This window comes from Ylistrum balloti, unplaced genomic scaffold, assembly GCF_031769215.1.
Source record: "Ylistrum balloti isolate Yb309-2 unplaced genomic scaffold, AGI_CSIRO_Ybal_v1 Utg370320, whole genome shotgun sequence".
NCBI lineage: Eukaryota > Metazoa > Mollusca > Bivalvia > Pectinida > Pectinidae > Ylistrum > Ylistrum balloti.
Window position 1 is genome coordinate 635,866 of NW_026782235.1, and position 72,089 is coordinate 707,954.

General features: G+C 34.6%; 4 protein-coding genes across 4 annotated transcripts; 3 read left to right on the forward strand and 1 right to left on the reverse strand.

Annotated features, from left to right (window-relative positions):
* Positions 1-2,664: 2,664 nt before the first annotated feature.
* LOC132553352 (uncharacterized) lies at positions 2,665-4,629 on the forward strand. Its single transcript, XM_060217586.1, has one exon. The coding sequence runs from the start codon at positions 2,665-2,667 to the stop codon at positions 4,627-4,629; it is 1,965 nt and encodes a 654-aa protein (XP_060073569.1).
* Positions 4,630-7,924: 3,295 nt separating this feature from the next.
* On the reverse strand, positions 7,925-11,682 carry LOC132553348 (gamma-aminobutyric acid type B receptor subunit 2-like). Its single transcript, XM_060217581.1, has 7 exons — positions 11,552-11,682; positions 11,013-11,148; positions 10,725-10,832; positions 10,080-10,202; positions 9,410-9,757; positions 8,995-9,156; positions 7,925-8,797 (listed from the first exon to the last, which is right to left on the reverse strand). Exons 1-7 carry the CDS (start codon positions 11,680-11,682, stop codon positions 7,925-7,927), a joined length of 1,881 nt encoding a protein of 626 aa, XP_060073564.1.
* Positions 11,683-17,850: 6,168 nt separating this feature from the next.
* LOC132553341 (hemicentin-1-like) lies at positions 17,851-28,580 on the forward strand. Its single transcript, XM_060217575.1, has 14 exons — positions 17,851-17,923; positions 19,599-19,892; positions 20,249-20,542; positions 21,805-22,016; positions 22,288-22,452; positions 22,905-23,052; positions 23,177-23,470; positions 23,765-24,049; positions 24,529-24,720; positions 25,074-25,166; positions 25,526-25,813; positions 26,080-26,202; positions 28,072-28,117; positions 28,301-28,580. Exons 1-14 carry the CDS (start codon positions 17,851-17,853, stop codon positions 28,578-28,580), a joined length of 2,787 nt encoding a protein of 928 aa, XP_060073558.1.
* A 3,346-nt stretch (positions 28,581-31,926) lies between these two features.
* LOC132553351 (uncharacterized) lies at positions 31,927-50,759 on the forward strand. The gene is made up of 3 exons (XM_060217585.1): positions 31,927-32,266; positions 46,357-46,500; positions 47,217-50,759. The coding sequence occupies exons 1-3, from the start codon at positions 32,017-32,019 to the stop codon at positions 47,417-47,419; spliced, it is 597 nt and encodes a 198-aa protein (XP_060073568.1). The 5' UTR covers positions 31,927-32,016; the 3' UTR covers positions 47,420-50,759.
* Positions 50,760-72,089: the final 21,330 nt, after the last annotated feature.

Here is a 72,089-nt window from a genome sequence, read left to right on the forward strand (position 1 = left end):
TCATATTATATTATATTATATTATATTATATTATATTATATTATATTATATTAAAATATTGTGTAATTCCAGAACACGACGTATATTCGTTAAAAATTATCTAAAAATACTTTAAGAATATGGTTGTTAAAAGGAGGTATGATTTTAAACGTGTTTAAAAAAAACATCAAAAGGTAAGAGAATATGCAATACATGTACAGAGAACAAAGATGGCGGCACGCCTTTCCTTTGTAAAGCAGTGCTTAGTACCAAGTAGTTCTTAGTTGAGCTATTTATATTGTTAATCAAACATCTCCCTCGTCGGTAGCCCTCTTGACATTTAAACCCGCCGTGTCTTTGTAGAGTCGATCAGAAGTTGATAATTATACTACAGACTGTAATTGGCACACTTTGATAACACCGTGTGCACGTATGAGGTATATAGATTTTTTTATTTAAAAATGTTTCGTGTGAATTTTGATTTACTGCTCGTAAACAACATTGAAGTAGACGGCCATTTTGGGTTTTGTCGACCTCGGCTTAACGGTATGTACAGCTATGTTATCATTGATTAAGGAATTATCGTTCGATATTTACTTATCGCCTGGTAAGTAAGACAGGTATTTGTGTATATCTCGTAGCTGTTATAAATATGTAATTATACAGGTAAAATACAGGTGTGACAATGTAAGGCACTTTAAGACGATTAGGCAACATATTTTACACCAAGGACGAACATTCACCGGTTAAAACATTTTGAATTTTAAGCAGTATATAAGTTATATACTTTTTGTCGGATGAATAATCTCGAATTTTGAAATTTTGTCAGAATCAAAATATTGTAATTAATTAGAAATACGTCATGTACATGTACACATGCACACCTGTATGTATAAATGAATGGTCAATGCCGTATTGTGCAGTATAAACGTAAGTAATAATTGAAAAAAGAAATTGATTTAATCAAGGAACATGTAGATCACGAATTACGTATTATGTTTCCAGTCAAATATATGTTCAGTGTTCATGCTGTATACTTCGTTGGCCTTAGATATCTTTACGCATTTGATATGAACTGTCCTTGCTACCCATATTTTCCCACACACTGCATTAAAAATTCATCATTTACCGGTGAGTCTAAATATTCAAGCATTGTTCCTTTCTCGGCAAGGACTGAACAATTTTAAAATGTGCATAGTGTGTATTGTTTTCCCGCCAAAAACTAAATAATAATTATAGAGAAAAACAATGTACTTTGTTTTTTTTGTTTCGCTTCGCATGATTTAGTGTCTTGATACAGTGAATACGTGTTAAATATAAACAAGGTTTACATCTTTAATAAAACACTGCAAATATCGAACATTCAAAACAACAACAATTTCTGTGAGTCAAATCCAAAGTAGTACGTTACCTGTAGGTTGATCCGACAGTATTAGGCTGACAGACAAATACATGGGGCTCAGAAACATTCCGATCATTTCTCTTCATATGACCTCTATACACACATCCTGTTTCAATTCAGTTCGTTTTGGATTCAAACATAACGCGTTTTCTAAATAAACGGATTCGTGAAGATCGTAAACTCAAGCTTTAGCGTTATAGATCATTTGATAAACTAAATCCTCGCTTCGTTTGTCTATTCTTTCCTGAAAGATCGTTACATAAACAGGGTCATATATTTAAGATTGGTACGCCCCATAAAATCTGCTCTCGTATTTCATTCTATGTACGCTTGTAATTTATCACTTGCCCTATTTGTTACAATTAAATTTCCTCATGGTCAATGGGCTCCTATGTTTCATCGATTTAAGCCCCAAGGATCATTCCTAGAAGGACGAAACAGCTGTATGATGCAGCATCACTGACAAGTCCTAGAAGGACGAAACAGCTGTATGATGTAATATCAATGACGAGTCCTTGAAGGACGAAACATCTGTATGATGTAGTATCACTAAAGAGTCCTAGAAGGACGAAACAACTCTATGATGCAGCATCACTGACGAGTCCTAGAAGGACGAAACAGTTGTATGATGTAGTATCACTGACGAGTCCTAGAAGGACGAAATAGCTGTTTGATGTAGTATCACTAACGAGTCCTAGAAGGACGAAACAACTCTATGATGCAGCATCACTGACGAGTCCTAGAAGGACGAAACAGATGTATGATGCAGCATCACTGACAAGTCCTAGAAGGACGAAACAGATGTATGATGTAGCATCAGTGATGAGTCCGAGAAGGACGAAACAACTGTATGATGCAGCATCACTGACGAGTCCTAGAAGGACGAAACAGGTATACGATGTAGCATCACTGACGGGACCTAGAAGGACGAAACAGCTGTATGATGCAGCATCACTGACAAGTCCTAGAAGGACGAAACAGCTGTATGATTTTATATTGAACGATACAGTAACCATTTTTGTCTTTTATACCCTTTTCAGTGGTTGCATAATGGAAATATTTCCTTCTTTCAGGTACCAATCTTCAGGAAAAAATTGATTTCTTAATATCACGAAAATGATGATGCAGTTCGAAACACCATTTCATTTGTGAATTACTGCTCCTAAATGTGTTTCACGAAGATATCTCTTCTAACTTGGCGTTATTCAAAAGGATGAATCCGTCTCCTATCTCATGATAGTACAGTCTTATCACTATCAGATTACATGACAAATCGTACCAAAATGTCTTTTCTGGATAATATTAAAATCGTTGGCGCAAAAATGGACGAGTTTGAGCAGGCGAAGAAGGAGCACGATGCACTGCTTCAGCGCCAGAAAGAGGAAAAAGAGGAAAAAATGGCTGCCGCTGCTGCAAAGAGGAAGCTGACAGCTAAAAAGATGACGAATTCAGTGATTGTTAAGGAGGACAGGAGGGCACGTTGGGAGTCTGCGAAGACGAGTAGAGATAGTACTTCCGTTCGAAACAGGCAGATATCCTCCCGACAGACAGCTATGACATCGCAACAGAATTTTTCAGTCACAGTCACAAGTAAGAATACAGCTTATATGACCAACAAAGGGACTGGGATGTATCACGTGACACCAGAATCATCTACACAAAGCAAGAAATCCGTGCGACCGACAAGTTTACAGGGTCTTCCGAGGCGCGACGACGGCGAGGATTTCTCTAAGGGGACGAAACGACTTGGAAAATCATCAGTTGGTAAGAAGGATAATTTGTCATCGACAGGCGATGACAAGCAGATTAACGGAGCTGTGACTGGCGATGAGAATAGTGCCAGATCGAAAAATAAACCTGATTACAAAACGTTCCTTGTGTCGACAGGTAAAGCCGTTTTCCAACAAAAGCAGGAAGAGATTGAGACCGGAAGTGATGTAAATGATGATTTGAGCGCGAGTGACAAAAATGCACAAAAGGAAAAAACTGGTAAAAGCGATGTCGTATTTGTTCCCGACGGTAAACAAGATGGAGATACAGGTGATGGAGAGGCAGAATCAAAAGATAACGATCAAAATGGTGTTGCAACCGGAAGTGACCTTGATAATGGAAATGCTGATGAAATGAGTGGTAACACTGATGACAAAAAAAGCAGAACCGATCCAAGTGAAAATAATTCTCTGGACAAAAAGGATTCAGAAGGCAAAGAAATATCGGGACACTCAACAAAAGACGGCGAAAAATCAGGTGCAGAAGGGTCAACGACTAAAGAATCTGGTACACTTATGCCAGGAAATATTGAGGGTGATCGCCCCCTTAGCCATCCGGAAGAGGTAACCAAATACTTGCGCAGTGTTTACAAGTTAGTCGACACCCCGAAACAGTTACACAGCTTTACTGTTTGTCAGGATTTTATCGATACAGTGTCTTGTGTATCTGGAGAAAACGCTTGGATGTTCTGTGACGGTAACAAACTTATTCTCGTCAATAAAGATGGCGACAAACAGAGGTCGATTCAACTAAGAGGTAAGATAGGGGACTTCTGTACTCTTGCATCAGGAGAAGTTCTGTTAACCCACATGGACGATTGTTGTGTATACAGTATCCAGGCCAACGGGGTCATGACTTTGCAATTTAAAACTGAACCACTGCATCCGGTTGCAATTCAACCCACCCATGACGATAATCTTTTGATTACATTGGCGGATGTATGGGATTACAAAATTGAACCACAAAGCCAAAGACAACTACGCATGTACAGTCGTGACGGCACGGTATTGAAAACGCTTGAATTTGGGCCTGATGAAAAACGTTTGTTTTGTAAGCCAGGGCGCGTTCGAATTTGTAAAAACAATTTTAATGTAGCTGTGTGCAACTTTGTCAATGACAAACCCGGAAATGATTACATAGTTTTCCTAGACAAAAATTTGAATGTTTTATTTCGATCTAACGAACGCTACTCCGTGCCAAGTGAACTGAAACCTCAAAGTCACGTGATATTTGACGATATGGTCTTTGATTCCGGAGATAACATAGTTACGGTGGAGACTGTCTCAAATAGTGTTCAACTATTGGATAAAAATTGTCGATATGTGAAAACTCTATATAAAGACCCAACAGATAACGAACAGCCGATGTCCATTGCCTTGGATACGGAGGGAAATCTCTGGATTGGCTTTCAAAGAGGTCACGTGAAAATTATTAAATATAGAACACAAGTTTTGAAAGTTCAGGAGGGAAAAGAATAAGTTAATGCCATCAAATTTTCAGTTAAAGAAAGGGAAATGTGCAAATTTCCTAATTGTTTAGAAAATGTAAACAAATTAATTAAAGGAACCCCGTCATTCAAAATAACGGTATAGTCATGAGATGGAAAATTCAAAACTGTACCAAACCTCTAGCTGTACTCTGTGATGTATTGTACCAAACCTCTAGCTGTACTGTGTGTGATGTATTGTACCAAACCCGTAGCTGTACTGTGTGTAATGTATTGTACCAAACCTGTAGCTGTACTGTGTGTGATGTATTGTACCAAACCTGTAGCTGTACTGTGTGTAATGTATTGCGCCATAATAAGGGCCTGTCGCTAAGTTATGGAGAATTGCTTAAAGAATTATTTCATTGAAGTGAAATTATTTTCGTGAATATATAAATCAGGAAAACGGGAATGAAATCATAATCATGAGTTCTAGGCTTAAATCCTCTGAAACAGAAAACATTGCGTAATGTCACGTGATCGTTTTTTTTACACCATTCGGAAAACTTCGGACCTTTTCCACGTTTTCTAGATTCTGATAGTTTTGGCCGTGAAAAATGAATAGTTTCGCTGTGGTGGAAATTTTAATCAGTATAACAACATATCAGGCTATATGTTCGTGTTGGTTTTTTAAAACACGTGTTTATTGACATTTCTTTATATGTATTGAATCATATTTAGTTCATAATAGTATACGCAAATTACGCTTCATGTTCTTATATTATACAACTATACAAACGTAAACAACGATACATAAGTGTTGTATGTAATTTCGTATATTTTTGTGAAAAAAGATGCTTTCCTGTTATGAAAGAATGAATAAATATTGATAGAGCCAGAGAGGTTTTGCATTGTTTTTGTTTTTGTGTTTTAGATATCCGCTAAGACAATGTCTCGCGGTAATCTATTGCGATCGCCTTTTTTCAAGCGTCGCGTGTCAGGCATCGTCAACTATTGACATTTTCGATTTCTTCTGGAAAAAACCTGAATCAATTCGATGAAATTTTGAATGAAAGTTCCATTGCCAAAGGTGAACAAAATTATGAAATCATGTGAGCACCACCCTCAGAGGTCTGAGGGCCGAGGCCGAGACTCAGATTTCAAAAGTCTTCTTCTCAGCACCCAGATATAATAGAATCAAATACTCTTCATAGCTGGAAGATTCTTAAGGTGCTTTACCAAAATTGGGAATTCCATGACTCAGAATTTCACATTATCCCCTGGGGACGACGTATAATTTAGTTTCCTTTGAAAACATTTAAAACACGGTTTGAGATATCAGTATCAATTGACCCTGGCTGACTCCAGCGGCTGGTGGACGGATCAAAAGGAGCCAAATACACTCAAATTAACTTAGATTTTAAAAAATCATTTAAACATCAAGATTTTCAAAAATCCTCGAGCACCCAGACATGGTTGAATTGGTAGAATCAAATACTCTTTGTAGATAAATTGTAGAAAATTGTGAATTTCCAAGTTTCTCACAATTTTCCTTGGGGAGATAAAGATTAAGTGATTAAGTAAGTATTCAGTAAGGAATGAATGAACATATGAATTTACGCTAAATTTATTTTGAAAACTACTTTACGGAGGTGTTCGGCTCCAAAAACATATAATTATTTTTGACAAAACAACCTGTCGACGCATATTCGTATGAGTTTTGAAGGGTTTAAAACTCCGTAAACAGCCATAGGTCCTTTTGAGGCGGGTTTCCTTGTAGTAGCTTGCGGTTGCTTCACCGAACAACATACAGAAGGCCCGGCGCATGCCGTCCACAGCATTAAGGGTTGAGTGTCTTGCCTAAAGACACAGCCACATCAGCGCAAACAGGTGCGCCGTTGTTATGGTTAGAGAATGCCAAACCATGCATCTCTGATCCTAATCCTAGACTGTATAAATCAACTCTCTACCGCCTTGGATATCGCGGTCCCGTTTTGATGCAGATTCCAACAATCGTGTCGAACATGCTTGAATCGAATACATCGGATAAGTCGAACGTTTTGTTCGGTCCTGAGTTTTTTCTCTTCTTTATCTTAGTAAGTTATACATTATACATAAGCATACATTGTCTGTCTATGGAACTATATAATATGGCGCTTTAACTTTTTTTCTGATATAAAATTTTGATGTTTTGTTTCCGATATGATTTCGCTGTGTTCATTTTTTCCGGAACCCCTCTAGACGTATCCCTATATCGTCGTTCTAAGTATGCTATAACCTAATAGTTTTAGTTTAAACATATTTTATTGCCAAAATAAATTTGAACAAGGGAATTGGGCACAAGTTATTACAACTTATTGGAGCCCTTTCCCAATTAACATTTTCAAAGACATTCTTATAAAGATATAGGCTTAAACATAAATTATACATATTAAACATTCACACACAGACATAAATACATCATCGTATTAGAATCTTTTAAAACCTTTTGCTGGATTTAATGAAATTTTGCACATGTTTAAAGACAAAGTAGTTTAGGTCCTCAGAAAGATCAAACCTGATAGTGGTAAAACAGGTTAAAGAGTCCCACAGTCGAAATGTTTGTGTTCATGTAGAACAGAAACAAAGCTTTGAAAATGTAAGGAATCGACATAAGGAGTTCAGCAGGTAAACCAGTTTATTACAGTATAACCTTTACATCGTTTATAACAAGCAATATGGAAATCAGATAATGAAAAACACCAGAAAATGATGTCGGCGTTCGCGACTTTTCTGAATAAATAAACTCCCTGAAAACGAAAACAAATGCACGCAAGGACAAATGAGAAAATAACAGCTTGATATTAACTGAGCTAAGATTTGTATTAGTAAGGAAAAAATTAAATCATTGACAAAAATGTTACATTGCAATTGAAATGGTCAGATTAGAAAATTCATATTTGGTTTTCTTCACAAAGGCACATTTAAAGTATTGGTTAATTTGTAGTGGTACCAAGGGAGGTAATCCTGACAATCTTACCCAAACTATCAGGACTTCATTTAATAATTAAGTCTACAGATAATGTACCTGTTGAGCACCATGTAGTTATTTGATTTAAACGTGTTTTAATTGTCAGATTTCCATCTCAGTATGTCGAGTTTTAAAAGTTGTATTAGAGACGTATATACGTCTCTAATTATACACACAGCCTAGTGGGAAACCACACAATCGCTAAGAACGACTTACAAACACGTGCACACTACATACATGCATTTCCGCGGATACCAAACAATCCGTTCAAAGATTGATAAGGTGATGAGACTTTGGTTATATATAGCACAATTGACGTGTGGGGAAACCCCTTTTACTATAAATAGTAACTTTTGTTACCATTATCGACCTCGGTAACCAGGTATTTATTAAACTGTAGTTTACATGGAATTATTTTACTACGTGATGTTGTAATAGCATCAGAAGGAGGAAAAGTTCGTGACTGTTTCACGTCATCTCCATCCTGTCCAGAGTCAGGATATAATTTGTCATTGGCAAGAGTAGTCGATAAACTGTCACAGGAATAGTCCAATGAAGGACTCGGTATAGAATTGTAGTCTAACTTCCGTCTGGGAATTTTGCACGGAACATAACTGCTTACATATGAATAAGTATCCGAATTGTCCTCGAGATCATAGCTCCTAGCCACGGAACCCACGACATCTTGACGAGATTTCATTGAGTCGTAATACCATGTGTTATTTGTTGTCATTTTCTGAAGTTCGTTTGATATTGAAGCCCGTAAACTTGTACTTAACATGTGCGCATGCGTGAGATCGGCGTCTATTTCATCACGAAGACAGTCCAGTTCTTGCGTTGGAAAACTTTGTAATTGTTTTTGTCTGTTCCACGTGTTACATTCTCGGTCTCGTTTAAGCGGGCGCTTCCTTGTCACCCGATGATTGGTAAAATCCGAGTTCGCTCTTTTTTGGTGTTGAAGAGGCTGATCCGGGGTTGCAAGTATCGTTTCCGACCGTTCCATACGTGCGGGGTTATTCACCTTTACTACTGTAGCGGGTGTTTTCGCTATCTGTCCATCAGGTGACTGCCGGACATCGTCATCCGGGAAACTTGATGACGACATATCCAAACCGCTGTCGACCTTGACCTCTCGTTCCGATGTCATTCGAGTCAGCTTGACCTTGGCGTTGCGAAGGTGTCCTTCTAGTATTTGAATCATGGAATTTTTCTGGAGAAATACATAAGAAAAAGAACAAATGTCTTAGGAACAACAGACATAAACGAAATCTTGATATATATACTCCATCGTAAGATTTATCTGAAATTTTATAGCTTTCTTTGATATAGAATTGCGTATCGTCAATAACAGTTATAATTCACATCCTCGTAGTGAGATTTTTACCACATCTGCGCATGCGCTCTTACCTGTGTCAGACATTTCTTTAATGTGTCGTTCGCTGCAACTAATTGGACTAGTTCCTCCTCGAAGTCATTTCCGGTTGATGTTGCCAGGTGCGGATTTATCTCGTGCGTTGACAATGACATGCGCATCTGTTGTTCGAGTGAAGTTTTCCAATAAAACCGGACCTATAAATATAAATGATTTATCAATAAACCAAACAAGGTCATTAACACATAACTAATATACTAAAATTAGAGCCGCGTTACTAATTTTAAAGATAAACAAAATAAGACAAAATTATTTTAAAAAAATTAACAAATATTTCTTAAAATCTAAAATGATCATCGGAATAACCACCTTTAGAATGTTGCGAGTACCATAGATAATTCTTAACAAACAACCAAACAATCACACGTTACGTCACTGACGGCAACTCACCTTGGGCAGGAAAACTGCACTTTGGACCAATGATGCTACTATTGTTGTAAGCAAAATATTGATGATGTAGACAGCATCTGGTATGTGACGTAAGCTTGACGTCAACATCAAAGTGTGTGACGTCAGGAACATGGTTACTAAGACGCTGATGACGATACAGGCCGAGTCTCTCATTGCAGGTAACATGATGTGTTTCGTTTTCCACGCTAGAAACAACCCTACTGCCATAACTGTAGTCTTCCAGACAAGCATCAGAGAGACCCAGACTTCCGTTTTGCCAGAGTTACACTCTTGCACGTATACGTATGTGTAAAACGCAGAGAGATTCCTTCGCATGTCACCGGAAGACTGAAATAAAGAGACGAATTTATTTACAATGATGTGTATTGGATACAATCACACAAACTTTGTGTATAGTAAAAATAATTAAATTATGTGAATTATTTCCAACAACATATATCTAAAAACGTTTCCGGTGTCTTTATTATTATTTTATCAACTTATCCACTTATAAATGGCATCCATGAAGTTTAAATAAGAATATTGATAAATAGATTGATTTATTCATCAATCAATTAAATAATTAATTTATATATTTGAAATTCGACACTTTTTACAAAGTTAAATATTACAATTTAAAGTGATAAGATTGGTGACGTCGTCTTGTTACCTGAATTGCGATTGTGACCGGATGTGAGATGGGCGGGTCCACTCCTTGCCACAGGGAGAGCAGGACAGCGTCAATGATAAGCATACTCATGATCGCCAAAAGCAGTTTACGGTCACGTATCACCTACAAAATCAGCCAAAACGTTTGAACAACACACAAAAACATTCAAAATCGTTTGAATTTTATGGTGTTTGTGAAAGCAAGTTATGATAGTTTGTCAAAAACTCGCACATTGGCAGGGCAGTTGAAGAGAGAGAGAGAGAGAGAGAGAGAGAGAGAGAGAGAGAGAGAGAGAGAGAGAGAGAGAGAGAGAGAGAGAGAGAGAGAAACAGAGAGAGAGAGGGGGGAGGGAGGGAGGAAGACAGAGGGGCAAAAGTAAATTTCGTCACCACATAGGTTTCATATTACATGAAACCGAATGTTAGACTCTGTTTACCACATATCTTAACTGGAGGCCGTCTAACCCTGTAACTCTTTGAAGTGACGTCACGATGCATATGACGTCATGAAAATATATCAACATATGAAAAAATCATAACAACCTTTTGCCTGTCACAACTTCGCTAAATCATATCACGTTATTTGATTATTATGTAATATTGAAAATATTTGCTTGGTGAATTTGATGTAACTGGGATGACTTACCACACGCTTGACACCCGCATTCTTGAAGATCTGATAGACTCTCCAGGATTTCACAAACATTGGGCTGAATAACATGGTGATACCAAACGTCACTAACCAAAGTCTCATCTGCAGTGAGGAAGGAATTAAGGAAATATAATTATATATCAATGTATATTGATTGATTGATTGATTGATTGATAATGAATGAATGAAGGCATGAATGAATGAAGGCATGAATGAATGAATGAATGAATGAATGGGGATAAAAAGAGAGCATATCTAATTAAAATCGACAAAAGCTAGTACCTGACAAATCACAGTAGTCTTTGAGTACAGGTGATGGAAGAAGTACTCGATGCCGTATAACATGCACGTGCAGTTAAGTATCAATCCGCCAGCACTGATTAGGACGTTCATCTTCGGACTGGACATCTTCATAAACCTAGGGAAAAATTGATAATTTACTGTTAAATTATCTTTATCATTTAATTTCTATTTATTCTCGTTATCACCATACAACATGTAAGTGCTGTAACCACTGGAACACATGTTTCGTTTACAGTTCTATTGTTGCTTTACGTCCTCTTAACAGCCAGGGTTACTTAAGGACGTGTCAGGCTTGGTCTGTGGAGGAAAGTCGGAGTGCTTGGGGAAAAAAACAAACAAACGAACAAAAAAAAAAAAAAAAAAAGATACACACACACAGAGACCTGCTGCCGGTACCTGGCGACTGCCTCACGTAGGTCTCGAACCCGTGACCCAGAGGTGGTGGGATAGTGGTCATCAGTATCCGTAGAATACTTATTGATGAAATGTGGTGTTATTTTACTGAAATCAAGGCTCACCTCTTCTTCCGATGATAAACGTTGAAAGTGAGGAAGACTGTTGAAAAGATAAATCCTATGGTGGCCGCGAAACAGGACACGACAAATGTACCGAAAGTCAGGGTTCGAACATCTTCCGGTTTAAGCGCCATCTGTTAAAATAGAAAAAAGAACGTGCTATTTAAAACGAGTAGTTTCTAACCCCAACTCATTCACACCACAGATTTGAATAGTATATATACAGTACGGTGGCTGATTAGTGCCATTTCATTTTTTTTTAAATCTAACTTATCGTTCTTTCGTCTTCTCGTCCTGAAAATACGAGAATGAAAATACCTTAATTCTCGTCTTTTCGATTGGAAAAGACGACAAATCATGCGCTAAAAGACGAAATCAATGCACGCTAATTAGCGACCTTAATTTAACCTTTACCTTAATTTCGCGTATTTACCCCGAAAAGACAAGAATTAAGGTTTGTTAATTTTCGTAATATACACATAAGCGTCTAGAATCTAATCCCCCTTTCTTATATAATCTCTGAAAACCGTTGTCATGACAATTTTTCAAACCAAATACCCATAATACGAGTGTTGCTAACAGTCAGTTATAAGAACGACATACTTCATAACAAGCCCTTAACATAGTACATAGTATGAGAAACCTTAGAAATCATTATCATTACAAATAGTCAATATAAACGATGTCTGTAACAACAAATTCTAAATATAACCCCATTTTGATCAACCTACAAAGTTCCTCTGAAGTACAGTCTTAATATAATGACGCTCGGCAATAACTTTCATTTTAATTCACTCCGCAAATATTCACGAGATTGAACACAGAAAATGAATTTATTACAATGAATCAAACTAATTCTTCCTCGTAATAAAATCTTTAGATCAACCTTGTCACATGGAGCCCCGAAATGACCTCTCATACCAGTCAATTATCTAGAATTCTATCGTATATAAAAACATGGATAGGATCACATTACAATCTGGAGTGGAAATCAGTTTTTTATGTAAAGTATTCAGTATCCCATCAGGAAGTATAAACTGTGGTATGTATTTTTCAGACAATAGTCATTGTTAAGAACGTTTTCTTCTGTGTGAAAATGAAAAAGCAAACTTAAAGTCAGCAAAGATGGCTATTTGAACAAGACCTAAGTTCGCATTTAAACACTCTGTGTACAGATTGTCCATCCGTTACCAAATTGATTACTGTCCTTTTCGGTTTTAATTAGTTAAACTGCAGTGGCACTCGAAATGCCGCGTCTTATTGTTATTATAATAATGATAAAAAAATCACTTAAATTGATAATTGTCTTACCTTTCAGAGTTTCGTGGAATAGTGAGTGTTTAATAAAAAAATATTTAATCCAATCAATATTATGTCTTCAAACCATATTTGATATTTAAAATAATGTAAATTCACCACTTGTAATTTGGTTCACTTGAAACTTCACTCAAATGCGTGTAAATCCACAATGATTTTTACGTCACTTCCGTGATACCGATCTCAGTGTTGATTTCATGATTTCACTCACAAACTCTATCGATGAGTATATAGATCTAAACACAAATGATTGTGAAATATATCCAGTTCCTCTTCAAATCTGACTCCTCACGCACCGTCAAATAACTGTAATTAATATTTCATAAGACTTTTGCATTTCTTTCAAATAATGTAATTTGTCATCTGCAGGTAATCGAAATTATTGCCTGAAAACCTCCATTCGATAGAAATATATCGCTGATATGTGACACTGTATCACAGCACAGATATATATATATAAGTGATATGAGTAATTACTGGGAGCACTATTTGAGGAGCAACACGAGTAGAAAGTGGACACCACATATACACTAGGATCGTATATAATTACCCAGCTGGCGAGAAATTACCCAGGAGCCATACACAGGCGGACATTGTATCAATAAAATCATTAACGCTTGAGGGGTTTACATCGCGTCCAAACAAGCATGGCATTGTAAAGGTGTCTAAACGATTCAAAAGACTCAATTGGCTTTTTTTCTAAGGTGGCATTTTGATGGCCTAACAGGAAAATATTGTTTTCAATTTGATGATTTTTTTAATCTTTCTGATCAAATCCGTGTGATGTGGTTGTAAAAGCACCCCTACAGAAATAATTATATAGTATAAATGGTTTATATTTCTTTTTGTCACGATAAGTAATAATACAAACATCGACAATGGGCGATATTAAGAGCGGAATTTGCCTTTTGAAATAAAACGTTAATTCTTCCTAAATTCTGGTCAATATTAATCTACCGCGAAGACATACTAACCGTCCGTCGTTAGAGACATGAGAAGACACAAAATTTAAACTTTAATTTGTATAGCTCGTTGGTTGTTACTCAATTAAAAGAAAATCTACACATTTAAATTGTCACGTTTTTTCTTATTTCTTACTTCGGAAGAACTTTATCATATGTGAATCACTTCTCACTTTAAATTTCGTAATTTGACGAAGTAAAATCACGAAATGTTAACCAAATTTCTAACAATAAAAATGAATCGATAATTAAATCAATTAGTTAATTAATTCATAAGTTTATATATGCTCAAAACGATCTTGTTAAACTATCTTTAAATTAACCAATTAATTAAGACTTTGTGTAAAAGATATACTTAAGTTTAAAAAATCTTGTTTAACTATTTTTAAATATTTGTTTGAACTTCACAAAAGGATTATCATATGTGATTGCGCAATATCACTGTTTCAAGAAGCTTTGAAGGTTTAATGATATCGTTCCGCTTATTGAAAGAACTTGATAACCATTTACGAAAATGCAATATCATGATAGTGAAAAAATTGAAAATAAAATTAATTCCGGTAAAGATTGCTTGAGTTTAGACTCAAACCGCATTAGCTTGTAATATACATGAATGAAATTTAAACTTATGCTATTTCCGTTCTCATTAAAACCAAAAACCGCGATACTAATACCGAGCACTTCAAGTTAATATAAGGTTACTTACACAAAATAATCGTCTTTCACTTTATTTCATTTTGATTGGAATTTAAAAGTGTAATTTCACATTTCAAGCTAATAAACCTTTACATAATTTTATCATAGATGTTCCTGCGTATTTCATGAATGTTGTTAAACTTTCCCAAGGTATCATTTCAATTTGAAATTTGATAAATGTGCAATGACAGTCTCGGTATTATTTTCAACAAAGGTATATGAATTTTAAAACCAATTTATTTTCGATAAATAGTGTATTTAAAATATTTTGCTATATATTCTTTATTTATTGCATTCTAAAAGAAAATTAAAAGTCTACAGTTACAGAACTTCGGCAGTTTTCTGTGATAATTACTGAAATTCGGATATGATTTAAATCTTTTCCAATCAGTATATTGTCAATGAACATCGATATCTGCAAATTATCCCAACTCATTTAAAGTCCGGAAATTGATCATAATTGGACCAATAGGTAATGTAATTATCACAGTGCATTTTAAACTATCAAATTGGTCGTAATTTGGCAAATAGTTCCTGTTATGTCAATCATATTTGACCCCGGGCGTTTCGTATGTTTATAATGACGGATTCGTAAACTTGTCACAACCCTGAAAGGTGAGCAAACTGATATGATATTTCTTGGCCCAATTATCGTCGTGAAATTCGCTGACATCATTTTCCTTGAGGATAACTAGATGTTATCGTCTTCATCGAAACAATGCGTCATTTGACATGATAGTGTCATGTTCGATATCTGTATAGACCTGACATTTTTACATGTCGTTTGCTCTGCTAGATACAGGAACTTGTAATAAACATGTCATACTACCAATATTGACTCTCGTCATATCGATTTGTGGTAGAGTGATAGGTACGAAAAATGACCAGACACGCGAAGACCATTCAATGATATCTATTAGAAATAGGAACTATATATATAAAGTAATTTTGACGGACTTATCAAAGTTCACATATTGTACTATCCATTCGTTTTCCTCCCTGTCCTTAACCGGTCCTAGCTTAGAGCTAAAATTAGGCCAAGGAGGTCATCTTAAAAATTTTAGTATAAGAACAGGTTTTGTAGCGTAGACGATACCACTCTACCACATTTCTAAATTCCACTCTCTCTTATCTTTTCGCGCCCGCCGTAATAGTGAACGTAATACCCGTTAAATAGATAGAAAGATAAACTCCTAAATTCATTATTCAAATTTTGGATTTTTAATGTCAACGAATTATAATTTTAATCTTCTATTGTTATTTAACGAGCAGTTCTCAGACATATTTCATAAATATTTTGTTTTATAATCAAATTGTGGCTGTATAATCATTAGCAGTATCGACCTTTAATAATTATTGAAGTTTTGAATTGTTCATTAAGATATGGCGTCTAATACATTTAAAACATTTATCAAACTACAAGTTTTTATCTAGAATTAACAAAATTAATCCCATATGTTGGTCTTGATAGAGGGACAGGATATTTTAAGAAAGGAAACCACTGAACAACATACGGAAGTTCCGTAGCATGCCACATCCAGAGCAATTAGGCTTCAATGAAGAACGCAAACCGCCACGGGTAGGGAGCGTCGGACTACGCATCTCGAACTTTCACCCGAGGTAACGAAAGCCAGCCGGTGGTTAAACAGTGGTTAGTGAAAAATTGATGAGGGATGAAGTTAGAGGGAATACTCGGAAAAGGAGATTGGTCTCCGGGAACAGAGCCTGGAATATGGACGGAGGGGACAGGAATAACTAGGAATGAAAGAATTTTGACGGGAAAGGCTGCGAAGCGATATTTTTCATGCAGAAGGATCTGCTTTGTGAGTCGATCCATTTGTGAACAGTCCTAATCGTTTTGAGTCTCCTTGTACTGGCTGGTAGAAACCTCATCGAACACTATGCGGGAGACCCATCACATGCTATCCGTAGCAATTGGCTTGCCCAAAGGCGATCCGTAACCTCTGCAGCAAACAGACACGGGTAGGAATCGAACCCCACTCCTCGGATCTTCCTATGTGGCCGAATTCTTCCGATGCACTATACCGACTACGCTATCAGAGCCCCCAGGTGAATACGACATGGGAGTGGAGATTGGGAAGTATAGTGATTATATGACCTGTAATACAGGGAATTAGTTTTGTATATAAACATATTCCGGAATAATAAATTTCACTCGCAGCACGTTTCGTACAAGTTGAGCTCCGATGTATTATGCAAATTTCATTTTAGTGTAGCTAAATAACCTGCCCATGTAAATTGTAAAGCTTTCGATGTATGTCCAGTGGTACAAAATATTTAAACATAAACAACTTTATCAATAATAATTTTCATACCTACAGCATAAGTCACCAATTGATTCCAAATTGTTTTGTTTCGAATGTAAGATAATCGATTGTCCACACTTCATTATCTGTTTTAAAGTTCAAATGACAATTAAAATATTTAAACGTGCTTGATTTAGCTTTTAACTTCTTCAAAGGGCTATTTATTTTTTTGTTTAGCCCTCAGACAATGGTATTTGGTCGTTGTGTATCAACACTTGTGCGTAAGACAATGGCTTAAGTCTGATATCTTTGAATTTGATCGGTCGTTGTTTTAACGGTGTGCTATCCTGTTAACACTCTGTAGAAAATCACCAACCGAGTCCGTCACTGAATACATATACCGAGTCTGTTGTTAGTATGTACCGTTGTAAGGACAGATGTAGCGAATTGTGGAGTTCATTCTAATGAATATGGCAAATGAGACTATGATAAAAACATTGCACACAGGACCCTCGACCACCGCGCTAGTTTTCAAACTGAAGTCCAACATTATCTATCAGTAAAAACCTTTTCAAATGAAAATGAATTCTGGAGGAAATTAAACACTTAATAAAACAAAATTAAAACAGGAGTGCACTTCACTGCCGTTGTCATCATCGCCGCCATTGCAGGCGCCGCCACCTCGCCATCATCGTCGTCGCCATCCCCCCCTCCTCCTCCTCCTCCTCTTTCTTTGAAACGAGTGGAGCTAGTAATTAAGAAAGCGATAAGGATTGTCGCCCCTTGTCATACATAGATACCGCAGCTTGAACAACTAAGAATTGACTTTGTTTGGCCTTTCAGACCCCCCTACATTCCTACATATACTAACGTTTTACACATGCGCATTATCAGGGATTCACCGCACACTTTGTTTTCCGAAAATATTTCGTGAATAATTTTGGATTTGTATGAAGAAATGTTATTCCTAACTGGAGGAGTTGACATGAATGATTTCCCATAATCTGATATTTTCACAAGATGTGACATAATAAGCTGATAACAATTGTATCCGGATGTAATGGCGTGGAGGATTTGTAATATTCTTGGCGTCATTCTCATCGTCTTGTGTTTCTTCTTAGAAAGATATGCAGGTAATTTTGTAAGACTATATGTTATTAATTTCAAATCTAAAAACTGAAACATTTTTTACTTGGGTTTTCAAAATACATCTTAATTTAAAAACATCCTTAATATTCAAATGTTGGTTATTTATTTGTTTGCAGTCGTGAAAAGCGATGTTTTTTCACGTACATTGTAATATCAACCTAACAGATGAGAAAAGAATGACAAATGATACGTAATGTTTCTATTCATATGAAGCCGATTTGTAAATTCTGTTTCAAAATTCTGATTCTACATACTAGTTGAACATCTACGCAAATCGAAGATGGAGGTACCTGTTATTCTAATTGTGGTGTTTGAAACAAAATCGAATATCTAGAAATGCCATTTTAATTTTCATATCCTATGAGAAGACACAATCACGTCATACAAGGTCACACGGTAGTCTTGACGGTCCATCAACCCAAACTTCACACAGGGTCACAGGGTAGTCTTAACGGTCCATCGACCCAAAACTCATACAGGGTCACACGGTAGTCTTAACGGTCATCAACCCAAAACTCATACAGGTCACACGGTAGTCTTAACGGTCCATCAACCCAATGACGTCATACAGGGTCACACGGTAGTCTTAACGGTCCATCAATACAAAACTCATACAGGGTCACACGGTAGTCTTAACGATCCATCAACCCAATGACGTCATACAGAGTCACACGGTAGTCATAACGGTCATCAACACAATAACATCATACAGGGTCACAAGGTAGTCTGAACGGTCCATCAACACAATAACGTCATACAGGGTCACACGGTAGTCTTTACGGTCCATCAACACAATAACGTCATACAGAGTCACACGGTAGTCATAACGGTCATCAACACAATAACATCATACAGGGTCACAAGATAGTCTGAACGGTCCATCAACACAATGACGTCATACAGGGTCACACGGTAGTCTTAACGGTCCATCAATACAAAACTCATACAGGGTCACACGGTAGTCTTAACGATCCATCAACACAATGACGTCTTACAGAGTCACACGGTAGTTTTAACGGTCCATCAACCCAATGACGTCATACAGAGTCACACGGTAGTCTTAAAGGTCCATCAACCAAAAACTCATACAGAGTCACACGGTAGTCTTAACGGTCCATCAACCTAATGACGTCATACAGAGTCACACAGTAGTCTTAACGGTCTATCAACCCAATAACGTCATACAGAGTCACACGGTAGTCATAACGGTCATCAACACAATAACATCATACAGGGTCACACGGTAGTCTGAACGGTCCATCAACACAATAACGTCATACAGGGTCACACGGTAGTCTTAACGGTCCATCAACACAATAACGTCATACAGGGTCACACGGTAGCCTTCACGCTCCATCAACACAATGACATCATACAGTGTCACACGGTAGCCTTAACGGTCCATCAACCCAAAACTCACAAAGGGTCACACGATAGTCTTATGGGTCCATCAACTCAAAACTCATACAAGGTCACATGATAGCCTTAACGGTCCATCAGCACAATTACGTCATACAGAGTCACACGATAGTCTTAACGGTCCATCAATTCAAAAACTGTCATTTAGGGTTATTCGGTAATATTGACCTTCTATTAACACAGTAACAGCATACAAGGTTCATGGTGTTCCATCACATATTTTCATAATTTCTATTGTAGCGGAAATAAACATTTTCCCTGAAACCGACACTATTTGGATCCGCGAATCTCGAGCTTTGAACCTCACGTGCATATTCACCGGATATCACATTAAAGATGTCGCGTGGCAAATCAACGGCAGTGAAATAAAAAATGAACTTGGAGCGCAGGTCACAACGCAGAGAACATGGACCTATGAGACCTCGTATCTAACAGTAACGTATTACAAGAGAGATGCCGAGTTTACCGACACCGGAAACTACTCCTGCCACGCAGGACTTCTCAGCAGAACAATAGAGGTGAAGGTCACTAAAGGTTAGTATAATTCCAGAAACTATTAATAGTGAAAAGGGACGAAATATTGCGTATCTGTAAATAAGATAAAAGAGAAAATGGTGACCGGGAAAATGGTCATGTGACTTTTTTAGTTTACTATCTTCGCTACGTTGAGAAATAAATAAATAGAGAATTAAACAGATTAACAAGTTTCTTTTCTATAAGTTACACTTTCAGTATCCATTTGTTGTTGATGTTTTTTTTGTTATTGATTTTGGTTTATGTGTTTTGTTGGCGTAATTTCAAGGAAATAGGCATGGTTTTGATATATCTTTTACCTGTTATCAAGAGGGAAAGACGATAACTATCATTCAGCACTTGTTCCTGAATTTCAGGCCGATTACGAATTCGACCAGACGTCGATAAGGTCATCATTATGGCGTCAAAACCTATCACTTTGGTTTGTGAGTTTGAGGGTAAAGACTTACTTCCAGTCACATGGCATAAAAACAACATGCCGGCATTTGGATTCATGACACGTGGTTATGTCGTAAAACCGACATCAACTGCGAAGAAAGTAGCAGTATCTTCGGAAATAAGTGAAATGTTTGCTAAAAGAGAAAATTCAGGAGTATATACTTGTATCGCCGGACCTTTCAGTAAAACCCTTACTCTTGAAGTGTCTGAAGGTAAGTAAATATATCCCACACATTTCACCGGACGGAAATATCGATACTTCCGGTTAGAGTAAGATATCTTTCTGGGGTAAGACATCCTGCACACACAGATCATAAACACGTGCTACACCGGAAGTTATTTATTTAAGACACGAGAGACGTGACTGATTGATGTTGACATTTTCAGATAAGTTTAATATTATTTAAAGACAGTATCTCAATTTTTGTTCAATTTTCACTGTTAAATTCATTATGGTAATGGTTTATCATTACGATTGTCTTTGCACAATGTCTAAGATTGTACAAAAGACACACAAGTGAATAGCACCTTTTCATAATTTAAAGTGAGATACAGTAGAGCCAAACAATGAATTAAGCTGCATCATACAGCTGTTTCGTCCTTCTAGGACTCTTCAGCGATGCTAAAGCCTGAAAGTTTGAAACCAAGGAGGCGACTAAGGAAAATCTAAAGTGATCAACAAAAGTCAAAATCTAGACGGGGAGGTGCAGCAGCCCCATAACTACATCAATATCGTAATTTTCATACCTAGGACAATTTTAGAACAACATTAAGGACATGTGTATATTATGATCCGTGCCACTATTCAAGTGAATTTAAAAGTGGCAAGCAGGTTACGGTAAACCCCTGGGATTTAAAGTCCACAAGCATTGTCTACCACCTGCTATCTTAAAGATTGGATGTTAATTACAAATCGGTTATTAAGTCGTTATTTTCCTAATTTTGTCAGCATAAATGTCTTGGTATTTAATTTATAATATGTCGGAGAAAAGGGGTAGAAAAAGGATCACTCCCTAGTTTGGTGGCAGGACAGATTAGACTAGATTCCCGACAGTCAAACCCTCGGGTTAAACAGTAATGTATCTCCTCCTATGGTCGATATTTCTCTGTCCTACTCACAAGCTGGGGAAAGATACTATTAATTTCCGTGGTTGTAAGGGGAATTTTAATTTGTCTTCCCTTGGGGCGAAATGACGGCCCTCACGTATAAAAGGGCACACCATCTCTTTATGTAATGGAATTGGAAATGAGGGGGAAAAGACAATCGATTACACCCGTGTATGTGAAAGTTATCTCAGCCAGGGGGTTATGTTTCTAAGTTCAGACCGAGGCTTTAAAATATCACCCTTTTGTTCAGATATCTGTCTTCATCACAAAGAAATGTTCTATAATCAATATTTTTTGTTTGTTTGTTACGTGTTTTTCTCCTGTCCCTTCCCTTCTTCGTAAACTCCTTCTACTTTCCTCACTTTAGAGTCCTGCCAGACGGCGCTAGTGAAATCGCTTCCTGACGCTAGCATCACTGCGTCGTCGCATTATGAAGACACGCTTTACTCAGACGCCCCATCTCGAAGTAAGCTTGATACTGTCAGGGAAGGGGACATAACTGAGGCTAAGACAGGAAGGAGGAAAATTCTTGGAGGGTCATGGCAGGCATATGTAAACGATAAACGACAATGGCTACAGGTACATCTTTTGCATATTTTCTTTGCAGTCAAGGTTTGAATACCCGATGTTTTGAAATTTTGACTTTGCGATTATAGCTTATATCATAACTTTGATATCAAAATGGCTATAATGATGTAGTCAATTCTGAGAACAACTTCTGTTTTATCTGTCATTTTTGTATAAGTTGGGTATTAGGTGGTCGACTTCAGTTTATATACAACATGTAACCTTATGAAAAAAATTTCGAGCCTTTTATATCATTTTTTGTCGTCGTTATTGAATTTTACAGCTGGAGTTCCCACAGTTAGCCATAGTGACAGAAATAGTCACTCAAGGGAGATCATCCACAGATTGTTGTACACAGCGTCAGTGGGTGACTCAGTACAAACTTCTTTTCAGCAAAGACGGTCGACATTGGCACAAGTACAGAGAGATCAAAACAGGCGACACAAAGGTAGGTTATGTTATAGACAATATCCTATACTTTAATGGAATAGCAAATTACTTTTGATCTCATTAATAAGTTTGGTCGGTCCATGTGTATTGGAAAGTTATCCCATGATCTTACTGAAAATTTCATTTTTTTCGGAATATGAGTAATTAAATACAGGCATATTCCAACCACTCACACAAAAATTCTGAATTCATTCCGTAATGTTAGTTGCTCATATTTGACAAAGAGTATAGGTCATTTGCTTTAGTTGAAGTTTATTTCAACTCCGACGACGCCATCTTGAAAATATTAACGACATAAAATATCGACACTGGCCGGATCGAACTTAATCCAATTGCATAATGTCAGCTATCTGATATTTCTTTATGTTTATGACCCAGCACTGTAAATCTTCTGATTTTAGTCACATTAAAATACGGAGATTTTAAAACAAATTGTTTCCATCAACACAGATATTTGAAGGCAACAGAGACCACGATACAAAGTGTAAACACGAACTTCCGGTTCCGGTTGTTGCACGATTCTTGCGAATCAATCCGGTAGCATGGAACGAGAAGATCTCTCTTCGGGTAGAGGTTTTCGGATGTACTGTACCCTCTAGTATGTATGAAAAAAGTGTTTTTTTTCCTATTTTTCTTCCCATTTTCTTCTCTCTTATTTCATCAATAATGAAAATAACTTTCCTCTAATTACTTATAAATATGACAACTGATTTTTTTTACAGCATTAAAAATGATTTACCCATTGAAGCCGGTTAACTACTATCGCAGAGAGGAAAGTTTTCAGATCACCTGTGCGTTTGACGGCCCTGAGCCACCCATTTTTCGGTGGCTGAAAAATGAGCGTGACCTTCACCTTGATTCGGCATTTATGAAAGTCATTGATACCTCATATAATCACGACGGGATTACAACACGAGAAACTCTGCTAAAAAGTCAGGTGAATTTCGAAGATTCTGGAATTTATACCTGTAAGGACGAAACCTCAAATCTCGAGCAAAGTGTGGAGATCCATGCAGGTAAAATAATGGTGTTTATGTCTGTAATACGTTTTCATAACTTTTGTGACGGGATATAACATCTCTTCAAATCAAATACTTTTGTGGGTGATAGTTATCTGCCTTTTTATTTTGGAGAAGATCTCAACATTCATTCTTCAAAATTACCCTCTGAACAATCAAGAAACCTGTCAGCGATTTTTTATATTACAACTACCACGTGTTTTATGGAAAATATAACGAAAACAATATATGGAATTCCTTAAGGGTCGTATGCCAAGCATCGGATAAAAATATCATTTAATTTTCTTACAGCGGAACTGGATATCAAACCGGAAGTAGATAAAATGTGGGTCACAGCAGGACAGCCTATCAATATACAGTGTATGTATCGGGGATCGGAGCGAAAACAAATTGATTGGCGGATAAATGGCCAATCCAATTTGACGGAATTTTCATCAAATGTGAAATATGAACAATTGGAAGATTCCTTCGTCGTCAGGACTAACATTTCCAAAATGGCCACCAGACACGACACTTTTGATATATCTTGCTTAGTGGCCACATTGACGAAAACGATTTCAGTTCGAGTAATAGCAGGTATCGATCTTTGTATCGAATATGTATGTGTGTGTGTGATCAATATTTTTCAAAAGAGGCACAAGGTAATAACATCCTTCAATGCAAGCTGAGATACATTAGGGTCACAAGTTAAATTTATTACACCATAAAGCTGAATATATAGTATATATAAGTAGTGAAAACCTAGGCGCCCACCGATAAAAATCAAATCTGGTCGAAAGAAAAATTGTCCTGAAACCTGATAGGTGATGTAATAGCCTCAAAGTTAAAGGAATTTCAATATTTTCAATATTGCACATTATTATAAGCATGTGTGTGAAATCTGATCTGTGTAACACGAAGTATTGTGTGTTGTACAATCGCACTTTATTTCCTATTTCGATTTCCGATTTACAGTTGTTTATCTTAAATTACAGTTACATATAAAAAAGATGAGAAAACCAATTTGATATCACAGTTATAAGTAAAGCTGCTCTAAAAATGTTCTTATTGCACAGAAAATGTCGGCAGTGTCGTTTTGAAGGAAGGGGAGACAATTGTATTGGATTGTTCAGACATCGGCTATATAGATGATGTCAAGAGTAATGCATTTTGGACCAAGGAGCACGTGCCCCTTGAAAGAGTGACATCCATGAAGGAGAGATTCAAATTTAACTCTGGAACAAGGCGTTTAACAATATATGATTCAAGTATGTCTTTATTTTCTAATAAAGGGAGGTAACCTCCATTGCTGAGAGTAGTCCCTTCATTGATGTACATGAGCTATTTTACATTTAAATATTTAACAAATTAAATATAATTACTGGTATGCATCCATGGTATGATTAAAATCATGATTTTAAAAGCGGACCGGTGTGTTGGTGAAAGGGAGGGGTTGGGCTCTTTAGCATCATACAATAACGCACTAAAAATATTTCAAGCTCGGGGCTCTAGCTCAAATCATTTTGTTTTCTAAGTAATGTTATGAGAAAGATTAGCAATCAATTGTGAATAGTGAATGAGTTTGTTTCGGTTCTAATTCCGTAAATTGTATCTTTAAAAGAACTCTCTGACGCTGGAAGGTACGAATGTAATGTCATGTTGGAAGTGGGCAGTCTTCATCCGGTACAGATGTCTATACCGGCAGACCTGGTCGGTGAGTCCTTTTAATATGTGTAACATTTAAGTGTAAGTTACTTGCCTTAAGCATATATCAATAAAAGCAGTCTACCTACTCGAAGTTCGACAAATACCAGTTGTCTCTATACACATGTACATCACTGAAACAATACCTAACCCCTGTAGATTGTTATTTTACTGTGCCGCGCATACTATGGGTGAAAGCAGAGATAGAATTTTGTTTAAAGTAAGTAAGTAATATTACTTTTTATGGTACAATTGTTTCTCTTTTGAACTGTCATTAAAAGGTACATCTTTTCTTGATCCCGCTGTCGACGAAAATTTTATTTTCGTTTTCAAACAAACAGGAAAAATAAGCACGATTTTCCCTTGCAGTCGCACCAGGTATCACAATGGAAGGTCAATCGAGTATTTTGATCGGAAGTACACTTCACATTTTCTGTCACGTGACCGGATATCCAGTTCCAAACATCACGTGGTACAGAAATGGCGAACCAATCCCAACGGAGCAAGAAAGATATGTCTATCTTCCTCATGAAGGATCCGACAAAGGTCATCTTGAAGTACATGACGTCACACAGAGGGACGCCGGCAGCTTCGAGTGTATTAGTGATGGGGGAGTGTTTCCTGCTGTCAAGAAAAGTTTAGAAGTACAAATAACAGGTAAAGTTTCGTTAAAAAGATAAAAGTAAATAGAATAATATTTTTAAAAACAATTCTTTACGTATAATGATTTGTTTCGAATAACGGTTGATCTGGTACAGAAGGAAACCACAGTTTTTTTTTTCATACAAGAACTAATATCGATTTTTCTTAAAAACGGCAACAGATTTAATTCCTTACCATCGTGCTTTTGTCTACAATCGAGATACTAGTATCCATGGCTGACAAAACCACATACTCATTTAATCTTCATTTCATTACGACAGAGACCGGCGAAGGTAGAACTGTATTAATCCTAGGAGTTCTCGGCAGTCTCATTTCTATCGTCATTGTTATCTGTTGTGTGGCTGGTTTTGTCAGAATTCGAAGACGACGAAAGCAGCGGAAAGGTATGTCATTGTCGTCACCGTTATTTTTGAGAGAAAATTCACGTGCATGTCTTTTTTTAAAGAGATATTTCTTTGAAAAAACACTAAAAAAAATAAAATAAAAAATGAATAAATAATTCCAAGATGAATTTTGTTCGCAGAACATTGTTCAGCCCGCGACACAAGGAGGCGACTAATGTGTAAAGAGATATTTCTTTAAAAAAAAACACCCACCCAAAAAAGAAAGAAGAAAAAAAACACAAACACATAAAAAAATTGTACAAATAACTCCAAGATGTGTTTTGTTCGCAGAACATTGTTCAGCCCGCGACATTAGGAGGCGACTAATGTGTACCTCGCGCAGAGTCTTAAGTACATTAAAGAGACTGAAATAGAACTGTTGCTCCCATCTCAACACTTGGTGTCTTGATCTTTTCCTTACTTTGTTACTTTGTTGCTTTATTTTCTCTTTCGATTCCCTCTTTGACATCCGTCATACCTGTAAAAACAAATAAATATGCAAACAATATCATTTTCATGATTCATACATTGTATTTATCTGATTCTGATACAACACTTTATCTTTATAATTTCCTTTCGGTCCGTTTTACCCTTCCTTTACTCTGCTCTGTCCCTCTCTCGGTGTGTCTTCTCACATCGACTACCTGTTTAAGAACTTAACCCCCTGAGAACTTGAATCTACGTTCCTTGATATAACTTATGAGTAAAAATAGTTCAAATTCACCAAGATATTCTTACTACCTGATGTATAAGCTGGGACTTTCTAGTGACTCGGCCTGTATTTTTTTATTGTTTTCTATCCTTACCTGCCCATTTAGTAGGTTTTTATTGTGATCACATCAATAGAGCTGATCTTTCTTGATATTTAGTGCCTATATTTAGACATATTAGTCCCCTACCGTGAGTGCTGTAGTTTTCCGACGTCTGTGCGTCAAAATATCTTAGCCTGGGTTGATATTCGGGGTTGTTCGGTGAAGGTCAAGGTCACTGTCAATCTTACTATTTTTAGAAGATCCTTTTCAGTGTTTAAGCGGATTCATTCATCAAGGAATTCTCGATAAATTTAAAAAAAAACTTATAAATCATTAACATATCTTGGACAAGTTCAAGGTTGTCGGGTGAAGGTCATTTGCTATTTCCAGACAATATTTGTCGGCGTTTTAGCGCCTTCATTCTATCAGCGATTCTCGTCAAACTTCGCGCGCTTGTAAGTGATCAAAATACAATGTACCTTTAACAGCTTTAAGTTTCAGAGTTATTGGGTCAAGGTCACTGTTACTATTTTAGAAAAACCTCTGTCAGCAATTTATCAGTTTCATTCCTGGTCGGATTTTCATCAAACCACACTAACAAACGACAAGTCAAGTTTTAGAGTTGTTGGATCAAAACATTTATCAGAATTCTAGCGGTTTCATTCCATACAGAATTTTGATCCAAACTCACACACTTACAAATGACATTACACTTTGGTGATGAAAGTATATAGATTGTCAAACTAATCTATCAATTTTATCATTTTTTTTTTTGCATTTGTTTCATTCAAATCTGCTACAAGCTAATTATATAATTTTCTTTCAAAAAACGCCAAACAGTACCATCTTTATGAATCATTACAGTGTAGCGGTTGGTCGGGGCCGGAAAGGGACATGTATTTCCACTAACAGAATAATGAAAGAAGTGATAATGTTTTTGATGTCTACATCAGCTGTCTCCACCAATCATAAAATCGATATTGCCTCAATCGTAGCTCTTGCTTAATGTACTATATTTTCACTCTTGGTGTCTTATGTCTCTAGACACACCTATCTATATGACATTGGCTGTTGCAATGACGATAATCGTTAAAATCATGATAATTAACTTTTTCAGAGACTCTGAAGGCATTAGAGAAAATGTCAGCGTCTCCAGATCACTTGTACGTATTAATTAATTTGTTACAAAATTTGCTCAAAGTTTGTTATTTTTCTTCACTTAACAATGGAGTCGTCTTCATATTTCAAAGCTCAGAAATACAACGGAAAAAACATTCATTGAAGTTAGAAATCGTCCATTTATCTAATATTAAAAAATGTGAGTTTTTTTTAAAAATATGTTTCAGTACCAAGCAATACGTGCAACTGCAGACCATTGACAGGAGTAAAACCATTGAAAGGGAGGACGAACAGTCCAGATTCATATCGAGGCCATTCGACTTGCAGACAACAGACGAAAGGATAAACTCGGCACGTTCTCTTCCGGAATTGCCAGAGGTCGCTTCACCTCCAGATCCGGAAGATCCTTTGTATGACGACACTGGTTCGGAAACATACGAAAAATATGAACGACCAATGCATGCTCACACGTTCCCGACACAACCGCCCCGGTCTTACCGGAAGTGACTCAAATGGATATCATTCTCGACAATCATCTTTCATCCAGAGACCGGAAACGCTGTTATCGGGGACACATGTATTTTATATTATCCATTTATTGAAAAATACTGGCGGAACGAATCTTCTAAATGGTATGCCAGACTGATATCATATCACTGTTGTTATCACATGTTCTCGCCTGTGTTTGATGTAAACTTCAATTTGTTGCCAAGAACTCGTCAGTGTGAAATAACGGATATTCACATTTATGTTTTCACGGAGCATGAAGACGAATTAAAATATTGAAGAAAGATGAGTTTAAACTTAATAAAAACTCAGTGTATGCTAATTGGTTCCTCACAGAGGCTGTCAAATCTTAGACCATTATGTATTAAAGTAGACAATGTTGTCATTGGAACTGTCCTATGTGCTAAACTGCTTGGAGTTTATATCGATAATTATTTATCATGGAATGACCATATTGATTATGTATGTAAGAAACTGTCAAAAAAGATTGGTGTTCTAAAACGTTTTAGAAAATGTATGTCAAATGTCCAACAAAGTGTATACAACTATTGTCCTACCACACTTTATGTATTGTTCTTCTGTTTGGAGTACCCCTTCAAATACATCACTTACAGAGAAGCTTTTTAAGCTCCAACAAAGAGCAGCAAGAATTAGTTTAAACATAAAAGAAATCATTACTCCAACCTCGCTGCTTTTAAAGAATTTGAACTGGATGTCTATACTTGATTTTTACATTTTTAGAAAATGTGTTCTTACCTATAAAATCCTCAATGATGAGGCTCCTGGATATTTGAAGCAAAATTTATTTACCTATGTCAGTCAAATTTCAAGCAGGACAACCCGTTCTCTTTTTACAAACGGTCTTTGAAATATTCATGCACGTCCCTATGGAATAATCTTAGTGACGAGATCAGGAATGTAACAAATGTTCTGTCTTTTAAAAAACTGTACATGAAAAACTATTTTAATCCAACTTCATGAAATATATTCGTCAATTCTAGACTCATCTGTGATGGTACTGTATTAAAGTTGTAATGTGTATTTAATTATTTTATAAATCATATCTATTTTGCACAGAAAACTTTTGATATTTAATTTGATATTTAGTTTTAATGCAACCGAATGATGAACTGTTCTTATCCATACTTACTGAGGTATCTTATTTAATACATTATGTATATCATGTATTTGTCATGTCAACATGTTAATGTTTTGTATTCGTCTGTAATGTGCTGATGTAAATGTGTTTTACAGGGCCATATTGTAAACTAGACGCAAGTCTAGATATGCTACCCTGTTTAAATAAAAGAATTTATTACCATTATTATCATTATCATTATGCAAATATTGATATATATATTAGGCTTAAGAAATTCGCTGCAAAATTACTGTAAAAAAGCAGCTTGAGAAATAAATATTTGATATGTACATGTTACAGTGTCTTTGGTTTTCTTTCAACATTTGAAAGTAAAAAAGACAAAAGAACTTGATTTAAACCATTTTATTATAAATATTACAAATTTTTCATTAACATTTCTGACATTTGCTCAGTTACCATGAAAACCAATTCGTCAATACAAAATACTATTTACAAGCCGGGTTTTACGTGCTAAAATACATTAATTGGATCTCTATTGAACTTTGTACACTCTAAACTCGTGAAACATCAATAATGAATAGAAATTCTACATCAAAATATAATTGTACTACAGGTGCATGGATCATGGATGATCATACATGAGGGTTGGCTTCTGTGCATAAATTAAGGCCGTCAGCAGTAACGTTCAAATAATAAAAAAAAATCTCTTACTCGGCAAAAATGGGGTAATGGATTTCAACTCTTACTTTAAAAGCCATTTTAATCACGAAAATTAAAAAGCAAGTGTCCGCTGAATTGAAAAATTATCGATGTATTTTAATCAAACTTATTTTATCACTTAAATTGTGCTATGAAAGTGATATATAAAAATACTTGGAGTACGTAAGGGGCCGCAAATCTTACAGGACTACGGGCTCAGTGCGAACATAGACAAATGAAGGCCACACGAGCACAGGTGAGACGTAATTACAACAGGTGTAATGAACAATCTATATACCACTGTCCCTGAAGGTATGCTGATTAAGTGAAAACACACAGGTGTATCTGATGGCGGGTCGAGATGTCAATTACAAGCTCTGGTATTTCCTTTGTCTTATCACGGACTTTGATTTTGCATTCCGTGTTAGATCTACGGGAAGCTTCTATAGGTCAAACATACAAGTGGCAACGAAGGGCGGGGTGTTGGTTAGCTGAGTTTCATAGTGACATCAAATATTTAGATTAAAAAATACGAAAACTACAGAATAAACACGAATAGATAGGTGTTTGAACAACAAAATGAAATAAAATAATAATTGACTCATCTGGGTCATCACAGAGTCACTGGTACGTGTCTGATTTTTTTCACCGTTAGTTGTTTTCAGGGACGGACAATACGTCCTTTGTTGTTCAATATGCCATACTCTAAAGGTACACAGCAATGTTTGGAAATTTTGTGATTTAATGCCTTTGATTTGTGGATCTACTGTATAAGTTTCAGTATATATGTATGTTTCTGGATTTTATTTATTTCTTTTCATGAATCTAATTTATTTTATTTTTTAAATCCCCTGAATATCAACAACTCTATCTCCATTTTTTAAGTTTAAGATTCATCCTTATATCATCTTGTAATTATTTCATTGAGCTGTTTTCTGTAATAGCTATCGTTGTTAACTTTATTTAAGCAAATGTTTAACAATGTGTATTTAATATAAAATGTAATATCTGTCATTTTAAAGATGTAATTTGAATTTTCAATCAACATTTTATGGTAAATAATGCACTTTTTATTGATAATAAATACGCTATCTGGTACAATTGGGAGTCATTGTCTTTTCTTTTTGTTTATTGCTCTCGGTCAAATTTACTGCTATATTTACCAGCCCTTCGTTCATATATATATATACATTCCCAATGTACAAGTAAACACACTCGAGAGAACATACAACATACACAGCCCCAGGCCTATCGTCACAAGTAAGTGGGTGTGACTGTCTATTTATTTATCACGATGAGGAATCTCGAACGGAAATTTTGATTATTGTCCAAAATATACATGAAAGATAATATTTTTGCATCTATAACATCATTCGCATATTTATTTAGCACGTTAATTGTTTAAGTAATAAATAATCTTGCAAATTATCCATTATAAAGTACTGTAAGCTTTACGTGTTGCCTTGGTAGAATTATTTGCGTTTCGTTTCTATTTAGATTTATTTCTTCCGATAAATATACACAGCCACCAACACCGGAAGTTGTCAAACGAGTGCCTCCATACAAAAAAAGAAAGAAACTTATCAGGAACCAAGAGTTACTAACTAACCAAAACAGAGAGGATTTACAACATACAAGATGCCTAATTGTATAGTAATAACTGCTATAGTTTGTGTGTTGATCACAACAGTTGCTACAATTGTGTCATTTTCACTCCCGAACTGGTTACATTTCCGAAATCTCGGAGACGCTCTGTGTGGATGCTCGTCAAAGGATTGCCATTGTGGTCTGTGGATAAACTGCAGGGGAGGATTTGATGCCAGTTCGTCGTTAGCTAATTGTGAATGGTTCTTCTCCGACGATTTCCACATCGAAAAAAGTCTTCCAGGTATTGTATAACGACAGAAATAATTGAACTGTTCTTTTAAGCAGTTTATGAATCTGACAGAAATTCCAATACACAGACTTGTGTATTCTGTGTTCAAGTATTATACGACATCACACGAACGTTTTCTTGCCTTAAGGTAGTCATCATCTAATTGTATAGTGAATTCCGTTGTAAGAATGCAATATATTTTATCATTTGTGAAGCCTTCAAGTCATTTGAACTTTCGTTTCATTGTCGATACAGGCAATATTGAAACTTGTGAAATGTATATGTACCTGGTATATATGCATATGCCTATTTAGCTAGCCAAAAATCTTGGAAACTATAGCTAGCTATTACCTGGTAGAGGTTGGAATACTATTCTATGCTTAATTTACATAAAATCTAAATTTTTCAAAATGATATTTTAAAACAATTATTTATACATAGGTCTTTATATCTAAATTTTGATATAAAAATTATATCTAAATTTGACAATTTGCTTGTCCATTTTGTTGCTATTACTTCATTGATCATAGGTCTTAATATCTATATATATATTTAGATTGATCAGTATAGTAAAATTATATGAATGTTAAAAAAACATGTCCAATTTACATGTCCGGAACCAGCATTAATGTACAAGGTATAATTTGAATAACTTTCTTATATTTTTGGTTTTTAAGTTTTCCACGAAAAACAACATAATTGAAAAGAAAATAAGTAAAACCCTTTTAAACATAATTTTGATGTTTCATACAGCACACACTCAGACGTAAATACAATTAGCAAAGTGTCTGACATTGGCAAAATGTAATCTTCCTGGTTTCTCAGCCAGGTGTGTTTAGTTGAGAACTGTATTTGGAGGTAGCAGCCTTTGGTATTGTCTTGGATATGTCTGAATTCGGTCAGCTGTAAGAAATTTCCATTTCTAGAAAGGAACATTCCTGCATCCCCAACATGTCACAGTTGATTCAGTATTCAGGGGCCCATTTCCAGCTCATGAATTTCTTGCAAGGTGTAAAAACTGACCGACAAACTTATCACAGGGTTTCAAAACATGCAGATTGATAAAAAAAATTATGGGGAAGTTTTATGTTTGTCATAGTTATCTCATTGAAAATCATTCAATTTCTTTGTGCAACATGAAGCTGCTTGAAGCTTGCTAGTTTGCCTACTGATGATGTTGTTGTATACCTTGTTTTCACTTGACAAAGAATTACACAGCAGCTTTTTCTTCCAGAGCACCTGGTCTTATTCCCCTTTTACTTTTTGGATTAAGATCATGTTCTCGTTTGGTATTTTCTTGTTGTTTTGGTAACCGCTGCCTTGAAGTTAGGGTTGTTCCCTGTGGTAAATTGATATGAACTGACATGTACATGTACATCATTTTGATATGACAGAATGATAAAGTTTAAAACAACCAACTAAAAACCCCTGCACAAAACTCCAGGTAACTGGTGTTTTCAGTGTTTTTGTGCTTAAATTTTTGTTCAAACACTACAAATATTTCAGTGCATACAGAAACTGCTGGTTAAACTAAATGAAACAAGGTGGTTTTTATCCACAACACCCTGAGAGTTACCTGAAGTCCAGTCTGTGCCTACATAACGATATAAGATTGATCCATACTGTTCTGATACAAATGCTGATGGTATATCATCACAGCATGCAGTAGACGTTACACATTGAATGTATGTTTTTGAGTTCAATATGAGTTTGACTATTAGGCTTAAACAGACATGAGTTGACTTGTCAGGTTTGTTTTATTACCTCTGAAACTGCCAAATTTATCAAATGTTAGCTGAATGGTAAATTATCATGACCATTCATAGATCTAGATGGAATCTAACTTGTGCATAATATGTTATGGAGAACAAAAACAGAATCTGCAAATAGACTACTACCAGGGTGTGATTACTGAAGTGGATTTTCATGTTGTTAATTGAGTGTACATACAGAAACACTTTATAACTTCAAGAATTTTGACTGATGACAGAAGTATGGTAGGTAGAGAAATTGTAAATTTGATGAATTTTCACATTTATTAACCAGATTTATGCAACTCATATAATTATCAAAGTGCATTTTCATGTAACTATTTGACATATTGTAATCAAGATTTCAAACGATCCTACATGTTACATACCATGATTTTCTGTTACTGATTTAGAAATTATATATGCACCATGTGTAACGTCTGACATGATACAGATGTAGCCCAATGCATACATTTTTCAACCAAAATTAAAGGAAATTAAAAAGCTTCCCTTTGGCACTATGTAGATACACATTGTCTATATACTGTACTTTGGTATATAGCAAATAAGGTTTGTAATTTGACAATGATAAAATGTACATGGACTTAAGATTGATATTAAGCTTTGATACATGTGTATCTTTTAATGTGTGTAGGGCAGATTTTAATATTGCTTGAAATTTTGTTTTAAATGCAAGGATGAAAGGTGCTGGCAGAATATATCTTTCCCTGTATGTGTTAGTAGGTAGACATACATGTGCATAGCAATGCATGGTTGCTGATTAAAGACCCAAACTGTACAACTCCAGTATTGAATACCTACATGCAAAGGGACTTGGCACAAATTCCCATCTATGGTTCATTGGATATATTAAAGTGACAAGGGTTGTAATTCTCGAGAAGAGAAAACTTAACTTACTATTTCGATTATATATTTTTTGATATTCTAAAGGTTGTAGATCTTATTAACATACATTACCTTTAAGGAATTATTTTACATATAGGTCTGGTTTTGTTCTCAATCATTCTTTATCAAAGGTCACTCTGTCAGTGATAATCTTTCTTGCTATCTTCTATAAAGATATTGTACATTTATTTTGAATGAAATTGTCTCAATTTCAATTGGATCAGATTAGTAAATCACAAAATGTATTTCATAGTCATTGTCCAGGGGTAAGTTATGAGAAAAATCATCATGGATGCATTGATAGAAACTATAATTATAAACAATATAGTTTTCTCATAAAACATCATATACTTATTGATGCCAAGATGTCCTTTCCTTATTGTAGCTCTGTATAACAGTTGTTACTGTAAAGACTTTAAAATGCTGTTATTTGAACAGGTGCTTCTAATACGTTATTGAATGTTCAGAAAATCAAACGCTGCTTTAAATTTTATCAGTGTAGCTATCAGCTCATTGAGAAACATCTTTCATCTCCCTGTTAATAATATATGACATTAGGATGAGAGATACCCTTTGGCTGTATGGCTTACTTAGTCACCTCAGCTGTTTACCTTAATAATTAGCTTTCAGACTGCTTAATATTCTGTAGAGTAAGATCACTCCAATTTAAAATGTTTTGTGGTATGTGCGGGAGTTGGTACTTCAAACATTATTTTGATTTAATCCCATTTCGGCCTTGTTCAAAAACTGTCCAGTATTAAACAGAGAACTGTTAAAGTCTTGGTTGACTGGTATATCCTTTACATGTATTCAGACACACACCCACAAAAATAACAAAACGTAGAAAAAATCCCAATGTGTAATACTGTATTTTCTGGATTATAAACTGCTCCGGTATATAAGCTGCAGAGCCAATTTTAATGATTTTTTTTTTTGTTATTTTATCAAAATTTAAGTTGCACTGGAACATATTAAGTTGCACCCTTTCTTATGAAGTGATAACTGTTATGCTTACCAAAGTTTGTTGATGTAATAAACAACAGAAGGCATTTTATCAAGATCGTCAGTGAAACATTTAATATAATTTAATATATATATGCAAATGAATTATACACATAATCCTTTACTTTATCGATGTGTTTCAAAAACGTAAAATAGATTTTAATGAATTTGTTTGGCTTAGAAGCCTCCAAAGATTGTCTACGCACAGATATAGGGTCAAAGGTTATGTATGGTTTATTTAACAATATCTCCATCAGTGTCTGTATTGTGAAATATTAACAAAGGCCCTTGCATGCTGACAAAATTCCTATAGTCACATACTATTTCTGGTAAGTTACACAAAACCATTCTTATTGTAAACAAGCATGGCGGTTGTTCTAGAATCTGATGACCTATCAATCTCTGGATGCAACAGGCTATTGTAAACTTCTGCCATAGCTTCCAAAACAAAGTTCAGAAGATATTATTGTGATTCACATAAATCCATGGTACCATCTTGTACTGGTATGTTTGACTTAAATTTCTTTTTTCATTCAGCCGATATTTTTTCATCCAAATATATATTGCACTGTTATATAAGTTGCATGTCCGAACTCCAAGGAAAAATACAGCAGCTTAAAATCCAGACAATACAGAATTTTTAACCTTTATGTGTAAATGTTACCAGGTATTAGTTACAATGTACTTATGTTTAATTTTTGGATAGAGGTTGAAGTGTAGGAATTAGTAAAAACTAATTAAAAAGTACAAAAATAGAATTTGCCAATTTTCTGAATAAATCCTAATTTTTACTGTAGTTTATAAATTCAGTTATAAACTGGAAAATTTTTTAATTAATTTACCACTTTCTAAATAGTTTCTCTCCAGTTTTCCCAAATAAAATGTTTACATATGTTCTCCTGTGAATTTCAACATTACCTTGTTGATTAAGGTCACTAAGGCTGTACATTAGCGGAACAGATATATAAGAAAGATACATAGGTGTACAGTTTCTATGTCACAGTGTCTTCCCCGAGGTGAGTCTTTATACGAGGACAGTCCGACATGTTGTACCAAGGAAGGAAGATCTTGTGTCAGCAGGTCGTTTACAAGTCCCACACTTATGGTGTCTCCTGTAATGGATGCTTTCACTAATGTGTGCCAAAAATCTGACCTGTAGATCATGGTGTGTTATGGTGTCTATAATTGTAACTATTTTTGTACAGCTGTGTAGGACATCACATTTGTAATTTACATCATTGATGTTTTAGGCAAGTGTACAAATATATGTCTAGGGCTAAAGTACTTGTCATACACTTAAATTTTTTCAAAATAACAATAAATTGCAAGGTATACATACCTTTTTGAGACAAAATTTCAATATTTTTTTAAAACTAATCATGTAAAGAATTTCTTTGTGTTTAAGCACTTCATGGTTAAATTTCAAGATATTTTAACTGTTTAAAATAACCCTTATCATGGATGTAGATGAGAAGGGCATGTTGTAGTCGCATTCAGGTTATCAGTCCTAGATATATATATGAATATATATGAAGTAATTCTGGTTTCTAAGTTCTATTTCTGCGCAGTATTAAGTTCAGTTTGTCTGATTCCACTACTCCGACCTAATGCATTCAACACTTCCTGAGAAAAATAGCTGTTTAGGATAGCCTTTCAGTTCCAGATCCAGAGGTCAAAGGTCAACTGTCACTTTTTTTTAGATAGAAAATCGATTTCTGCACTATGTTCTTAATTTCTGTTGAGCCAATTTATCTGTCGTCATTTATTGCTGAGGTGCCTCACAGAAAGTGTTTGCTTGAGATTACATTTCAGGTACAGAGTCAAAGGTCAAAGTTAAAAGCAAATTAGTTTCTTCACAAGTTCATCTGAGGTTTTGTTTTATCAATTACTATTATATTTTATGCAGATTTTATTCATTGCTTAAAGGAAAAAAATTGTGCTTGAGATTGCTTAAATTTTCGGGTCCAGAGGTCAAGGTCACTGTTACTATAAATAGAAAATTGGAAATCCACACAATATATCCAGTTTTGATTGGGAAATTTTACTTAGACGTGAACCACCACAGCTTCCTAGAAGACCTTGACTACTGATTTAAGAGTTATCATAGAAAACATCCTGTGCTTCCTATGAAATTTTATAATGTATTTTTTTTTAGATAAACTTAGCTGTTGCCTGCATAGATATAAATGTATGTTTTTCATTTTTTCTATCATCCAGTAAATTCATGTAGTTTAGGTATTTGTACCAGAGTTATGCCAATCAGTCCAAACACAGAAAAGGATACTTGTATTGTTCACTCATAGTAGATTTCTAAAGAACTAGTATTTTGTCTTCTCATATATCACGACGCATATAGGAGATATTATGTAACATTGAATCATTCAGGAGCTGAAACTGATTTTAAATACAACAGCTAGCTCTCCTTGTAATGACTAGTTTAATTTGTAAGTCTGAAGGTTACTCATGTATAGTTGGAGTAGCTCTTGTAGATAATGGTTTATCTGTACAACCTTACCACCCAATTAACTGTTTAATTGGCACAAACTCTATACTCCTGGTAACTTAAGTTATCCCGTTATCCGGTAGCTTATAGGGTGTCCTGAATAACAATACGAATTCAAGACAAGAATTGTAAACGTTTATCATACAGAAGCTTGGGTGGCATGACATTAAAATATATACCTGACGAACATTTTTGGCAAATATTTCAAAGTTTTTAAGAAGTACGAGCATAATTGATGTCACAATACATGTTTTTGCAAATTATCAGGGGAGAGTTTTTGAATAGCCTCGGAACACTGAGTATTAGAAAGAAAATCTAGAACATGAGAAATTTTGAAATGTTGATAACATTTTCTTGAATTGTCTAGAAAATTTGAAGAATGAAAAAAATCCTAGCTAGTGTTCCATGTATTTTAGGGTTCTCAGTCGTTGAAAATAGAATATTTCTATATGGTTGTTCTGCTACTTTTCCTGCTGTGGTCTGTAGAACTTCATTTGTATATACCAACTGTTTGTTATGATGAGAATAAAACAAAGAAAGTGTAAATTTGAGAAAAGGTTGCTCCATGGATTGTCACAAATCTGGACCTGTTTTCTATAAAAGTTGGTAAAAAGAAACAGACAGTCTGATAAGTGAAAATATAACAAAGCACAAATTGTTTTCTTTATCGACACGAACAGATAGATACACACCAATTAGGATACACAACAATTACAGTAGCAGACATGTACGGTATACCTATAAGTGTTATATCATTTGACGTTTGTGTTTGAAGGCCTCGTCTATAATGACAGCTACCAGTATATCTACTGAATATATTAAAAAGGTATATCACCCTCAGATTTGCTTTGGGGAAAAAAAGCAAGATATATCTTACAAGTTTATCTGCTGTAGTCTTTTCTGTTGGAAAGCTTGCCTGGTTACATGTGGGGTTGTTGGGGTAAGGGGTAAGGTCTGCCAGTGTAGATAGCTGTATGAGATACCAGGTGATATACATTTGCACATACTTTTTCTCAGTTTTTACAGCGACTAACCATCGAGCAACGGTTCCTGCGTGTACATTTAGTTTTTTACGATTGATAGGGAAAATAGTCATATCCAGCAAATGCTTAAAAAAGAGAGGGGAGAAAGTTTATAATTAATGGTTCTGACTTTTACAAGAAAAAAAATTAATGAGAAGCAGACTGTCTGAAATTCTTGTATATCTGTAAGAAAATGTACCAGATTATAGAACTTTTAAGCTGTACCAGATTATAGAACTTTTAAGCTGTACCAGATTATAGAACTTTTAAGCTGTACCAGATTATAGAACTTTTAAGCTGTACCAGATTATAGAACTTTTAAGCTGTACCAGATTATAGAACTGTTAAGTTGTACCAGATTATAGAACTTTTAAGCTGTACCAGATTATAGAACTTTTAAGCTGTACCAGATTATAGAACTTTTAAGCTGTACCAGATTATAGAACTTTTAAGCTGTACCAGATTATAGAACTTTTAAGCTGTACCAGATTATAGAACTGTTAAGTTGGACTGTGTATATAGAAACTTAGAACTAATTTATCGGGTGAGCTACTCATTTGTACAATGGCACATATATGTTAATTATCTGACAACATGTTTTAAATGAAGTGAAAGATTGTGTATCACACTGCAGTATTAGTTAAATCTATAATCTTAATCCATAACACTGCCAGGTAAATAGTTTACCCTGTGTCTATGTGCCAGCTGTGACAGTCACAATAAGTAGATGACTTTTGTGCTATCAGTGGAAACTGTTTATATTTTTGGTACGGTACAGCGGGATCCTTTGAGAGGTATATGTCACTAGATGAGGATACTAAGCTCTATGGGGAGGGGGATGTAGTAGGTTGTTTCCTGTTGGTGCTAGAGGTAATTGTTACAAGGACCAGAAATACCTAAACCCTTGCTGTAGAGTAGCACATGGTAATTTACTTCTGTGTACAACTTATCTGGTCACTGTGGCTATCGAAACATTCTTCCTAAGGAAATATAGGTACTGTTACTGCCAGGTACCACAGACATGCATATGGTAACTCCATATACTTATGTATACTATTTGTCTGGTCACTGTGGCAGTATTGGTCCTCTTGTCAGTAAGATGTAGGCACTTTATAATGTACCATACAATTACTCCATAAATATGTCTTAGTCATTTAATGATGTTAAATGTACCACACAGAAATGTTATACTACAAATGGCCTGGTCACAGTGACAGTTTATATTTTGGAGATAGAGGTTTAATTGGTACCATAACTTAATTTCGTGATCTTTTGAATTTGAAGGAGTGATTTTAATTTCCTTTATAGTCTAGAAATTTATCAACAATGAAATTTAAATCCATAACCTTCTTTGCTTACGTGGCATACTAAGTGGTGAACAAGTTTTAAATTAAGGAATGTAGAAATTAGAAAATAATAATAATAAAAACATGTTGGAATGAGTGCTAAATCATTGATATTTTTAAACAGTGTCCTATGCTCATATTCTAAAGTTATGGACATTTAAGTAAAACATCAGTTAGAAAGTTTAGAAAGTTTTTTTTCATAATGGGGCAAGTAAACTTCCTTTATTTTCTGTGTACACAAATATCACAACACAATGATGTTTGTGAATTGACATTCATGAGCTTGATATAAATTGTTCTTGTCGAAATATTGAATTGATAATAATTTGGTCGTGAAAACCTGTGTTAAGTTATTCCCTCTCAATAAATGTTTCCCTACGTAATATAACACTTTGCCTTGTCAGCACTCAATCACGAACAACTTCTTTCTTTGAGGGATTTGAGACAAACATCACATACTTGCCCATTTTGTACAGTTGTTACTTTACATCACTCCTTGTTAAATCATCAGGGAATTTGTTTGGGACACCTTGTGTGTATAATTATATGGTTGAATTGCTTGGTTTCAGAATACTGTCAGCAGTATGTATACTTTGTCTGGAGAATATGGTTCTGAAGTGTTACTTCTATACCTACTCATGCATATGTTGTATAACGTAAGCCATGTTCATAATTACAGAAATATTGAAATGTTTGTGATATTTTCAAATTTTGAATTTGTAAGTATACTTTTAAAAGTCTTTTGCTTCCTTTAAGAAATAGAGTGACAAGAGAAGGATTTCTAAAATGTTCTGATACATATTCTAAATGGGACTTGGTAGTTGTTTGTGGGTTTACAACCCTTTGATGGTAGAGGAATGAAAACAAAGGTGAAGTTACAAAAATGTTGCATTAAAAGATTTCTATCTTTTATAAATAAACACCGTTAATTGAGTATAAACAAGTCTTATGACAAAAAAATTCAAATAAGTGCAATAGGCAGCATTAAAATCAATTCAATGGAATTTCAAAATGCATGAAAAATTGTCAGTCATGTTATGTATGTATGTTAGTGTTTAGAAGCTTGGAGCAGGTGTACTTGTAGTTATGTTATGACAGACAAACGGTGTTCACACCTATAATTGAGATATGGTTGTAATTTTGTTCCTTCATAATTAACATCCCTAATTGACTTGAGGAAATTGGTAGTTCACAAATTACAGTATGGTTCCTGCAGTATGAAGGTAATTACACTGTACATCAGAAGTCTACACAACAGAGATCAATAATATAGTATTTAGATAGCTGCTAGTCATTACAAATCTCCTGCCCTGTCTACAATGTATGTGGTATACTGCTGTTAGGAGTAGCTGCATAAATTTCAGTCCTTCATATTTTGCTCTAGTTGTTGTGTCATCTGCCTGTCAAAGTCGACATATAGGTATTACTGTGTCTGCTTCCTTACCAAAAGTGCTTGCTTTGGGCTGCTTTTCATGTCCAAAGGTCAAAGGTCAAGGTTACTTGTTTTTATAAATAAAAAAATCAGATTGTTGAATGTATTTATTAGTATTTTTTTTCTTAATAGTCTTTCTTGATTCTTGCCAGTAAGGTGTCAGTCTAGGGATGTGTGTCTCAGGGTGGATTGGTGGATGGGGTTGGGAGTAAGCTTGCTAATAGTTTGGTGCAAAGTTTGCATTTGGTTTCAATTTGTACTATAATAAATCTTACCTAAATATGATCCATGTTGTGCATTTATTTTTGTTTTGTTTTTTATAAATATCCCCTTGAAGAAATAAAAATAAAATTTTCAAAAATGTTTTTTTTTAAACATTATATGTAGTTTTAATACAGTGTTTGGTCAATTTGGAAATATCTATAGGCATATTAATTTTAGCCATATAAGTAGAACTTATGCTAACTCTTTACTGTATGTCCCAGAATCCTCTGGATTTAGTTCCCTTTGACCCGTTACCTCTAATCTGTTTATTCATCACATCGCATACAAATGGATAAATTATTAAATGGAATAAATACAATAAATATCTATGGCTGTCGTTTCATAAATCTCATCTTCAGAAACCTTGCTGGGCAGGCAACACACCCACTTTGTTGAATTCTTGTATTGAATTTGAATTGGCTATTGGCTCTGCTTGCTTGTCGGTATTTCTTCATAAGATATTTTATTAAATGGAAATAGATTTAAGATACTTTTCATCACATTAGTCAGGAAGGTTACATCTTGACAAGCTTTAGTTAAAAATGTGGAAGAGAAAATGTAATGGAGGTGGTAATTTATTGTGACCTTTTCAATTGGTAACTTAATGTTATTGACCATATCATGACATCTCAATCAAATTTTGATTGGCACAGCCAATGAAAAATGTGCAAGGGTATATTAATTACATTAATGTCATATGTTAGAAAATATCACATGGGTGAATTCACTGAATGACAGACAGATTATGTGATAGAAGTATTACTCTGTAGATGTCCTGCTATATATATTACATGTGTTCCATCAAAATATCATGACCTTGACCTCTCCCCCACACTTTGATAGGAATACAGAACCTGTTTACTAGCCTTACTACATGTATATGATAAACCATGTAATGACCCCTCCCCATATGTGTCTAGCATGTAATGACCCCTCCCCACATGTGTCCAGCGTGAAATGACCACTCCCCACATGTGTCCAGTGTGTAATAACCCCTCCCCATATTTGTCCAGTGTGTAGTAACCCCTCCCCACAAGTGTCCAGCTTGTAATGACCCCTCCCCACATGTGTCCAGTGGCTACATTTATCAGGAGGAAAGCTGCTGTATACAAACAAACATGCAGGTGTGGACAGGCAGTAGAGAAAACTGCCACATACCAACAGACAACTTGTAATTATTTTATCACCACATTGCAGTGAAGACTAACTGTGTTGGGCACAGGGTGTGTTACCAATTTGTGCCCTATCAAATACAAATTGATCATAAAATGGCACATTATACATGTGCAGGAGAGAGGGTCACAACTATTCTACCCACCCCCTCCTTTCAAAAGTGGACTGGACTTGTTCCTTTAAGTATATTGTTAAGTCATTCAATAAACTAGGGGTTACAGCATGGGGAGGTATAACTGCTTTAATTACACATGTGTACAGTGTGTTTTTTCGACGTCTGATAGTTAGTGTTTCTTTTCATTAATTAATCTGATTTTAAACAATTATATTTATTGTGTGACTTAGGCTCAGAGTAATTAATTGAAAAATCCAGTAGATGCTGGGCCACAAGTAATTAACTGAAATTTAATGCAATAGACTCAGTTTGTGTTGTATTGTTTAATTAGTATTGTTCTGAGGTGATGAAAGATTTGTTTTGTTGATTAAGTTTACGTTACGTAACATGTAGACAATATAATCAACAACAGCCATACCCTGGAGAGCTAAATATAGACCAACTTCAATGCTATTCGTCTTTCGTGATTTGAGCTTGATCATCCAGGAAGTTTATATGTGGTAATTCCCAATTAATAATACCAAAGGGACGTCTTGACTTAATTATGGCTGTATTTTGTACACGTTTTTGTAACTGGATATAACAAGCACAGTACATGCAATAAATCACAAGTGTACATATCACATATATATTGAAATTATATAAGGAGGTCAAGAGACAGAGCCAAGCCGCTGTGTAAAATTCTTTGATTGTCAATGTCTAATTTCATAACACGCTCTACACCCAGTCCTTTGAGATATACATGTATAGAGAGATCATAATTTACCCTGAGAAGTGTGATTTAATGCACGATTGAAAAGAGCCTGTTTGTGCTGACATCATTTTGGATGAATGAATGTCTAATATTCTGTATACAGCCACGCACTTGTTTCTACTCCACAAATAACCATACCTTTGATATATCTGCGTACCTTTATATTAAAATGTACCAAGTTTTCAAAGGTCCCACAAAAGATATTATGTAATTAGTATGTTTGGTGGGTGCAGTGAGATGAGATTCTTTTCTCAGATAAATTTAGATTGGTAGAACGGGAAGATTGTACATGAAAAACACCAACCCAGATCACCCTGTTTGTTTATTGTTTACACTGCAGATCAAAATGTGTTTACTGTGCTTAACTTTGATCTATAAATGGCTGCCGAGAATTATAATCCTGATATTTTACACATGTCGGTTTTTTTTTTTTTTTATTGTGAAGTTATATTTAGTAAATGTACATAATACTGGTACTTTGTTTTTATGTTATATTAATATTTGGATTTACATTTTTATTCTGGAAGACTTGACAAAATACATGTGAATAGCCTCTGTTAGGACACATGTACAGTTGGATACAGTAGAGACAAATAATGAATTAAACTGCAGCATGCAGCTGCTTTGACCTGTTAGGAAAAGTCTGTGGTGCTAAGGGCCTAAACTTTGAAGCCATGGAGCTCGAGGTGGCTGAGGAAAATCCAAAGTGATCAGAAGAAATATAAAAATCTAGACAGGGAGGATGCTAGTCCCATAATTCAATGAATTAGATGGAATTAGAATGTGGCAGGCCAGTTACCACAAACATGGGGGACTAAAAGTCCAACAACAGTGTCTACTACCTCCAATCTGGAAGATTGTATGGAAGACACACAAGTAACTAGCACCTTTTAATATACCGGGCAAATCTAGAATTAGAAACAGTAGAGCCAAGTTAAGAAGTTAACAATTGCAGGGCTCTCACATCCCATTTTGGGACTGGGGCCCGGGGTCCTTAGAATTGGGAAAAATAGCTGTGTTTTCCTTAGAATTGGGAAAACTTGGGGTCTAAATTCGGAAAAAAAGATACTATTTTGCATCGGGAATGGGGCAGAATATCGACCCCAAATCTGGCAGATCGAGAGCCCTGAATTGTCATGAATTATACACAAAGATATTCAGGAAAGGTATGCCATGACAGAAAACGTCAACATAAAGTTTGACTTTCCAGGAAACGACTGCTGCCATAAATTACATTTGACATTGATTATTAAAGGTCACACATTGTATATATGTGTGTTAGTCCATATATATTCATAAGGCTGTATATTTCAAGACACTTTTTGATCAGACATTTCCATATAAAGAGCTCTAAAATGGACATAAAGGATTATGATGATTCTGATAGGCATCTGACCCTGGGGTTAAGGTCATTGTTGCTAAATATGGTCTGTTGAGTCCTAGAGTCCTATATTTACAGTATATACATATATATCAAACAAGTAGTGATGATAAATACAACACTGATGGTGAAAAGCACTCATTTGGAGGACAATTTTGGCTCTTGGGTTATATTTATTGTCTCATGAAAAGTCAGGATCATTTTAAGGCGGGGGTGTCCTAGTTAAGGCTGTAGATCTCAGCTTCTGTCCTGAGAAACTTGGACAAGGTAGGGATTAATCCACATTAGCAAAATTATCTCAATTCAATATTTCTGATATCAAATTCTGAAGAAATGTCTGTTGTCAATGTTTTCCCCTTCACTAGTTTCAGAGAGCTTTTCAGAACAATTCTGAATCTGAAAAGGGTAAGATTTTTTTAGTTAGTCTCATGGTAGAACATTTTGTCTTTACAGATTGGTTCAAGGCGGTTCAGGGTCTGATGTCATGTGCTGTAGCCAGTTCAATGTTGTCTCTACTGATTGGCCTCTTTTCACTTTGCTGGACATGTAAAGGCTGCAACCCACACCAGGCAACTGGCGCCTTTGCTAATCTCACCTGTAAGTATCTCACAAGCCATGGGTCCTTGCTAATCTCACCTGTAAGTATCTCACAAGGTCACTGGTACCTTTCCTGATCTCACCTGTAAGTATCTCCAGGGTCACTGGTGCCTTTGCTCATCTAACCTTTAGGTGTTTCACAAGGCCAAGGGCCTTCGTTGATCTCACCTGTAAGTATATCACAAGGTCACTAATGCCTTCATTGATCTCACCTGTACATATCTCACAAGGTCACTTGCACCTTTCCTGATCTCACCTGTAGGTATCTCACAAGGACACTGGTACCTTTCCTGATCTCACCTGTAAGTATCTCACAAGGCCACTGGTAGCTTTCCTGATCTCACCTGTAGGTATCTCACAAGGCCACTGGTACCTTTCCTGATCTCACCTGTAGGTATATCACAAGACCACTGGTACCTTTCCTGATCTCACCTGTAAGTATCTCCAGGGTCACTGGCGCCTTTGCTGACCTAACCTTTACATGTTTCACAAGGCCAGAGGCCTTCGTTAATCTCACCTGTAAGTATCTCACAAGATTTGCACAAAATGTACAATCATTGTCATGATTGTCTTGATTATCAGTACGAAGAAATATGAACACTTTGAATTGTTATATTCAAATATCGGTCATTATAATGTAGATAGATAGATAGATAACAAGTGAAGGGAGGCAACTCTTATACATTGATTTTTAATTTGCTTTATTTTATCTGCAGTCCTGTTGCTTGCTGTTGCTGTGTGTGTGTTCGGAACCAAAGCTTACCTAGACAAACAAGCTATTGTGATGCCGTCCCAGACCAGTAGCAACGAAATGCTGTTATTTGGTTGGAGTTTCTGGGTGGCTGTTGGAGCCACAGGAATGGCGCTAATTTCTAGCATATTGTACTTCTGTGTCGGTCGTAGTGACGATACATATTAACTTCTTTAAATGATAATCATAACACTGGACAGGTGTTTGCCTGCTTTTCCTTGTCAATCACTTTCCTTGACTTTGCCAAATATGATTACTGTTTGTTAAGGTAATTTCCCCGTTTTTTTTGGTTAAATTTGACAGACCAGTACATGTTTAAGTGGTAACATTGTTAAGAAAATGACTGTCTCTATTATTTTCTTTTTCATTTTCTTGTCACCTTGACACAAATGACACTGTCTTGAGTTATATTAGATTTTGCACTATGGTTGCTAATAGTACAGAAACACCATTATGTAATAGTGTTGTGGAAATGCAGATACAAAAAAAAATTACACAAAGACATGTTCATTTATTGATATTGTTTTGCTTTTCATTTTGGATTTTTGGTTTTTGATTTTATTCATGTTTGATATCTTTCAACTTTGCTTGGTATAAATTCTGACTTATTTGCTCATTTTATTCTGCTGTTGAATAATATTTTTGTAATTTAAGTAATATCCTGTCGCTACAAAATATTAGTTATTGGGGAGAAAAATGAAAAATGAAATGTAACTTTATTTTTGCAAAGAAAGAAATGTTTTACCTTGGATGCCTGTCCGTATTGGCTGTGTCTTATACAAAATGCTGCAGGTCACATTTGTACATAGAATATCTATGCTTTATAATCACTATTTTAGATGTTTCAATTTTTGAGACATTTTTATCTTGTATTTTTCATTACAAATATAGTTCCTTTCTGAACGTTGACCTTTCCATTTTGATATATAAAATCTAAACTATACCTCTCGTTCACAGAAAAAAAGTCTTATTTTCTTCAAGATTGCATCTTGATTATGAAATTGTTATAATAGTATTTTTTTTATCCAAGTTGTGATTTAGAAAGGTTGTTCGAGAAACTGAGTATCAAACTGATTTCTGAATTTGCAGAAGTACTTAAAGTGTCTTCCTCGGTCTTTACAAGGCAGCATCAGAGTTATTTCCCTTTAATAAGAAAAAGCTATCTTTTCATATAGGGAGGTTGTTGATCAGTACGAAACAAACATTTTATATCCATTGTACATATTTTGTATATATTTATAAAAAATTGATGATGTCTTTATAGTCATAGTGAAAGTTTATATTTGCATATTTACAATTTATAGCTGCTTGAACAATGAAAATCAACCAAGCCATAGATAAGATATTATCTTCAGTAAAAAGGATTGATTTTATATGTGAAGAAATGATATTGAAAAAGTGATCAGATCATTAGTATGCAAATATCTTATTGGCCTTTTTTCAGCATTAGAAATTCATCACTGATTCAAGTTGTGTCAAACTTTAAAAGATTTATAAAAACATGTTGTATGTAATATCAAATTGGCAGTTAACTAATCAGGAATGTTTATAACGAGTGTTTCTGTATTTTTTTTTCGACATGATTATTTTCATACAGGAACATGTGTATTTTTTTCAGTCTTGGAGATATGGAAAGATCAGCATGTTAAATGCTGTGATAATGTGCCATTAAAATTTCAGAGGTTGATTCTTTGGTGTTCAGTTTAACAATATCCATATTGTAATTTGCAAAAATTAACACATTCATAATCTGTGAAAAAAAATGATTGAGACAGCTATATTTGAAAAAAACCCCCATTATTTATAGTATTTTGCATAGAAGGTGCTGGCTTGGTTGATTCGATGGGCCATTTGTGTATATATATATATGTTAATCTAGTCATTCATTCCTCATGTGATTTGACTGCGGAGGTATTAAGGCCTAAATTTGCTGTGGTGTCACCACACTGACTGTATGCTAACCATAAATATACACCACTGCCCTCACAACAGGTCCAGACTGAAAAAATCTGATTTCTGATTGGTCACATGTGATAAGTCATGATAAAACTTTTCTTGGCAGGAATTATTCTGCATCTCCTACAAACTATATCTTAGTGCCCTCTAGTACCATCGAAACAAGGATCTGTTTTCAGTTTGTGTTTATTGAATAAAGAGGCAATTTAGAACATTGAAAGTGAGCCCTGAGTTTGTATATGTCATACACATCCAACCTTAAGATTTCCTGTTTTGGATGGAGATACACATGGTCACTGCATATGAATTCCAAAGTTAAAAGATGAAAAATGTTTAAATCCTGCTTGATGTGCAAAGGTGATAAAAATCCTGCTCACTTGTCAGTATTTAACACAAGAGGTGTAAAAATTTCTACTGTACTTTGTTGCAGGCAGTGGTGTAAATATGGATCAAAGTAATTGTTCAGTGTTGGAAGCCACACACTACGTATATGTCTCATTTCATGTTTTTCACACTAATCTAGTTGCAGTATCATTTTATGAAGAGTTATCTCCCTTCTTGAATCTGTTTGAAATTATGGTTTGCAGCTAGGTTATCATTATGAATACAATAGAACAATGCTTCGAATACAGGATGATAGGTTAGAAATTAGAAATAATGATCATTTGTATATAATTGATCACTTCATACAACTTCTTGAAATGTTGCTCAGGATTCACAAAGTTAAACACAGTCCAGATATCTACATTGAAATAAAAATATGTCCTCATTTCAGGAAAAATGTGAGTACTGAAAGGTGGCATAAACTATGCATTATGTAGTTAATTTTTTTCCAAGGACAGATAACTCTTCCAGGAAATGCTATTCAACTGTCAGAGTAAAAACGTTCTAAAGGAATTTATGTATTTATTTAAAAGTTTTCTACTTTCATTTTAATGAATGTTTGGATTTCTAGTTACTATTATAAGTTAATTAGAAAGTCTTAATAACTTTAAGAAAATGTTGTGATTCATCATCAAATCTCATTTTTTTTTTCGAAATTAAAAATTATACTTAATTTATGATAAATGTTTACCATATGTAAAAGTAACAACCTGTAGCTATTCCAGTAAAATATCTAACCAATATGGGGATCAAAAAATGTATGCATGATGGAGTATTGAAAATTTGCAGTGAACTATATTGTTTTGTTTGAAGTAATTTTTTTTTTGTGAAATCTATTCAACAGACCTGGAATTCACTGTTTTGGTAAATATTTTACTGAAGTAGCCCTTTTTTCATACAACATGCATGGTGTTGACAAGAGATGTAGTCTATTTATGCTTTTACTTCATATTAGAAAAATGTATTTTTCATATTTGCAATTTTTTTTCAAATTTCAATTAATGTTTTATGATTTCTACCAAGAACTTTATTAGAATATAAGACTTTTATGGTAGTTTGTGAATATTGGTATTAGATTTGGTCCATTGTAGACACATATTAATTTTCTTTGATCTTTTTATATTATTTGTTTACAAAATTAAATATTGTGTAAGAAATTATTAAAATGAGGTTGTTCACTAATTAAGGTTGTTCCTATCTTAAAGAAATTATTTCTGAATATTCAGTTTTGTCAATGGATCCTTCCAAAAATTAACGTAATTTATAAATAATTTTCATTTATTGTTTAATAATGTAAGTTTTTTTTTTCAAATTGAATGTAACAATTTGTTAGCTGTTTTTCTTAAGTGTTCATTTCTGTGCCATATTCACCCAGATGCAGTTTTTAGGAATCTTTTCAAAAACTAATTCCATGGGTGTGCAGATGTTTCTTACCGAATTCATACCTAATTGGTTTTTATACCAGCAGGTATAAGGATTGCAGATTTTCTTACCGAATTCATACTTGACCGGCCCCTGTATCTGATATAGGGATCAGTCCGTCATTCATACGTTAGGGTAGATCTTGACTATGATAACGGATACCATGTTTTTTTTTATATTTGTATGAGTTTGTCATTGTTCTTCTTTCTCATTAGTTTATTGTGTGTTGAGACCACAGAGATTGTGCTGAATTTTGCTTCATTTGTCATATTGATGAGTTTCTTAAATGTGGTGATTACATTGATGATGTTATATTTGTATGTGAGTCTTGTATTTCCACATATTTATAACAAACTAACAGTGTTAAATCAATAATCAAAATTAACTTTATCAGACTAAGTATAATTAATATTTCTGATATCATGCATTTTGTGTGAAAAAAATATTTTTTCAGTCATTTTATTTATTTATGTGTCTTGATGTTGTAGTCAATTTATTTTTGAAACATTTTGAAATCTATAATGACAAAGAAACCACACAGCATTACATGTTTTAAAAACTGAAGCCAGTAACAAGAGTTTCATAGGATTTTCTTATTATTGTGTAATTCAATTGTAAACAGTTATCTTTCTGGAAAATGTTTGAAGGTCATAGAGTAAAGTCAAAATAATAGCTCAACAAATGAAAGAAGATTTAACATATTTCTAAAAATTTCGTTTTTGAATGAACATATTGAAATGATATTTAAATTAGATAACAGTGTGAAAATTATCTATCTAAAATGATGTGAAAATATTTTTTCAATCTTCAAGTGTATAAAAAGAATTCAGCTTAATATTGTTTCAAAACCATTGATAAAGTGAAGCTTGAGCTGAGTAAAAAACAGTTAAATATTAAATAATAAAAATAATTTTTGATTCAAATTATATTGGTATCTGTCACTTTGCTCAGTTTCTAAAACAAATATTTAAATATACTTAACTTTGTGGTTGTTTATGTGCAATATATAGTATGATATTAGCTTGATAACATGTGAATTTTTTTCATAATGTAAATTTTGATGCAACAGTTTTTTTTGTAAAACATTTCAAGAGGTTGGTTAACGATTTTATATTCTACATCAATTACGCTCAGTTCAAGGAAAAATCTGTTGAAAATTCTTTTGTACCTTATTGAATTGGAGGAAACCTTTAAAACTGCTATATTAAATGGTGTCACGAATAAAGGATTATATGAATATATTATAAAAAGATTTAAAAAAAAAAATGGATGAAAATTCTTAAGATTTTAGAAATTGGTTGCCATTCCTGAGAAGAAAGACAAAGAAGATGGAGAGACACTTTCAATAATGTTACAGAAAGTCATTAGCTACAATGCATTTAACCTTCTTTACACTATAGCATCTATTCCACAGCCTGATTTTGTAGATAAATGATCTCGTGATAGGGACACTGCAGATGTATTTTGTATGATAGCTGTGTTCACTGTATTAAAGGAATCACATGCAGTCATTAATGATCATATCAGAGATGTGGTTATCAGAATTACATAATAATATATAAGTAAACAGATGTAATCATTTATTATCACTTCATACTCATATTTTATCTCCATCCTGGTAGCTAGCAATAGAAGATTACAAAGTTTGTGTCAAAAATGTGTATGTACTTCAAATATTATCAGATTATTCTCTTTTTATTAAAGCTATCTCTGAAAAGATAATGTTTTTAAAAATTGTAGTTGAAAGAGAAAGAAATAATTGATTTTCTCTGATTTATACATTTGTTTTGATAAACACCGAAAATAAGTAAAAGATAGAGAAAAATAATATTTTTAATAACATCAATTTCAAAACGATTCTTAAACCCGTTCAAGAAAAGTCAGATCGTTTTTGGTTTAATATGCTATCATTTTTCAATACCTATTTAATCATATGTTTGATATTTTAACTGGGGTACTTATCAATTGTGCTTAAATCTAGAAACTGGTGCAATTTATTTATATACTAACACATAGAATTGGATTATTTTCACACATATATAGCTTGTATGTAATCTAGGGAGTATTTGCAGCTGTATTCTATTTAAACAATAAAACAATAATACTGGAGCTGTTTAGAGAATATATTCTTGATAGGTTCAAATTTTGTGTCATTGCTTTATTCTCAGTTAAAAGTGTTTGATAACATCATTAATATTTTTATCAAAATTACTGGTATCTTTTTGGAGTTTTTTTTCAAGCAACGATGACAAGTTTCGTCCATAAAATCCACAAAAGGCAACTGTGGTTGAACATTTGAAGTTTTTCAAGTGAACTTAATGGCCGATATTTTTATATTGATTTTGAATAATTTCATGTATTAGAGGTTAATAGTGTGTATAAATATACTGATATAAACTTACATATTAATATGGAATGTATAGTTTTGTAGACTTTGTAATAAAGGTTTCTTGGTAGAATATTATGTTACAATTTTTTCTGTTGAATTGTCTGCCTTTTAACGGCTTCTTTAACTACTACATTAATTAACACTATGGCAGTATACTGTAATACTCGCTCCACATTGAAGTATTACACCGACATGTAAATTCAGACTGTTAGACAGGATAAGACAATTTTAGGCCCCGAAGCTGTCATCTAAAACAAGTGTAATCAAGCACACGCTGCCACAGGCGATTCCAACCCTCTGAGGGGGATGCAGGTCGCCCCCTCACGTCGCTAGTACACTGACGTTCGTCGATGAGACGATGCCCAGGAAGAGTCGCGGTGACGTCAAACCTGTAACCAACCAAACCAAGTAAACTCAACAGGTACTTTAAGTACATGACTGAAAACGAAGCTGGTGGAGTCAGATACAAGTTTGAAATATGATTATTGTAAGCAGTTGTGAAAATTAATTACATGTCGGAAAATGAAGGATTCATCCAGTGTATGTAAATAACTAGGTAGGGGAAAAACGAGGATTTAGTCGTTAGACCAAAGATAACAAAACTGGAAACAAGGCGACATTTAACATACGATAATGAAAAAATGGCAAACATGCAGACTGTATGGAAGACATGAGAGTATGGACAAATCGTTAGTTAGCTGATGTTTACATGTAAATTGAGTTTTGCGTTAAACTGGTAATTCACATCCTCAACTTTAAAATCAATATACTGTAGTATTTTAACTGGGGAACTTAAAATATATTCTCATACAGCACTGGTTGTGGTAAGTAACGGGATACATTGAAGGAAAACCAATCCCAACTGAAAAAACAAAGAACTTTCACAGCATATAGTGTTTACTTGTCGCGTTCGATATTCAAGGGCCTATTCCCAATATCATGATTTACATACATGGTGTCAGCTGAATAACTAAGGTTTCAAAAGAAGCTAGTTGATGAAAATTATGGGGAAGTTTTAAAGTCGCCATAAGTGAGCTCATTGGCAAATATTCTATTTTTTTGTGCGATATGAAGCTGGGCATGTTTGATGCTCGATAGTTTTCATGTTGGTTCCGTTGTCTTATAACTCGTTCTCGTTTGAGATAGTAGCATAACTTACGTGGATTGACCAAGATTTACATGGCAGGTGTCGTCGATGTACGTAAAACCTTCCCTATAATTTTCACCAAAATGCATCTTTTGAGACTCTGTGTTGCGACTTCTTGCACGAAATTTTTTATAATGGAAGAAGATCAATGAATATTGAATCAATTGCGACTTGTGAACACCATAGTTTGGTGATGCAGGGATGTTGCTATCAAGAAATGGAAAATAAATAACAATAGGGAAATTGAAATCGTCACGCTCATCATACAGCTGTATGGAAGGCTGTCCATTGTGGTTCTGTTGTTGGAAAAGAGTGAGATAAGCGGCTGATGTAGAAGAGACAAAATATGAAATATGAGCCGAATTTGACTTAGCTTTCCTAGAAACTTCAGCAAAGTTCTTCATATGTGAGTACATGGAGGGAATCCCAGGATCAAAAGGTGACTTATTACCGACTATGATGCCAGGTACGACGACCCCAGACGTACTTCGAACGACCAGATTATCAGTCCTGTGATAGCAGTTAGCAGATACGGTGAGTGCTGCAGTGAAAGATACGTATTTTATGTAGCTTGTGTAAATACAACGTGAATTGGACACAGAATAACACATAGTGTCAAAGCAAAGAAAAGGTAATAAAATATGTCTTCTCAAATAAAATAGAGAGAACCAAACGTAAATAAAAACAAAAGGAGGAGTGCCAATTTGGGCCTTCTGGCGGCCATGACCGATATTTTTTATTTCTTGTGTAGGAATTCCTTGGGGTTAGGCGGTCATGATATGACATAAAATTAAGGTCAGATCTGAGCCATTCATTAGTTATGGGGGGGTAAAGTGGGGGGTAAAATTCATAAACAGCTCCATTATGACAAACCTACATTATATTTTTGGATTTTTTCTTCTTAATTTTCATGTAATAATCCATATCAAAACATTCATTAGTAAAATTGATTGAAAAAAATATTCCATTGTTGAAAAGTAGGTCATGGTAATTAAGCTCATTAATTGCTAATTATATTAAAGATGAACTTAATTTTCTGCCTTAATGCACATAAAAACAATACCTTTATCATGTGTCATGCTTTAGTAAGATTTATTTTTGAATACTTTATAGAAAATGGAGAATTAATTAATGGGAGGGGGCGGGTTCACACTTTTGACAACTTTTGGTTGATATCAGAGTTGTCTTATGTAATTATATTAGATAATAAATATCTAATAAATAAATGTTAAATTGTACTGCATTAAGAACTGTTTAAAATAAATTGCTTGATAAATGTAGAGATATTTAAACCAGTTTGGTACGGCTGGTTGAGCTTTAAGCTAAAATGGCGGGATATCATGCCATCCCCTGACATATACCTTGTTAAGGATCTTTGTGTCTACCGGTGAGTGTACATGTGCACCTTGTCTCAGACAGTTCATATACCCTTATATATACAATTAATACGTGGCAACTACACTTCACAACCTCAGCGATTTTAGTATACTTTCTTGGTTTGACTGTCACTGATATTGTACATATAATTTAGACATATAATTGTAATTCAACTGTTGTTCATAATTTTGTTCATCCAAATTAAGGTTTTAATAAGGAGTGTTTTCTAAGTTTATGCCCTGTTTTCTTTTCTTTTATCAATATGCCAGTGCACAGGCAGTGCGCTTGTTGTAAAGCACAATATAAAGTAAGGCTCTGTTGTCTGAATAAAACAGACATTCTGTCTTACTTGAAAGCAAATATTAATGATGCCTTAAGGTTTGGTGACCCCGTATGTAAAAAATGCAGGGGAAGATACTACAATCACCATTCATCTACTGAACATCCTAGTAGCGATGTAGAGCACCAGCTTGAGTCACCTGAAAACAAAAAAATCAAACTTGACATTCCACGGGCTACATTAGGTGAATCTCGATGTTTCATTTGTAAAATGTTAAGAGAGGAATGTAAAAGTAAAATGGTAATGCTCTCAACAGAAATGCGAGTAAAGGTTTTTATTAAGACAGGTATCCTTGTCCCAAACACCTGCAGATGTTGTTCTTCCCACATAGTGAATGGTGATTTCCCATCTGATAGTCTATCTTCACTCGCATATTCCAGCAAAGACACTGAACTGGATTCTTCTGAAATATCAGAGATCCTTTTGACACTTAGGGCAGCTGCTTCAAAGAAAAGTTGTTTAGACTTTGATTCCTCAGATGGATTAACTGATCAAGATTACTACCGTCTCACAGGTCTGTATAAAAATCAATTTTCTGACCTTTTACGATCAGTTAATCCCTCTCTTTACTCTACACTGAACAGAAGCGCAAGGACTGCATTAGCCATCCTGCTTGTAAAGTTGAGGACTGGCATGTCTTTATCAATATTAGCTTCTCTGTTCAACATGACAAAGAGAATATGTGGAAAATGTATTCATTCAGCTCGCCAAGCATTGGTGACCCACTTCGTTCCTTCACACCTTGGCCTGCAACACATCACTAGAGAACAAGTAATTCAAAACCATACAACGGTATTTGCAAGGAAGATGTTTGCCTCTGGAAGATGTCGCTATAGCTGTTGCTGATGGCACATATATTTATGTTGAAAAGTCCAGCAACTATACTTTCCAACGACGCTCTTTTTCGATGCACAAAGGACGCCCTCTCCTGAAACCAATGCTTCTTGTGGCCTCAGATGGCTATATACTGTCTGTCCTAGGCCCATATTTAGCAGACGGTCGAAATAATGACGCCAACATTACAAAACACATGTTGAAAACTAACACTGAGAACATCAAGGATTGGTTTCAAGATGATGATGTTCTTGTCGTTGACAGAGGCTTCAGAGATGTGACAGAACTGCTGAATGATGCTGGCATCAAAACAGAAATGCCATTTGTCTTGCCAAAGGGGCAGAAACAACACACACATACTGAGGCAAACGAATCTCGTCTTGTAACAAAGGTGGGTTGTGGAGTCGGCAAATGGGCGGATTAAGCAGTGGAAGACCTTGGGACATGTTTTGCCCAACACTCTCATTCCAGTTGTAGGTGATTTTGTGAGAATTGTGTGTGCAATTTGTAATGCTTTTCGCCCCCCACTTGCCTCTGATTCTCCCAATGACCTCATCATTGCTGAGCGAATGTTGGCTCTGTCAAAATGTCCCAATAAATTGCAAATTCAAGTTGAAAAAGAAGGTTTGGCTAGGAAAAGAGCCATATGGGTCAAGCTTGATGAGGCCAGTTGCCTGACTTTCCTCAGCTGACAGAACCGGAGTTGAGAGATCTTACCATGGGAGTATATCAGTTGAAGCAGGCAAAGTCATATACCATGGAGCACTTGTCTGAAGATGGCCAGTATGAATTAATGGCATGCAGGGAAAAGCCTGGCTTAATTAAAGTTCAGATTCGTTCCAGACATGTTGCTTCGAAACTGTACAACCTGTGGATTGAGTATTCCCCTGGTTTGACTCCTATATCTGGTTGGTATTGCCAGTGTAAGGTTGGTGCCAGGGTAGTGGGCTGCTGTGCCCATATTGCATCTGTTCTCTGGTACCTTTCTTATGAGCGACACCAGCCTAGGATAGCACACCCAACTGCCTCATCAAGCTACCTCAGCTGTGCTGATGACGCAATGATGATTGAGGACTGGTCTGAGTCTGACAGTGACAATGAGTAACTAACTATGTGTACGACCATTGTATGTATAGTGGAGTGAAATGCAACACTAGAGGTTAAGATTGATATCTTTCATTAGCCATTTCTGTGTTAATGCTTCGGTAAAACCACTAGATACAGACATATGGTCAAAGTTGTCGAACTAAAATTCAAAGCACCGCCTCTTCTTTGTTTTCTTTAAAGTATGCAAAAATATTTCTTATTAAAACATGGTACATGATAAAGGTATTGTTTTTATGTACATTAAGGCAGAAAATTAAGTTCATCTTTAATATAATTCGCAATTAATGAGCTTAATTACCATGACCTACTTTTCAACAATGGAATATTTTTTTCAATCAATTTTACTAATGAATGTTTTGATATGGATTATTACATGAAAATTAAGAAGAAAAAATCCAAAAATATAATGTAGGTTTGTCATAATGGAGCTGTTTATGAATTTTACCCCCCCACTTTACCCCCCATAACTAATGAATGGCTCAGATCTGACCTTAATTTTATGTCATATCATGACCGCCTAACCCCAAGGAATTCCTACACAAGAAATAAAAAATATCGGTCATGGCCGCCAGAAGGCCCAAATTGGCACTCCTCCTTTATTTGAACTTTTGACTGAAACTAAATATGTGATAAATATCGCAAGGTGGAAAATGACACAGCATGATAGCTAATAAAAGGTGAAAAAAGAAAATTTACTTTCTCAAACGTTTAACCAGAACTGGAGGTAACCTAATCGACTAGAATAATTTGGAAATAAAGCTATTTATAGAAAATGTTCAATTTTGACAAAATTATTCACGAGAAATAGAATCTATTGTTGTGTGTGTTCGAGATCGTTTTAGCCCAGTCTCAAGTTAACATTCTGTAACTAAAGACACACAAGTGAACTTAGCACATTTTAATACAAATTTAGAGTTAAATACATTAGAGCCAAAAAATGGATTAAACTGCATCATACAGCTGTTTCGCCAGTGATGCTAAGGACCTAAATTTTGAAGCCTAGGAGACAACTTAGGAAAACCCAATGAAAAGTTAAAATCTAGACTGGGAAATGCACTAGTCCCACATTTCAGTAAATTCTACAATGTTGATATATAAATATATATTCCGAACGAGCCACTTTTTGACAGAATTTAAAAGAGTGGCGGCAAACGAAATTTCGTTACAGAATGTCAGTCAGCCCTCGACCGAGATATATTAATCACAAGCACATACAGGTAATATATTCTATTGGTATATTTATCTGTGAAGGAAATCGCATAATTCCAGTGATTAACGGTTATCATTAAAAGGAAGAGGCAGAAACAGAAGTAGGAAAGTCCACGACAGGGAATCCGCAGTATATAACACTGTTACACTTTTGGCCTAAGCTTGAGAAGTCGAAGAAAGCAGCCAATGGGAATTATCGCATTGTGTAATTAGGTGTTCACCTACACAAAGTAAAAATATGCTCGCTCATATTCACTTCCTCAAGGAGAAGGCTTGGTAATACAAATATTTGCAGCATTTTAACCCGTAAAATATGCATTTCAAGTATCAAAGAAACACTGTAGACATTATCTTATGTTCATTTATTTTTGTATGGGAGTGAAATGGATTAATCGATTACCTGTAACGTATGTCTATACACCAGCTAGTACTTGTACCCACATAAAGCAAATAACGTGATAGAGTCAGCCCAGATTGTAGTAAAATATATGCTAGAATTCTGATTAAGTAATAGAAATAGAGATAACTGTGAAGTATATTCTACTCCACATGTCCGGACTGGGAACACGTAAACTACTCCATCATACGCCCTTGATCGCTAACGAGACAGTGTAAACGAAATAACCGTATGATGCAGCCGATGTTCCACTTCCAATATTCGTTATCCTGTGTTCGACAGATAATGTTCAACATCCAATGTTCCACATCCAAAGTTCCACATCCAGTGTTCGACAGCCAATGTTCAACATCTATTGTTCAACATCCAATGTTAGACCGCCAATGTTCCACATCCAATGTTCAACTTCCAGTGTTCGACAGCCAATGTTCCACATCTATTGTTCAACATCCAGTGTTCGACCGCCAATGTTCCACATCCAATGTTCAACTTCCAGTGTTCGACAGCCAATGTTCCACATCTATTGTTCAACATCCAGTGTTCGACAGCCAATGTTCCACATCCAGTGTTCGACAGCCAATGTTCCATAGCCAGTGTTCTTCATCCAAGGTTTGACATGAAGTGTTCGACATACTGTAAAGCTTGTAGGTTTCAACGGCTTCTGGTTCTCGTGGTTTCATGGACGGAATGAAATTAAAGCAGTGTCCGTTCATAACTTTCGTAAAAAGTAGACGATGAAACAAAAATTAGTAATGAAACCCAATGTGCGTACATAACTTTCTTGAAACGTAGGCGGTGAAAACACAATTAGTATAGAAAGACAGTGCCCGTTCATAACTGTACCTTCACAACTTCCATGAAAAATTGAGACTGTCAAACCAAAGTATGGAATACAACTTAATATACGTTGTAATTTCATATCGTCCGTGAAAAAAGCTCTTTAGTAAAACTTGAAAATTTGAACCGTCTAGAAACATATCCTTTATAGTATGATTTATCTATAATTAATGGAAGATTGAAGTTTATTAGAAATTTAAATCCACTCATCATTATAGATATCTTCTCGTGCCCACCCTCTACTGATGCTTTAATTTCGGTTTTTGTTGAGTCACCTTTGTTTAGCATCTAGAAACTAAACTTACCTAAACACCTTCTTATTTAGTCATATAAACTATAAAGCTAATAGTGATATGTCACAATTTTTCGCTTTTTGGGCTTGTTGCCAATATCGCGAGCTCCGTTCTAGATAGTGGGTAGATAAACTTGCAACACATGATATCGAGAGATCTAGTTAAGCTGGTGAAGCTTCATGGTCGATATCATGATTTCATTGGGAAATTTCTGTATCTTGGGTCGTTGTACGGTGTACTTGTTAATATGTCGGGTAGTTCCGTTGTTGTTAACCTTGTTGTCTCTGAGAACGTGACATCACTTGAATTGACCTAGATTCTCAAAGCGTCGATGAAGACACTTCCCTCCTGGAACATCTGGTCTTATTTTACTTGACATTTTCCAAGGGTGTCCGTGAAAATCCTTTTTCTCATACTTTGCCCTCGTTTTGGTTGAAGTTTCGATTTTGTATACCATTTCAAGAGCTAATAGTCTCGAGGTTCCCTTCATTATCACAGTTAGGGCAACGTGAGATCAGAGTCCAACTCTAATGAATAGACTACCGCTTAAAACAACATCTTACCAGAATGTTATACCCAAGTCTTATAACAATGATTCTCAGTCACATAACATTGATACTCCATCTTATTACATCGATACTCCATCTTATAGCATTAATAATGCATCTTGTATCATTGATGCTCAGAATTATAACATTGATACTCCGTCTTATAACACGACTGCTAATCAGGTATGTGAATAGAAACAGTCGAGTAGTGGTAAGAAAAGTTGTAGCGTCAATAGGTTCCTAGGTGTAAATGCATGAACCGATTTCTCATCAATGTCCACTAGAGCATAGCGGGGAAGGGGGTCTGATAGCAAACGATAATGTTGTAGGCTATATTTACAATGGATTGTTCAACTCCTTAAACAGAAGACAAGAACATATTGTGCAATATAACATGAACACTCCAAGAACAGCATATTCACAAACTTGATAGATTGATTCATATGTCTAATTGATGAAGGTTAATTGGTGGAAGAGAAAGTAAGATGTGTTGAATTCGAGAATATGAATAAATTGGTAAATAACCAAAATAAACAATATATGACACAATACGAAAAAAAATACACAAAGTTTGATATTGATTGTGAAATAAACGTGACAATGACGAATAACAATTTTGTTGGTGGAGTTTTGGATAAGGCATAAACTGCTACCCATTGTAATACAGCTACTGTCATTTGTCCATGTTACAATTATTGACCGAAGACGAGACAGGAATTTATCAAAACATAAAAAGTTGCGCGCTTTCAAAAATACCTTCCAGTGAAAAATGGGGTCAGCAAGTGTTTTCTCATCACGAGTTTGATAATCTGAGGTGAAATCAGTGACTATAAATACATAATCGAAATGCGACAGAATGTAGTGGGCTATGTTCAATCCTGAGTGTAAAGTTTACTTGCGTATTGTTGACATTGTTAGTCACGTTGCATATCTAAAATATATTATGGAAAGTTCACCTAACTATACAGTTAAAGGTATTTATCGGCTTTTTGCCATCCAAATTTCATAAAAAATTACTGCACACACTTAAGCAATTATATAATAAAAAATCATAAAGTAAAACCCTCAAGTTCTAAGAAAATCGACATCGGGTTCAAACGTTTTACAATTTGGAATGCACATTTTATTTCTTTTGATGTATTTTCATAATGTTAAATATATCACTTTCATTGGCGATAGACCAAATCGTTTGTACTTCAAGTCGACATGTAATATTGTCTTCTACAATGAAAGCTTGTTATCAATCTAGCTTTAAAGCAAAGCTTTGGTTGTCTCTCCCTTACCTTTATCTACATGTGTATTGTAAAATCGTCTTTTCCATTTCTACGTATTAGACTCCCTACTGTCACTGACGAGTCCTACAAAGGCATAACGACTGTTTGTATCATACCTGATATAAATTTTGTGTTCATAAGTTAGCATGTATATCTTTTGTATAGTCCTATATTGGTTTTGGATTAAAATTTCCCCCTATTTGGTTTATTTGTTTTTATCAAATTGGATTATACTTAATTACTACCGTGTTTGGTAAGTGTGTATGTTTACATTATATTTCCATTTTATTTACATATTCGTTGAAAATCACCACGGAAATAAACGTTAGTCGAAATTAAGACATATGCAGTAAATAATATGATGTAAGTAGTCTTATGCTAACTCCTCAGAAAATGTAAAAAAGGGATTTCAGAAATGATATCAGGCGTGAGGGAGAATAAAAATTTATTGCATGTGAAGAACACCCGTTTAGCACAACCTTGAATTGTTATTACATGGACAGGTAAGTCATTATACAGGTGAAATTAACACATGTATAAAGACACTTTGAATATACATTGTAGATAACACTATCTACCTTACCTAGTACAAAATGCATGTTGCGCATTCCGTTGGTTATCATTAAGCTAGTCAACTTTGCTCACTTCGTCATTTATCAAAATCAACACAGGGTGGCGTAAGCCATTCTATATTTAAGTATTAGCAAATCATATTTGATGACAGACAAATATCCTGTGCGGGATATATATCTTTGCAGGTGTATATACTTCCGTATCGGACTGAAAGTATTTTAAGTTTTCCGAGAACATATACATGAAAGATAACCGTGCTATATAAGTCGTTGATATAGACGATCTTCGTTAGTATGGACAGTGACACAGAAGACACCATTAGAATTTGAATTGTAAGTATTCTTTATAATATACCACATACCTCAGATATCTTGGTATGCTATACTAATAAGCATGGTTATCAACAATTAGTCACATGTACAAGTGTAGGTGTTGGTATCCAAGTGATACCAAACAATACTAAACAACATATCCTGACTTCCTTGTACATTGTCTGATTCTAAATGATGAATACAACGCTTACAGTCTGGTCTATTATGTAATATCATTGTTTAATCAAGTTAAATCTTAAAGTTTGGAAATAAGAAATGTTTTTATAGATTATTTTCTTTCAACAGTAGACACATTATCTTGAAAGAGAGAGAATATCGTTATAGACATACGGTCGTTATATGGAGGTTGTCGTCATAGATGTTTTTTATTTTTACATATAGGGTCTTTGACAGGTGGTCTTTACATATATGTAGTCTTTAGGTAGATGCTTACATTATAATGTGAATATTTTTTCAGTTTTTCTAGACAAATAGTATTAATGATCAGGGAGTCGTTGATTGGTTACAAACTGACCACTACCACTACCACTACCATATATGGAGGATAAAATACTCGACATCAAGCGAAACCTTCAGCAGTAAGTACAACACAATATTATATACATTTTCAGTGAGTTAATTTTTTTTAATCATTTTTATTTTTGTGATTTATTTTGCTGTGTGTGTGTGTGTGTGTGTGTGTGTGTGTGTGTGTGTGTGTGTGTGTGTGTGTGTGTGTGTGTGTGTGTGAATGGAATAAATAAAACCCCCAAAGAACAGATACATTGCTACTAAAAATTAATATATCTCTTCACTTCTGTGAAAAAAACCCATTTGGCAAATCCGCGATGTTCTGAACCATCGAAAATAAACTTTACAATATCTTACCAGTAACTGTTTGCACAATGATCTTAATATTCGGTTTATTACAATTTGGCGATAATAATCACACCTACTGAAAAGGCAGAATATCTTTACTTAGATAATGAAGGCCAATGTATTTATCTATATAGTGACATTACTTACCGCCACGTGACCAGCGCCTAGTCTCGTTTGGACCCGCTTGAGTTTTATTTAGGTGCGGCCAGGACAGTTTTAATAGCATGATTAGCTTAATAGCAAAACCATATCTGAAACATATTCTTATGACAAACATTGCATATTGATGCGTTTGTAAAAATTCAAATAAAAAAACTTTGTGTAATTCTCATTTAATGTAGCTTTAATATTTACTTTCAAAGCAATCGCACTTGAGCGTTTTAAATAAATTATCAGAAGTCTGACGAGATATTGAAAACACGAGGCCAACAAAACAATTATCAGTGAGTCAACCTAATCATACACAATTCAAAGGAAAATAACATATCGCAAATTAGAGTTGTTACATAATTTCTTGTATTGAATATTTACTTTGTAAATTTTGTTTGAAAATCCAAACACTTGTTATTCATTGAAAAGACATTTATAATGACATTGAACTACTTGAACGTGGATATTTTTTTCGAAAGTGAACGTTTTATTTTTGTGCGTTTAGAAATTTCGTGTGACCATTTTTCTCAAATATCAGTCCATGTATTATTTCAGTATTTTATCAGAAATAAAGGAGGAAAAAAGCTGTTCATTCGAGTATCATTATTTATTGATGTATCTAAAAATTGTGTATTAATCTGTTTAATGTATTAAAACTATTTTGGTTTGTAAATTTTATTTCACCTTGGTTTACAATGCTTCCCTACAAATGTCATTTATTGACAGGTTATATACATATTTTATGAAACACAATTTCATTCTTGGAAAGTTAGGAACCTATGACTTGTGAAAAAGAAAGAGAAACATCGATTGGGTATACCTGATATGTTAAATCGTTTAAATATAGGCCTATTTTGATGATTTATAACGACGTTGCCATCAGATCCCTTTTCATTCCAACCCGTGACGCAAAACGTTAAGGACTAGTTTGTCAACAGAAAGGTAGATAGATTGTGGTCTGTGGCTGTACGACTGCTTGATAATCATTATGTAACACGAATTGTACATTTATAACAATCCTATTGATTTTTCTGTCATTTGTATTTCATGTTTGTTTTGTATTCTTTTGTCCAATTTACAATATAACAGACAATTTAAGGACATCATACATTTTTTTAATTAAAACATCGTGTGATACAGTTTAATTATGTGTTAATCTAACGTTGTGTTAATTTAAACATCATTAACCTTTTAATTAACTTCAAAAATGTTAAATCTGTTACCATCATATCCATCTTACATGTGTTAAAGAATATTCAGCTAAAATCTCATCGACAAATAATAAGATATATTGATTTATTTCTGTCACAATAAGAGTACATGAAATAATATTTTGAGATCAAGCAATTGTTTAAAAAGATACTCACGTAGCACTTATCGCATGCACAGCTCCTTAAATCATAGGGCAGTATTAAGAAATGAAATTGTTAGAAAGAACAATTACAGAATTCTTGCTAAGTACAAATTTTTTAAATTACATAACAAAATAATTTTATACAATTGACATAAATTCCACAAACGTATCAGTTGCCACGTACACAATCTCTTAAATTATATAATAGTAATACAGAATGAAAGATCACTGACGTGACTCATGTCAAGTATATTTAATATCATATCAGTATCATGGAATAGAAAATGTTAAAAATGACACGTGACGCTTGTAACTTTCCTTAACATTACTCTTAAATGTAAGTATTAATATGTTAAAAATGACTCTTATGTGACGCTTGTAACTTTCCTCAACATAGCTCTTAAATGTAAATATTAATATGTTAAAAATGACACTTATGTGACGCTTGTAACTTTCCTTAACATAACTCTTAAATGTAAATATTAATATGTTAAAAATGACACGTGACGCTTGTAACTATCCTGAACATTACTCTTAAATGTAAATATTAATATGTTAAAAATGACACTTATGTGACGCTTGTAACTTTCCTCAACATAGCTCTTAAATGAAAATATTAATATGTTAAAAATGACACTTATGTGACGCTTGTAACTTTCCTCAACATAGCTCTTAAATGTAAATATTAATATGTTAAAACTGACTTTTACATGACGCTTGTAACTTTCCTTAACATAGCTCTTAAATGTAAATATTAATATGTTAAAAATGACACTTACGTGACGCTTGTAACTTTCCTTAACATAACTCTTAAATGTAAATATTAATATGTTAAAAATGACACATGACGCTTGTAACTATCCTGAACATTACTCTTAAATGTAAATATTAATATGTTAAAAATGACACTTATGTGACGCTTGTAACTTTCCTCAACATAGCTCTTAAATGTAAATATTAATATGTTAAAACTGACTTTTACATGACGCTTGTAACTTTCCTTAACATAGCTCTTAAATGTAAATATTAATATGTTAAAAATGACACTTACGTGACGCTTGTAACTTTCCTGAACATAACTCTTAAATGCAAATATTTATATGTTAAAAATGACACTTACGTGACGCTTGTACCTTTCCTTAACATAACTAATCTTACGCTCAATTCAATTATGTTAAGTCTAGCGGTCTATTATGGTAGATATCAACCATGATATGATATATGATATATGTTATGACATGATATGATACATATGGTATGATTTGATATGGATTGATTTCTTAAAGCATAAGATATACAACTAAATACGTTATCTTTCGACAGCAAGTAATATATTGAATGTCAAACCAGTAGTATGAATTTTCCATACTCGATCTAATTATACATGTCCCTACGTGACATACGACAAGAAAAAGATAGCTACCCTTTGATGACTTAGAAAATTAATAAATTTTGATGACAATAATCCTAGATGTTTTCTGTAATTTAACAGAACGCATTTTCGCAACATTATAAATGATGTTGCTTGTATATCCAGTTTTGATTTCATTTCAAAATACATAATGTAATTTGGAATCTTCATTGATCGTGTCATATTGAATTTCGTTAACGAGGTCAGGGATATCATTCCAATTGGATGTTTAACGTTGTTTTAATATCAGTTGAAGAATTGAACAATTTGATATCACAGAATATAGTTACGAAATTATGATATCTATTTATCATACAATTTATTTTTCAAGTGAATAACAGAGTTGGACAGGAATTAACTTCGTAACATGTAATGATAGTGTTCTTTATGGAGAAAGAATAAAACATTTGATATAATACAAAATTAATATACATAACAACCATAAATATGCCTTTAGAGAAGCGTATGTTTTGTTTTTTAAGATATCAACCAAATTCGACACATCAAGACATCACGACCTCGATTTGAGATACAGAAGAAGCTGACACCAGAAGATCGTGTTGTCGGCTTTGTGGTCGCATTACAGTAATCAGTACATGTAAATGCGTCCTCAAGGTCGATTATACGGCTTCACATTCGGCGCCAGAGATTACCGAGGAAAAAAAGAACAGTAAATATTTCCCACCATGTTTTCTATCATTCATTAAACATTATGTACTTTTCTGAATATTTACATGTACATATTATCTATTTGGTTTATCTGGTGTGGCTTTGTGCAATCTATTTAAATTACTAGTGAATTTTCGTGTAAAAGACGTTTTCTTGCATCAGCCCATTAGAACTATAAATTTGTAGTCCCAATTGATTGTTGATAATTTAACTAAATGTTTGGTGGGCTTCTTGGAGAATTTTATTTCCGTTTTATTTTACATTCTCCTTCATGGTTAACAATTGTAACAATGTTCATTTCATTTGAAAATGATGTAGATACATTGAAAACAAGTATGATGTCATTGTTTAACGGGCAACTGAGATAGCAGAACATCTGTATTTATCTAGGCCAGGAAGGCTTGCAGATACCTACTGATGACCTGGCAAGTGGGTTTGACCTGTGAACTCCATGCTGAGCATAGCGAAAACGATTGCATTACTGTTACGTATAAATCATAAATGCAACCGTTAACGCTGTTGACAAATGGAAATTTACATCCCCTGGTCTATATCAAATATCAGTAGTAGCTGTGATGCTGGTGGCTTGTTATCATATGTGTTATCAGTATGTGTACTTACAGTTGTAATCTCTTTATCTACTAACTCTAATGCTGTTTTCTACTGTTACTGCTAGTATTTTAACGATGGAAATATTTTAAAGACATTTATCATTATATCATAAATTTATTACAATATGCTTCACACAATGTTATTCATTGATCTTGATTTGATGATGATGATGAATTGTTGAATGTGGATGATGATGATGATGATGCATTATTTAGGATGTACACTAATCATGATAGTAATATTGATTGTGATATATATGTTGAAATGGATGATGAGGAAGATTATCATGTTTTTGATGATGATGATGATGATGATGATGATGATGATGATGATGATGATGATGATGATGATGATGATGATGCATCATTTAGTGTGTAACATAATATTGATTGTGATATATGAGGATTATCATGTATGGTGATAATAATAATAGTAATGATCACATGCATTGTTGAATGTTGATGATGATGTTGGTGATTCTTTTGAATGGAGTGTTCTTGTTTGACACGCAATGACTATATGTGCACCTGTGGTTGGATGTGTGAGAGGGTGTGAGTGTATTTGTCCTGTTCAACGTGTAAAATCTTGAAAAATAAAAAATTATAAAAAATGTTATTCATTGATACTTACCTTAAATATCAGTTTATCTACATCTTCCATGTATTCAGAAGTCCTTAACATATAGAGGTTGTTCAAAAGACACACAAATGCATAGCATCATTTGAAACAAAGTAACATTACATTACAGTAGAACCATATAATGAATTGTAGCACTGTTTTGTCCGTCGAAATGTTGTCCTACAAGACGATACCTAGTAACATGACTACCATGACGGTTTACAACTGGTAAAACCATCCTCACCCAAAATGTCATTGCAAAACCTGTGTAGAGAACCGAAAGGAATTTACAGAAAAAACATAGTGTATAAAAGGAACAATCCTACTTAATGTTTCTTTCCAGATTGTTTGTTATTTTTCGTATTTTCACTTGAGGTCATATATGTGATTTTGTTAATTAATTCTATTTTTGCTTGACAGAATAAAAAAGCGAAAATTTGAATCCCTCTGAAATGTCTAATTTTACAGGAAGATATCAAGGAACGGAAGGAAAATGCAGCGGTTACTTTATTGTATTGCCCCAGTATGGTTTCTTTACAGAGACCTGTCTAAGGAACCAAAGCAAAGCTTTCATAAATACTCATTTTTAGAAACCAACTTCACAGGAATACAAAAGTTTACTTAAGCAAGAGCCCGGAATGATTTTCTCTGAAGGTGTTGCCACTTTTTCCGTCATATTTATTAACCCTACCATTTAATGCTGTCTCACCTAGGTACGTAGTTGTGTACGGACCTACCTTTGTACTCATTATATATACATATGCCTACCTTTTCATAACTATCTACAAACCGACTTACCGCGACAAGGAAGTTTATGCTGACCGAGCGTTATGCAGTGTACATTGTACCTATCCATATATATCATACACTTTAAACGTAAGTTAGTGACTTATCTGTGTTGCAAGTTTCTGGTTTCCTCGATCTGGTTTTTCCGGCAACTAACCGATATAGGAAATACCTTTTCATGTATATATGAACTGTCTTCTTACATACCAACTTACCGAGTATACAAATATGTGTGTTAAGATGTCAGTATATCTCTTTACATACCTAGTTAATCAATAAATCAATAATTAGTGACTTATTAACTGCTATTGTCTTTTACCAATTCACCACTATCATGATCAGATTAGCTCAGAACTAACTATAAGCATCTGTTTTAAAATTATGTTTTCGTGGGGCTTTAATTTCGTGGGATTTTTTTTCAAATATAAACCAAAACACAAAAGCCCTTTGGTTGTCATTTGATTGTGTTTGCCAAAAATAAAGATTCGTGAAATAAAAAAGTAAACGATTTTACGTCTTATTTATAAGTATTATCCTGTGTATAAATATATGTAACTATCTACCTGTCCACAAGTTACCTACCTGTCGACTCATTTATTTATGTAAATAGACAAATACTGCCAAATATACCTACATACACTTTCATTTTATTTTTTCATACCTATTGTATGCATATAACCACTTTTCTGTCTATCGTGTCACATTCCTTCTGTTTTGTGTTTCATATATAATTTAAACCAATACTATTGTGCCAATAAAATGACTTGACAGCAAGCTTCGTTCAGATATGTCCTCTCCTAGCCAGACACCCACCCACACACACACACACACACTTAAAAAACCACCCACGTAACATACAATGTAATAAAAGTATGAATCACAATTCTTCAACATTTAATTTTACCAAGGGAGATAACCCCTATAACAGTTACAAAATTATGTTACACAATTATAAACCCAAAACACCGACAGGAATCCATACTGATCTGATGTGTTATTTCGTCAGTTATTCTAGCAACCTGTAATGACAATTTTGATCTTTCTACTAGCATCCGTGGTTTCGTGTCGATATGTGCAAGGAAAGGAGACGCCAAAAAGTTTTTACAAAAGAAATTCAAGCGATCTTCCTTTAAAAGCAGGTAAAATAGTCCATATATCACAATAATGATATAAAATGTATATCTATATGTAATAAAATAACTTATATTTTAAACAACACTTTGAATTCAACTTTTTTATCTGAATATTTTATTACGTATAAGCTAAAAACAACAACAAAAATATTCAAAAGAAGAACAATTAACAAAACGTTTGGAAAGTTGAAAGACGTAATGAAAACCGAGAGATAAAGAGTTCAATTTCCACATGGACACTGTAGGTATATAAAGACGTTATACTGAAATCAACGTTAACAGCTATTTCTACAAATGGTGTGGACAACAATCGCTAGAAATTAATCTAAAATGTTTAGGTATCCTTAAAATTATAACGATTGCTACAAGAATAATTTACTCCACTTAAATTTAGCTGTCTGCATCTATGCATGTAACTTGTATTTAATGTGCACATGAAATATATAACACATATAAAGTTGAGGATTTTCTGTGTAATGAAAGAAATATGTATGATGATTAATTGAAAATGTTTACTTATTATAAGTTTGCGTCAAAAAGCACTGGAACCGGTTATGTAATATCTGATATGCTATCATAACGATGCGTTGCTTTACAACAAAACAGTGACATTTTCATTTGGCACCTCTAAAACTATACTGATTTGTTCTTCGGATATTATTTAAGAAAGAATAGTTAATTATTCTAATTATTGCTAAGCATTATAACATAATGTTGTTAATGAAACATTAAATCATACAGTGTAAGAATATCTTAAACATCCACTTATTCAAATTTCAAATTCATTTGAATAAGAACAGATCAATGGTTTACGATATACATCGCCAT

Bases quoted from the DNA above. Each gene is read 5' to 3' on its own strand.
- LOC132553352 (XM_060217586.1), top strand. From the start codon at position 2,665: ATGTCTTTTCTGGATAATATTAAAATCGTTGGCGCAAAAATGGACGAG.
- LOC132553348 (XM_060217581.1), bottom strand. From the start codon at position 11,682: ATGGCGCTTAAACCGGAAGATGTTCGAACCCTGACTTTCGGTACATTT. The intron at 9,758-10,079 runs GTAACAAGACGA...TCTTTATTTCAG, and splicing joins CGGTCACAATCGCAATTCAG to TCTTCCGGTGACATGCGAAG. The intron at 9,157-9,409 runs GTGAGTTGCCGT...TTATATTTATAG, and splicing joins GTGCAGTTTTCCTGCCCAAG to GTCCGGTTTTATTGGAAAAC.
- LOC132553341 (XM_060217575.1), top strand. From the start codon at position 17,851: ATGGCGTGGAGGATTTGTAATATTCTTGGCGTCATTCTCATCGTCTTG. The intron at 25,167-25,525 runs GTGAGTCCTTTT...TTTCCCTTGCAG, and splicing joins TATACCGGCAGACCTGGTCG to TCGCACCAGGTATCACAATG. The intron at 25,814-26,079 runs GTAAAGTTTCGT...TCATTACGACAG, and splicing joins TTTAGAAGTACAAATAACAG to AGACCGGCGAAGGTAGAACT.
- LOC132553351 (XM_060217585.1), top strand. From the start codon at position 32,017: ATGCCTAATTGTATAGTAATAACTGCTATAGTTTGTGTGTTGATCACA. The intron at 32,267-46,356 runs GTATTGTATAAC...TTGTCTTTACAG, and splicing joins CATCGAAAAAAGTCTTCCAG to ATTGGTTCAAGGCGGTTCAG. The intron at 46,501-47,216 runs GTAAGTATCTCA...TTTTATCTGCAG, and splicing joins CGCCTTTGCTAATCTCACCT to TCCTGTTGCTTGCTGTTGCT.